The sequence below is a fragment of the Ursus americanus genome, chromosome 1 (genome assembly GCF_024610735.1).
Source record: "Ursus americanus isolate L20-20 chromosome 1, mUrsAme1.1.p, whole genome shotgun sequence".
Lineage (NCBI taxonomy): Eukaryota > Metazoa > Chordata > Mammalia > Carnivora > Ursidae > Ursus > Ursus americanus.
The window spans coordinates 11,571,476-11,643,564 of record NC_142127.1 but is presented as its reverse complement, the minus strand read 5'-3'; the positions used below and the strand labels follow the sequence as shown (position 1 = coordinate 11,643,564).

Here is a 72,089-nt window from a genome sequence, read left to right as displayed (position 1 = left end):
TGATGGCTGAGTAATATTCCATTGTATATATGGACCACATCTTCTTAATCCAGTCATCTGTTGAAGGGCATCTCGGCTCCTTCCACGATTTAGCTATTGTGGACAATGCTGCTATGAACATTGGGGTGCATATGGCCTTTCTCTTCACTATGTCTGCATCTTTGGGGTAAATACCCAGTAGTGCAATGGCTGGGTCATAGGGTAGCTCAATTTTTAACTTTTTAAGGGACCTCCACACTGTTTTCCAAAGTGGCTGAACCAACTTGCATTCCCACAGGGCAATTTTTAAAAGGTAATAGTTAGTGGTAAAATGTAACAGGCACAAGAAGGTTAATGTGAAGTTCCCCCTATGGAACCACTTGTCCATCATTTTTCTGTTTGAGTTTATGCCAGGGCCTGAATCTTCCCAAGTGATTTGCTCCTGGTCGAGGTGTCCTCTGCGTTCTGTGATCTCACTTCTCTTACATCAATCTTTAGGACTTCATTATTTAAAAATCAAGGGAATTTAGTGCTGGAAGAGATGCCAAGAGTTCCATTGTGAACTCCAGAGAGAGAAGGTATGAGTTGCCCAAGATGATACAGCTGGCCCAGCTAGAACTCGGGTCTCCTCGCTGCCATACTGGTCCTCTTTCCACTTGGCCACATGGGCCCCTGACTATTTTTGGCAACAGGAATAGGGATATAGGTTTTACAAAAATCTGCGGCTCTGTTCCAAGCACTGAGTATATGGCCCTGTGGAATACACATCCTCCCAGATACTTTTCTTGTCTTAATCAGGGTGGTAGGTATTTACCCAAAGGCATTATTCATCAGTCTGCATCTCCTGCATCAAAATGCCACTTTATTATCTTGCTGAGAACCAAACACAATATGCTGAGGGCCCCCTTTCTCCTACTGAGAAGTCAGGCTTCCCCCCAAACCGGAAGCAAGATTGTTCACACTCAAAATCCTGAGGGTTTGGTTAGATTTTAGAGCTGGCCATACACCCTCTTCCTGCCACTCACTATATTACATGTTCAGCTAGAGACTCTTGTTTTGAAAAAATGTCTTTATTTAAAACAAAAATTCAGAACCTGGTTAGACAAATGCATAAACAGGTATTCAATTGCAAGCAACTTCTTCGAAGAGGCAGCCTCTTGCCCGCTGTCAGTCGGTCCCTGCTGAGTTGTTTGATGCATTCACTGCATTTTATATTACTTAATGTGCCTTATGTATCTGCCAATAAATCTGAAATACAGGTCACAGAATATGCAGCTCAAGGAAATCCATAAAAGTAGTAGAGAGAGGCTTCACTAACTGCATCAGATTGCCAAAAGCTGAGGTCATTTCCTCTTGCTAAAAATGTAGAGCTTCATAAATTATTTTTATCACCTCCAGAGCCAAGCAAACAGTTTTGCACAGATGCCAAAGGGGTTTCATTGCTTTTTTTCCCTCTTTAAGCTGAAAACATTTTTCTCAAGTCTTCTACAAAATGATTGTTTTTTTTTTAAAAAAAAACCACATCCTGGCATATTGCATGTAGATCTAGGAACAAAAACACAATTGCATCTGGTCAGGGTCTTCAGTCAAAGTGACGCCAAGTACCTGAGCTCGGAAGAGGGTTCCGACTTCGGTTTAATTACTCCCCATGACTAGGGGTTGACATTGTTTCCTTTAATACATTTTTAAGGAGATGTTAGGTATGCAGAGACAGTAAAAATGAGCAGTGAACATTCAGTGAGGAACTTTATAGAAAACACTACTGAATTAACTTACAGTACATTTGTTAAACATGAGCACCTCTAATAATGACATTTCATTTAACAATGCCCTTTGTCTTTTCAGTTCATCAGTTACCTATTTCAGTAATGAACTGCAGTCATACCATTCTGATTTTCTCCTAATGTAAAGGCTCAGCTCACTTCACTGCCAGTGAAGCATGATGCTATTATTCAGTTCCTGGCTTAGGAAAAAAGCTATAGAATATATCACAATTCTAATTGGCTAACAAATATTAAACCCTACGATTGTTAAGGGCACCCAGTGATTCTGTTTAGCTTTTGATGGGGATAAGTAAAATAAAAAAAGGGAAATGGTTTGAAGGAAAAAAAAAAAACGTGGTTAGTGTGTATACTTTACGAGCAGTAACCCAAGTATCCATTGAAAAAATATGAGCACACATTATATTTAATAGCTCAAATGTTATCTTAATTCTTTATCAACAATTCATGCAGATAGCTTAATACCAAATATTTTAGTTAGGATTAACAATCTGTGAAACAGAAGGTTTAGCAAATGAGAGATGGAATTTGTTCTACCTGCAGCCGCAAGCAGAGGCAAATGTAAGCCCCTGGAAAGCTGGGTCGTGCTGGAGACATTCTTTTTCTGCCAAGTAAATGCAGGCAGATTCGGAAAATATTATGTCTCTTGCAGCCCTGATTTATCCCTCTTGTGGAAGGTAATGAAGCCTGTGTCCAAACTTCTTTTTGTCCCTTTTGCAAAGCTTTGCTGAGAATGAAAGATAGGTGCCTCCCTTGTTTGCCTTTTTCCACGTGGCAGAATCCCCTAAAGCATCTGCCCCCCTCTCTCTTTTGAACTCACCAAAACATCTCATTAGTAAAGGCAAGATTCAGCTCACCATCATCTTTCCCCAGCTGAGGCAAAGCTGTACAATTTACAATAGATCTTTGGAAAACTGCTTTTTACCGAGTGCTGCTGCATCTATAGCTCTCTCAATTACCCACAGTAAATTTAGGCATTGTACAAGAGCAAATTTTACAGTCCATGAAGAGATGAAGTGAAATCTAGATGAAATTCATTGTGACAGATTCCCAGTTAGTGCTCTGATGTGTCTGTATTACAGAAGATAGACATTCTATTAGCATGGAAGCCCCCATAATGGACTGTGAATCATCTCAGGTAATAGAGATGCCAAGCAGAATGACTGAAAAGCACTATTGAATTCCATTAGAGCTCTTTGTTTTTAAATCAGTCATTTCTTGTGAATAACCAACTATACACTTCTTGACCCTATCTCCATGTGATAATTGTGGACTAATATTACAATACATTAATCTGAGTTACTGTGCGATTAGCATTTCAGTTGCAGGCTGATTCAGGGTTTCCTAAAATGCACGGGCCCTTTCCTTTGGACATTAGAACTTAGATCACAAATCTGCAGTTTTGCAAACGGCCTCTTCCATGATCCCTGGTTTCATTCTGTTTTGACATCGCTGGGATTGTTCCTCCATCAGAGTGTGTGCAAAGATGATGGACTTCGACTCTGCAACTTCTTGCCCCTTTTCATTTAAAGATTTCCCCTGCACCAGGTCAGCCAACCCTGGGCAAAACAATTAGCACCTCTGTGCTAAGCCTATAGAGAAACCATTTTAAATAATCCAGGTTAGCGAGTTTTGTTTTTTTTTTTAAATCGTAAGTGGGTAGCCAACCATTAGGAAAATAAAGAACATCACATTCTGCTGCATAAACAGCCCCACCTCATCGATCAATCAAATATGATTGATCAGACTTAGTAATTACTTGGATAATTAGGACCGGGGTTAGGTTTGTACAGTACTCTGAAGCCTTCGGGATGCCTGCATAATTACCAGTTGTACAGTAGACTGAGTTATGTGATTTATCCTGTTCAATTACAACATAAACACGAAGCACTTAGAAGAGACAGCCCGAACACCACACATTTCTTAATTCACTGCATTTGATACAAACCCAAGAGGTTGTCATGAAGCAAAGCTCTCCCTGACCACAAGCTCTGAAGTTCACATCTATACATGAAAAACAAAAACACATCTCTTCTCGTGTCTTGTGTCTTGCACCTGATTTACAAGGCAGGGGAGAGGTAATTTTGAAAGGGGACCGTGGTATCCAAAGTGTGGCAATGCCAGTTGAGTTGCTTCGATATGCTCTCATAAATCCCCCAGGACATCTTTAAAGAGAGTCGACTTTACATCTTCTGTCTACGATCATCTATTTTCACATCAGCATGAACAACATTATCCTCATCGCGGGAGGACCCGAGACCAGCGCCTCAACACGAGGCTCTCTCCTTAACGTTGTAATGACAGGTGTAAGATTAACTTTGTTAGGTGTCTAGCCACTCATGCAAACTAAATTAAATTAATGGAACAAATTTCTCTCATAATTAAGATAAAAATTCATGTCAGCTGTAACCTTGCTGTACACTAATTATATACAAATGATTTATCATCTGCTTCGCCCAGAATATTAATCCTTACCTCATTGATAACTGCAGCCAGTGTTAAGAGATGAGAGTTGATTAACTATGACAGATTGGGCAACCACAGCCCTCGGAGCCGGCACAACCAGTGAAACCAATAACACTCAAGTAGCTCTCCGGGTTGAAAATGCATTCCCATGGAAACAGATGCATGCTTAATGAAGGATACTGAGATTATTTTCAATAATGACTGATATTGGAACAGTGGGCAGAGCTGATCAATAACAATTAACCACTTAGTCTGCTAAAGACATGGTTAGAGAAAGCAGGTTATTTACACATTAGTAGAACCTTATTCGAAGACGCGTACTCCATAATGTCTCTATGCTGCACCGTTTCCCTTTTTTCCTGCCTGGGAGGGGTTCCATGGTGGAGAAATGGTAATGTGCCAAGCGCCCTCCTGTCGCCTCTTAGCGCCTGCTTATGAAATGAGTGATTGATGTTGCCAGCGGTTCTTTGGATGCTCTCAAGATAGCTGCCAAATGTATCAAGGAAGGTCCAAAAGCAACTGTGACCATGAAACTCATATTGCTTTGTAGGGATTTGGTTTGGTGGAGAACTTTACTGCCAAGGCGTAACTCAATTGTACAGAAAATTCTTTTGATCTCTCATTGTATGCTCTTTTATTTAATTTTAAAGAGTCCAAGACGCCTTGTGCAGATATTTAAGGAAACCTTCCGCTTTGGACTCCTCAGTCACACTAGCTGGAAAGAGCTTTAATAACAGAAATTTAATAATAGATAAGGCTTTCAAAGCTATTTGGAAATTTGCACTTTTATTTTGTATTAATTTGAATCACCCCAGGAGTCGAGATCTTGTAATGCTAATTACTAATATAGACTCCCAGAATCCCTGCCCTGACAGTCAGCTTGGAGAAATCCCAACTCCCTGGGCCAAAAAGTGTTAATAAAAAGTGATTAGCTACTTAGGCCAAGTCCTATTATAATAATGCATTATATTTCCCTTGAATGGGTTACGTGCATTCTCATCTCTCTGAATGAAGAAAATGGTTGAGGGAGATGAAAATCAGGCATTTTAGCTGGCATTGTGACTAAAAGAATCCAGCTTTAAAACAAAATAGGAGAAAATGCTTCTTTCTCCACACTTCTTAAATTTTGACTCTAGATCTGTAAATGCGAATGAACAGAAAATATACTCGGCATATGTGCCAGTCCAGCTCATCTATTTGTTCAGTTATGCGGACCTAGATTTGAACTAACGCTAGCAGCTACGCCAGCTCCAACGTGGTAACATATGTGTTAGAAGTTTTACCTTTAGGTAAAGAAAAGAGCGTAGCAACGTTGCCCTTTAGCCCTGTGGGACAGACATTCCCTGCTCACATCTTCAGCCACAGGGTAGCTGTGGCTGGGACTCCACTTGGATGCTAATGAATTTGGAACAACATTTATGTGGCTGAACAAAAATGAATCCTAAACACCCCAAGTCAAGCGCAGCAGACAAGAAATAGGCTGACACATTTCTATCAGGAAGGCAACCAGAATGTCAAACTCTTGAATGATATTGGGCCATCTCAGCTCTGTTTTATCATCTCAGTAAATAAATCTGGTGATGCTTAACAACCATAAATACCTGTAAAGAATGCCCCATAAAAATCAAATCTTAAATGTACACCCCCCCATCTCCCTCCCATACCATTGCCCCCTCTCCCAATGAACCTTTTGCTAAATCTCCAGATGGAGACAGAACTACCTTTAACAAAAAGGTGGTGAGAGTAATAGTGTATTTCCTGCCTACAGGAACTAGAGTATTGGAAGGGGGGAAAAAAAACAACAAAAAACAAAACAACCCAGCATTCTTAGGGTACAGGCTCATTATTTTATTTGCTGTCTTGATTGGACTATCTGTTTACTGTCTTTCCAAAAACACCGCGATCTTTCCCCCGTGCTGAGGACTTCAGTTTTTACTAAAACTGAAAACAGTTACACCCCTATACCCTGGCTGGCAATGCAGTAGACGCAATCACCCTATCCCTATCGTCTGAACAACACAATTATTGGGAAGATAATAAGATTATCCAGGCTTTTGCTTCTTAAAATTATACTGAGGAACACCGGCTGAATACTGTTTCTTATGCATTCATCTTTAAAACAAATAAGGGAAGTAAAAATGTGCCGCTAAGCTAATGAGGACCGTGACACGGAGCCATAGATACATTTTCTCACTTGCCTAATGAGCAAAGTGACAGACAGTGAAACAGTTCACACTTGAGTAATTCCCTAGTCATCAGCAACTGCGGAGGGGCCTCTCCTGCCAGAGCTTTGGAGGGAGGTGGTCGGGAGATGTAATAAATAGACCCAGGCTCTGCCAGGGAGAATAAGTTATCACAAAGAGAGAGGTCTTGGGGTACACTCCCTGAGGAAATTTAACCAGAAAAAAAAAAAAAGAGTCCATTTAAGGCCTCTCCAGCCATACATTCAATTAGAATTAAATTAAAACAATGGAAAAAAGAATCACCTTCTCCTCACCCAGCCAGCTGCCCGAAGGCGGTTGGAAGGCAGTGACCCCTCCCCACCAAGGTCTGAACACTGCTTTTAAATGGTCTTAAGCAGGCTTCATTTCTGGGGAGAGTGGGCAAGGCGGGAGAGGGTAGGTACAGTCTAGGGGTGGTAGGGTGTGTGTGTGTGTGTGTGTGTGTGTGTGTGTGTGTGTGAGATAGTTAAAAATAATCTTTTGACTGACTAGTTCAGGGGCCTCTGCGAAGTCCATGGGGGGGAAGGGTTGAAAATCCACCAGTTTTCCTGTTCCCTTGTTGGAAGGAAAGGAACTAAAACTTGGTCTATACCAACTCTGCGTCAGGCCCTCCTAATCCTTATTTTATCCTCATGCTGACTCTGGGACTGGGCCCTGTGCTGTTTCAGCCAAGGGAACACACCAAGGCCTCCAGACCACCACAAAGCCATTTGGTGAAGCTCACGTGGCCAGTAATGGAAGCCTTGAGATTCAAATTTTGGTCTACCGGCTCCACAGCCCACACTCTATCCACTCAGAAGAATCTCATGGGTCCCCTCACGAGAAGGCTGATAGAGGAGAAAGAGTTGAGAGAGAAGCCAACCAGAGAAATGTGGGGAGCACATGGTCCTTTTAAGCCATGAAAACTTTGTGTCTAGAAAAATAGTTCTTTGACCTGTGGATTGAGTCTTAGAATTCTTTCATTTAAATAATTGTATTTACTTCATGAAGGCAGTCCCCATGCTATGGAGAGTGAAACAGGTCCAGATAATCTGGAAACCAGCCACAGGTCACACAGCTAGGGGGTGATGAAGCCGGGACCAGGCCAAGTTCCCTAGGTCATATGACACCACACTCACTGGCCTCTCTGCCCATAGAACACGAAGGTCTGTAGACATGCTAGGACTGCCTAAAGCTGCTGCAGTGTGACGGGAACAAATGATGTCCTGCAAACTGTGCAAAAAACTTTCTGATGCTTACATATTCTTTTAAAAATCTTATTTATTTATTTGAGAAAGAGAGAGCACACAAGCAGGGGGAGCAGCAGAGGCAGAGGGAGAAGCAGGCTCCCCACTGAGCAGGGAGCCCGATGCGGGACTCAATCCTGGAACCCTGGCATCATGACCTGAGCTGAAGGCAGACGCTTAACCAGCTGAGCCACCCAGGCACTCTGTTGCTTATATTTTTATTTGTTGAAAATTATTGGTAAGGAAGCGTTACTTGGAACTCTTCCAATTGGGTTAGTGTTAGGGGAAAACCATATATGTAAGGAGTTCCACCTTGTTTGCATGAGATTAGCTGCCATAAATTTAAGAGTCTGGATTCTTTAAAAAGAAGAAGACAGGAGGGGCACCTGGGTGGCTCAGTCAGTGAAGCATCCCACTCTTGATTTCCACTCAGGTCATGATCTCAGGGTCGCAGGTTCGAGCCTCGTGTCTGGCTCTGCGCAGCGCGTGGAGTCTGCTTGGCTCTCTCCCTGTACTCCTCCCCCAGTTCTCTCTCTCTCAAATAAATAAATAAATAAATATTTTAAAAAAGGAGGAAGACAAGAAAAGCCAGCCTAAAGTGTTTGACTCAGTCAACAAAGGAGGCTTGGTATTGATATCGTAACAACATTAGTTGTGTCCACTATTGGCTAAAGTGAAACGCGTACGTTATCTCTCATCATCATGACACCACCAAGGTGCAGGAGGCACTACTATTATTTTCGTCTTACAAATGAGACCCTTGACCCTCGTCATGGCCACTTTGTCCCTAGGCCCTGGCGTGTTGGTGTGACTCTGGGGCCAAAGGTGGCTCCCAGGATACCAAATATCCAGTATGTTCAGTCTTCAGACATTTGTTCTGACGTCATTTATATCACACGTACATATGGATTAAAACCTATTTAAAATATCTGGCACATTCTGTATCTTTTCATCTTAGTGCTTTAATTACCACAGTATCCTCCACATCAGAGTGGGCCCGTTTACTATGTGCCGGCGCGCCATCTTTTAGAGAGTTCTTTACTTTATTCAAATTACTAATCATTTAGAGTATCACTAAAAGCCTTTCTCCCTCGCTCCCCATGCATGCTTAACCTAATTAACTATAAATGAGGAAAATGCTCTCCACATTAAAAGAAAATGTTAACGTATAAATTATCCCAGTCTTTCTGGTGAGGCTAAGGACTCCTGTAGACAGCTCAACTGTGGGGGCAGACACTCTGTTTCGGTGTTCTCAGTGCCCTCCTTCCATAGAACGGGCCAGAGAATTTTCAGTTCATGGTGGGTCCCTTCCTTGGTATTGATTATGATGCTATATATAATCTCTCAAATTGTCCCTCCTTGTGTTTGCTTAAGTACTCTCAGGAAACTAGAAGGATAAAGTGGAAAGCATCTCAAATTGCTTTCAGGAGAGCCCCCTAGGGTAGGAAAATAGCAAGTGACATCCTAGACTTGTCCCTCAGTACAGGAAATCCTGATCGTCACCTGCCTCTGTAGACAGAGCATCTCAAGGAAGCCAGAAGTGTCCTGCAAGCCTCAGTGCACAGATCCCCAAAATATCCTCCCTCTGGCTGACACCACCCAACCACTCACTCCCGATGCTGCCTTCCTTGGGGGCCATTAGATGGTCGACACAAATGGGCAAAGGTCTTCTGAAAACTCTTATTAGAAAGAGTGCCCATTAACACATTAATCTGAAAGCCCAGATTAATTTATCAAATTGTCCTAGCTTTAACCTTTGAGAGCTGAGGGCAGGCCTCTTGCAGAACAGAATGTGGAGAAGGAAATTGGCTACCAGGCAGGAGGAGAGGCCGGGACTTTAGATCATCCCCAGGGGAGACTTTTGGGGAAAGTCCCTGAGCAGCTAATGGACACCAGTGGAGGCCAAGTGTCAGGGACAAAGCAGTGAGGACAATGGGTGGCAGTGCCCAAAGCAGGATTCCACACACTTCAGCTTTGCTCGTATTTGTCCCTGCTTTGAATACATGTGATGGATTAGGATAGGCTAGTCTGAGATTGTAGCAACTAGGACAGTGCAACTGGTATAGACAGTTCCTGATTTCCTCTTCTATGACGCCTTTACTTCTCTCACCCTGTGCTCTGCTTGTCAAGTGCATGATAAAGCCCACTTCATTCCTATAGCTCTGGGGGGGAACTCTAATCTTCGGGGGCATTAGTCGAAGGTTCCTGCCCCCCAGCTTTGTTGTGCATTTACACCTCCTGCCCTGGGCTCTGTGTGGTGGGGAGTAGTGGAGGCTGTGATCAGGCCACTGGGGGATGCCCGAGTCCAAGCAGGCTTAACATCCACATATGCAGTCAATTCTTGATTATCCACACCAATGGTCTGTGACCCAGGCCCTGGTAATCCCAAATAATTGACAATCCAAAAGGAATTTCTCTTTGGTTTTGGAATATGCTCTGATTTTTCCAGCCGAAGCTCTCCTTCTCCCACTTATGCTTTCCTTGGTAGGATATTAAGAATCATTTATGTTCCTTTTGCTGGGCATGTGGTCTGAGCAATGGCTTGAAGTCAGCCTCAGATTGAAAATTTGCCTACTCCATAGACAAATGATTCCCTTGCAGGCAGTTGAATTTGACAGTATCATATATTGCATAAAGAATAGTCTGTCCGGGCTAGTGTTGTTCATTCATTCATTCATTCACCCGTTTGACACACATGCATTGAGCTTCTACTGTGTTCTAGGCACTGTACTATGAATTAGGGATATAGAGATGAAAGATTGAGCCCCAGCTCTTGAGGGATATACCGTCTAGTGGGACTTAATGGAATAGAATTTCCTTTTGACCTGCATATGCCCACTGCATATTCATCTATCACTCCCATTTTCAGCTTAACATCTATCTAGCTCCCTTCATTTGAGAAGTTTCCATATTTGGGGGGAAGAGCTGTAGGTGATCATTGGGTTGGTTGGGGGCTCCCACGGATGGAAAGAACCAGACCACTCCATTTTTGACCATCAGATATACCAAAAATGAAGAGATGGCTAAGTGGGGTGTACATATGCAGTAGATTTTGAATGTTTGCATTTAAAAAATTAATGTTTTAACACTCCAAAAAGTATAGTGTTCATATAAATTTGTGTGGAGAAAATGTCAAAAGTCTAAATTTCAGGCCTTTTATGAATGTGAGATCTGACTGCTCCTCCTTCTGTTCCTCACTCACATGCAAACCTTGCACCAGGTAGAGCCCTGGCTGGAGGGAGGGAGGTCTAGATGGGGCTGAATGGAGTCGGTGTAATGCTCAGAAGGACCTCTGCAAATATGAAGTAGTTGGTCCATGGCTCTCTGCCCTGCGGTCAAAAGGAATAGTTCTCAGCAAGACAGACACATCTTAAGTACTTTGACTCAAAAGGCATCAGATCAATTTGTTTCTACAAAGTCGGCCTGTTCCCACTGGAAGAATCTGATGGAGTACATAGCAAGGGACTACCACCAGTCTGTTAAGTCCATAGATTCCTAGTATGATCCCTTCTCCCACCACTCCCATCACACAGTAATGTCAATCCTCAGTCCTCTTCTTGAAAAGCCCATGGAAGATAAGGAAATTCTGACAATGTGAAAATTGGGGTTAAAGGTCAGAGGTTGTCATTTACCTTCTGTTTTTGTGTCTGGGAAGGTAAAGAGCACACTAAATAAATTTCTGGCGACAATTCACCCATTTAAATTCGTTATGATGGATGCTGTATAATTGATGTTGTCTTAACCCCCATTGCTTATTAGCGACTTTGCAGGAGTTCCCTCCTGGAGAAGATCAATGAAATGTTTATAAATTGGTTTTTCAGATAATATGCATGCTACGAGGCATTTTCTCTCTGTGTCTTGTCCTCTACTTAATGTTATGACTCAGAATCATTAACTCTCACCTCCGAGATCCTGGGTCCCTTGTGCGTTGAGAAATGCAGAGTAGTTTGGGTGGCCAAGATGGAAAAAGCCCTGGGCTATCTTCTTGGCTAATTTGGTATACTTGCAACATCTGCCCAGTAGCCAGGATTGTAGCCTCAGCTCTGCCCTTGGCCCTGTTCATACACAGCTCAGGCCTCCTGGCAGAAGTAAGTATTTTCTCCCTTTTTTCAATTTCTTTCAGAGTTCCCAATGCCTCATTACAAAAATCTCTATTCCTCCAGTGACTTCTACTTTATTCTTTCTTTTATATCCCCAACACCTAGTTAGTTCTCTCTTTTTTTTTTTTTTTTAGTTATTTCCAACAGGAGTGATTCACATGTCACACAAATTGGCACTGGAATTTTTGTGGTTGCTAAAAAGACATTCAGAAGTCAATCCTTTAATATTTAACATTTCCCACAGGAGAACTTGTGGTTTAGAGGCATTTTCTTGGTGTGTGTGTGTGTGTGTGTGTGTGTGTGTGTGTGCGGGGGTTTGTAGGTCAAACAGTGAGAACTGGAAGTTGGAAGCCATAAGAAGGCCAATAGGATCAGACTTGGTTGTGGTTGTGGTTATTAAGAAGCATAAGGTATGGGCAGAAGGTCCCATTAGTTCTGCTAGTTGAGAAGGATGAAGTTAGTGAAAACTTTTATGAAGTTCAAATCAGGGTCATTTTATAAAGCATGTGATGATTTGCTATCCTTTGATGGAAAAATCCATTACTTAAGTAGGAGCTAATATTTAGCAAGCATTTATTGTGTCAGGCACTGTGTAAGTGCTTTGTAGAAATGCAACTCACTCAAGCTTGATGCTTCTATGAATATGACCTTCAATAACCCCTATTTTGCAAAGCTAGGAAGTAGAGAAGCTAAGAATTAAACTTGGGTCTGTATGACTCTAGAGTCTGAGTGTTTGACCATCACCTGCTAATAGCACAAAACTCATGCTTAGCAGTTACTCTGAGAGCAGTGGGGACAAGATGGCATTCAGTCTAACATCCTTCTTCCTTAACTCTCATGGATGGGAGAGGCAGCTGGGATGAGCACTGCAGCGTGGTCCAGGTACCTACTGCTGGGTAAAAAAAAAAACATCCCCGGGGTGCCTGGGTGGCACAGAGGTTAAGCGCCTGCCTTCGGCTCAGGGCGTGATCCCGGCGTTATGGGATCGAGCCCCACATCAGGCTCCTCTGCTGGGAACCTGCTCTCCCTCTCCCACTCCCCTTGCTTGTGTTCCCTCTCTCGCTGGCTGTCTCTATCTCTGTCAAATAAATAAATAAAATCTTTAAAAAAAAATCCCCAAACTTCCTATTTTATAGTATCTCATGATTTTGTGGCTCAGGCATTTAGTCAGGGCTCACTCTGCTGGGCAATCCTGCCCCAAGTAGCTTTGATTTAGGTCACCTAGATTCAGCTGATGGGTGGGTTGGTCTAGAGGCTTCAAAATGACTTCATTTGCATGTCTGCCACTTGACAGGGAAGGTGGAAGGTGGGGTTCAGTTGAGACTGTGATCATAGCATGGTGGCCTTGGGGTGCTGGGACTTCTTATAGGGCTGCTTGGGGCTCCCAGAGAGTATTCCAAGATATAGAAAGTAGATGTTTCTGGGCTCTTAAGCCCTGGGCTCAGCGTTTGCACATCATTTCTACAGTGTTCTTAAGCTCATTGAAAGGAGAGTGCATTCTCACTCCATCCCATGTATTCCACTTATTGCCCTCCTCTAGGCTCCAGCCTCCTCCTCCCGTAGTCCTCTGAAACTCACCTTTGCGCACTCACCAAGAAACCTCCTCATCACCAAATTAAAAGACTTGGGTTTTTTTTCTTTTTTTAATGTCTATATCTTATGTAACTTCTCTGGGACGGCTGACTTTCCCAATTATTTCTTTCTTGAAAGTCTCCTCTGTTGATCATTCACACTAGTTTCTCTTCCTCGGCCTTCCGTTTAAATGCTGGTTGACCTCAGAGTTCAGTCTTTTGGCCTCTTGCCTTTACTCTCTACCAGTGGTTCTCTACCAGGGACAGTTGTGCTCCCCAGGGACATCTGGCAATGTCCAGAGACAGCTTTGTCACCACAACTGGAGCGCTACTGGAATCGAGTAGGTAGAGGCCAGGAATGCTGCTAAGCATCCTGCAGCACACAGGACGGCCCCACAACAAAGAATTATCCTTCCTCAATGTCAATGGTGACCCAGAAACCTTCTTACGGCCTTGAAAGGGGGCACTGGAGAGAGAGGGCGAATCTTGGTAGCTTCCCCTCCTTGGGGCGCTATCTCTGAAAAGGGGCACCTTCTTGGCACATAGCATGATGTAACGGAAAGGCAAAGGCTTTGTGGTCAATGGATTTAGGTTCAAATTCCAACTCTCCCATAGCAGAGATCATAATTTCTATTTTGCGAAGTTGTCTAGATGACCAAATCAGATAATGCATGTAAAATACCAAAAACACAGTAAGTTCATAAATGCTAACCTTTCCCTTTAAATCACATAGCAGATGTCCCCCTCAAGACTGGGCTTGGTTTACCATGTAATACCTGCAAGGTACCTGCTGCACCATAACAATTGAATAAATATTTGCAGGAAGAATATGAATAAAGCCACTTCAACCTCTTTAAGAGGTTGCTTGCCCTGAGAGCTCTCTGTCTAGAGGTGTTTTTTTTCTTCGGCCCTTGTTGGACCTTGTTTAGAGGTGAGTTTCGTAACTCTAATTGCATTATATAGCCCAGTCCCATCAGCATAATAACCAGTGAGGTTTTATGAGTCCAGGTCATTGGCTTGGCTTGTAACCCTCCAATTAGAGAGCAGGTGACTGCCCATAATATAGGGTAGTAAACACGGACAGCCTTGTTCTCTTGCAGTTATAGCAAAAGTAGCAGAGGAGGATTTCAGAGGCCTATGTGGTACCTCTTGATCCTTAGTATTGATACTAACTGTAAAAGGAAAGGTTTACATGTTTGGGGGTCTCTCTTCCTCTACCTTTTTGTGCCTAATAAGAAGGTTGACCAACCTAACCTAATTTTTCTGAGATTCAGAGAAAGAATCACAATGGAGACTACTTCTTTGGGATTTGGTACAATGTAAATCAGTAACATTTAACATGTATGCCTCTGTCTCCTTCAGACCTACTCTCCACATGGTCATCAAGGTAAGCTTTTGGAAACCCAAAGCTCATAATGCCCTTATCCTCTACTTCCTATTATGTTAGGATAAATCCAAAATTTTATAACATGGCATTATAAATCCCCATGTAGTTAGGCTTCTTTATTCTCTGCTCGTCCTCCTTCAGACTTTGATTCACTTGCCTGACTATGGCAAAGCCCACTCACAGAGTTGTGTATCTCTCTGTCTTGGTCCTTGGCCAACTGATACAATTGTTCCTTTTTTAGTGTCCTTCTTTGATTGACATCAATCTCTCTCTCATAAACTCTTCACTCTATTACAGCAGGGACTGTGTGTCTTCTACCCTTCTATCATATCCCCAGAGCCTGACACATAATAGCTGCTCAGTAAATACTTCTTAAATGATAAATACTTAAGCAGAATAGATGATATCATTAGTAGTTATCATTTCTCAACTTCAGTCTTGGACCTAACCAAAGCCCACTTTTGTTAAAATAGGTAACTACCACTTCTAAACCAAAGGAGATATGAGCTAGAAACAGAACGACTTCATTGATGATGATGGTGATGGATAATATATAGATAATATTAATATATAATTAAATTAATTGAACAATTTTACCTAACACTTCAACCTTAGTATTTATTGAGTGCTCACTCACTGTGTGCCAGGTAGTATGCTAGGTAATGGAGATAAAATATGGAGCAGACACTGTGACTCTCAGATATTATCTCATTCAATAGGTCTATTAACTAGGTACTATTATTTTCCCACTTTATGGACAAGAAATTGTGGAAGGTTAAGTAAAGTCATGTTCATACAGCCAATAAGTTGCTGATAGAGCAGGTATTTGAACCCAGGGGTGACTCCAAAGTTGTTAGCCATTAAATCGTATAATTTTTAAAGAAAAGAGATTAGGGGAGGGCTAGTGCATCAATCTAAGGAGGTAATAGCTCTTGGCAAACACTGCAGCTACTAACAGATCCACCAGCATCCAGAATGAACTGGGCATCATTGCATTCCAGATACTGTTTTGGGTGCCATGTATAATTTTCTCTAATCTCCAAAGGATTCTACTGGTAGGAATTAGTCTCCACACCTTACAAGGCTAAGGTGGGAGGAAGGGGCAGGAAGGAGAGCAAAGGCAGGTGGGACGCTTGAAAACTTCCAACTTCAAAAGTCTTTTCAATATAACTTTCAAATTGTATTTTAAAGGCAGGAAAACCTTTGAATTCAGACTCAATAAACCTAGAATTTATAATATTGAGACACTGAATCATAGACTTTTACAACTGAAAAAAGACCTGAGAGATCATCTAGTCTAAGCCCTTCATGGGGCCTCTGATTGAGTATAAAATTAGATAAATCTTAGGTAGCTCAAAACTTTTATTTTATTCATATAATGTCATGATTTATAGGCCAATCCCAACTTGCCATTTTAAAAGACCTACTCAGTTTAAATGAATTAGTAACCACTTCAATCAATTTATAACTACGGTTGTGTGTAAGAAAAGTGTATTTCTTTATAAATATTTTACATTTGTAATAGTTACTAATTCAGATAGGAGGTCACCAACAAGGTTCCTCTCAGTGGAGGAATGAGAAATGAATGAGATTTTATTATTCAAAAAAGTCTCAAGATCTGAGGCACACATATATTATAGAGTAGAGAAGCACATTCCCAAAGTGAGATGAAAGTTTTCCTTCCCTGATCCTTTCCTCCTTCCCTCCCTCCTTCTTTCTTTCTTTTAACCCCATGCTACTGCTGTATTCTATTGTCTTGGACAAGCGAGGATAGCTCATATCTTAAAGCTTTAAAGTCATCTGTAGGATCTAGAATGCTTCTGGCTCCCCAGGCCATTCAAAAAGAATAACTTTGAGTAGAAAAGATGACACTGTTGGTGAAATTGAAGGCTCACCTGAGTTTACTTTAATGGGGGACCCCAACTCCCCAGGGGGAAATGTCGGCAAAGATATCACTGGGAGCTCAGAGGAAAATATTATGTTCTAACCTTTTAAAAATTAATCCAACTATTAGCAGGGATCCCAACTGTATTTCATTCCAGCCATAATCCGAAAGGTACGATGATTAAACCAAGACAAATGTAGTGTCATAAGCAAATGTCATGCCATAGATTTACCTACCAACAAGACGTTGGCATGGTTCAGGTCAGAGGTTAATTAAAGACATCGAAAGGTCATTCTGTGATTAGGTGAAAGCAGAGTTTTAATAGGGCATCAGTCCGACCCACACTGACAGAAGATTTATGCCAGCCGCGATGACACCGCCACGAATCCTGCTGATAACAAGAGCCTCAATATTGGACTGAACAGAATGATGAATGGAGCACATATCTCTTCACACTTCTCATTACAAGCTCTTTCATTCCTGGTGGCACTTAGCAGCATTTATTTACTGGGGTTTAAAGGTGTGGGACAGCAGGACAGTATATCTAATACTTTTAAATGTAGACTTGTGATATAAAAATGAAACAAGAGATAAGATTAGGTCTTTGAATAATTGCACAGCTTTTCTTCCAAGATTATATTCACTAGGACTAACATTATTTTTCCCCCCTAATGTTCTTCTGGTGTGTGAGCAGTTCAAGAAAATTAATTGTCTGAGGCAGAAGGTCAGGGGGAAAAATTACTGATAAGCATTAAACATGCTATAAAATAGCACCTCGCCACATTCTGCCTTCCATGGCCCTCAGGATGGGAACAAAAGATAATATAAAGAAAAGGATATACACATTTCCCCCTATGCCATATTTAGTGTTGTTTCAGTGCTGTTCTTATTTGGGTTCAATTAGGTATAGGATCTAGAAAGAAAACCAAATAAAGGAAAAACAAATACAAATCACACAACTTATAATATTGCTCAGCTGAAAGCAAAATGTAAGAGAAAGCAAAGCCCTGATGAATAACGTTTACTTTTTCACGAAACTCCTTTTCAACATGTTATATATTTATCAAACCACTAGAGTGTAAATTCTATGAATAAGTCCTATCATCTCTCCACCAGTAGACACCATGAAAATTATAACTACAGAAAATTGTTAGTATTATAAAAGGGCTACTTTCTGCAGATTCGAACATATCAGCTGCTGCAATTTCACAATGGAAAGCTCGGACTCTTACTGCTTGGGCCACCAGCCCCAGGCCGGACCTGGGGAAGATCACAGCACACCTAACCCCAAGTCGATTCTCACATTTATTCAGAAACCAAGATGAGCCGGCCTGAATGGAAGTCTTGGAGCTGGAGGCTTGCTGCAGGAGAGCTCTGAGAACGTTGTCTTCCTTTTCTTCCCCCAGCCAATTGTATTCACGGGTAGGGAACAAATTGCAGGTGGATTTACACGAAGTCATAATTCAGCCCAGCCCACACAACCACCTGGAGCCATAAGAATGCAGATGTGTGCGTGTCAAGCAGGCATACAACTTTAGGACCCACTTCTTGGCACCAAACAAACTAAATAAGCACTTTGAGTGGCTGATTGAACCCCATCTGAGAGTGTACAAGCTGCTAATCATGAGGAGGATTTCCTTGTTGGCTTTTATGACTTTTAACTTAGGATTTTCATTTGCCCTGTCGAATGCCAGCTGGAGAAGTTTTCAGAATAGACCATATGGCTGCGCAAAAGAGCTTCTTGTCTCCTCCAGTCGGATCTTCTGAGGCTCATTTATGTAGGCAACCTGCAGTATTCAAATGAGAGGCCATTCATTGCAAACCAGTCCTTGCTGGGAACCCAGGTCTCAGCCAGGCCACTTATTTCACCAAGTGGCCATTAGCAAGATCAGCATGGCGGCCATCACGGAAGTATATTGATCAATTTCTGCCAGTCCACCTTCTGTCTGCTAGTGCTCACAGAGCCTTCAGTAGTGTGTGTGTGTGTGTGTGTGTGTGTGTGTGTGTGTGTGTGTGTGTGTGTGTTGTAGCTGTTGGAGGTAGCTGGAATCAGTATATAGTAGAATGGGGGAAAGTAGTGAAGTTCTGCAATTTGTGTATAGAGAGTATAATATTTTCCAGACTACTAGGAAGAAATGCCCCCCTGAGGTTTTATTTTACTTTCAGAGAAAACTTGAAGTGAACCAGTGTAAACAGCCTGTGCCCACTTCCCACTGCAAACCAGGAGACTAAAATGGTATGAAAATAATACGATATTATTTCTTCTTTCCTTTTCAGTACCAGGAACATCTTATGGGAGAATTTGGGAAAATTCTACTCATTCAGAAAAAATCCATAAAAAATCCAGCGATGAACTAATGTTTATTGATAACCTATTCTGAGATAAGTGTTACAAAGGACCTAAAAAAAGACCCTGCCCTTCATGGGCTTAAGACTCACTGAGAAGACACACAGAAACATCAAAAGTATGAGTCCCAACACAAAGCGAGGCTGCATCTGATAAATACTAAAGAAACAGTATAGAGTTTGGCAAATTTTTCTGTAAAGGACAGATAGTAATTACACTAGGCTTGCATGTTACATGGTTTCTGGCTCAACAACTCAGTTCTGCCCTTGTAGAGAGAAAGCAGCTATAGACAATACTTAGATGAACGGTGTGGCTGTGTCCCAATGAAATTGTTATTTACAAAAATGGATGGCAGGCTGCATTTGCATGGAGGACCAGGCTTTGCTCACTTCTGGCAGAGCCATTAAGTTGTATGGGTATTTAGAGAAAGGAGGGAGGAGTGTTAACGTGGGTTGAAAGGAAAGTCTTCATGTAGTAGCAGGGGATGGACGACTCTGTAGGAATTAGGCAGAGAGGTGATATTCTTGGTGGGAACACTGTACACAAAGGCTATGCATAGTAGGAAGGCTCTGTGTTGGGGTGGGTGGGAGTAAAAATAGAAAAAAATGGGCTTCTCCATGATAGCAGCAGAGGGAAGGGCATTTCCTCTTCTAACAAGCAATTGCTGAGAGATTAAATGCACAAATAGGTCCTGAGATGCTTATCCCTAAGACCACAGTGTCCCGTTTAGGTCCTTTGGCTCTTTGACCAGGCTATGTTTCTAGCCCATCTCTTTTCGCAGGATTGGCATTTCAGGCTCCAGGGTACAGAGGTGTCAGCCCACAGAAGAATGAAATTCATTGTATGACTATCCGGGAAAGTTCTTTTGCAATGTCTTCTCTCTGTTGTCAAGAGCTGCACACCAGTCCAAATGACCGAGGTCGTTCTAAATGTCTGTGTCTCTGATGACAAGAGCTCCCAGTTCAAGCTAAACGCTAAACCAAAAGGGTGACATTTCTTTTTTTAATTTTTTTATTTAAATTCAATGTATTATTAGTTTCAGAGTAGATTTCAGTGAGTCATCAGTTGCATACAACACCCAGTGCTCATTACTTCAAGTGCCCTCTTTAATGCTCATCACCCAGTTACCCCTCCCCCCGCCCTCCTCCTCTCCAGCAACCCTCAGTTTATTCTCTATAGTTAAGAGTCTCTTATGGTTTGCCTCCCTCTCTGTTTTTGTCTTATTTTTCCTTCCCTTCCCCTATGTTCATCTGTTTTCTGTTTCTTAAATTCCACCTGAGTGAAATCATATGGTATTTGTCTTTCTCTGACTAACTTATTTCGCTTAGCATAATACCTTCTAGTTCTATCCATGTCGTTACAAATGGCAAGATTTTGTTCTTTCTGGTGGCTGAATCATATCCCATTGTGTGTGTGTGTGTGTGTGTGTGTGTGTGTGTGTATATATATACATATGTATATATATATATATATGTATATATATATATATATACATATATATATATATATACATATGTATATATATATATATATACCACATCTTCTTTATCCATTCATCTGTCGATGGACATTGGGCTCTGCCCATAGTTTGGCTATTGTGGACATTGCTGCTATAAACATTGGGGTGCAGGTGCCCCTTCGGACCACTGTTTGAATCTTTTGGGTAAATACCTAGTAGTGCAGTTCCTGGGTTGTACAGTAGCTCTATTTTTAACTTTTTGAGGAAGCTCCATACTGTTTTCCAGAGTGGCTGCCCCAGTTTGCATTCCCACCAACAGGGTAAGAGGATTCCCGAAAGAGTGACATTTCTAAAAGTACATTAATCAGAACACTAGTTTGGTCAGATGATTCCAGAAAAAGAGGGTTCTATGGTGTGAACTATGCTTCCTCCTAGAGATTGACCAGGTAAGTCAGAAAATTAAAGGACATGAGGCCTGTTGCAAAGAGATCTGTTAGCTTGCATAACCATGAATTTCCCAAATGTTTCACCACAGAATCTTTTTCCATGAGGCATCTATGAACATTTCATGGAACCCATTTTGGGAAACAATGCTTTAAAGAAACAGACATAGGAATAAATACTGTGAACAGTTTCTAGTCATGGCTTCAAGTTCACATGAAAGACTAAGGGGGGGTTAGTGAGAGAGAGAGATTTAAAAACTCAAATGACTCTTGAGGGGTATAAGTGTGGGGTGGAATGGAGGCTTCTTATTTCTTGTAGCTATTTAAAGTCTACTGGTCCCAACGTACCCAGAATGTTCCAATTTCATGTGAACAGGAATACTAAAATGCCAAGATGCGATAGCAAAATATGGGAGCAGGATATTTAAACTTATTTTCTTCTTCTTTTTCCTTATTGTTGTTGATGTTCAACTTCTGGCTTTGTTCCTTTCTTCCATGTCCTTCTGGAGCCTTTGTTTGACTGAAAGCATGAAAATGATTGTCATCCTGAGCTATTCTTGGCAGGCAGAACTGAGCTTGGAGGGAAAACAAACGTATGATTAGCAAGTACATAAACATCCCCGTCCAGGCCTAACTCCCCTCCTCTGTGTTGCAGAGGAGGGCTGTGCAGAGGAGCGAAGCAACCAAGAATTCCATTGCAGTATCTGGAGAATTCACTGGGAAATTCTGTGAAATTTGCTGCTAACAAAGTCAGACATTACAATCTAATTAAACATGCTCCTATGTCGAAGAGGCTGTACTTAGCGTTTCATAGCATTTTCTTTTTTTCCTTCTATGTGTTTCCAAGATGTACTAATTTTTATGCACCGTATAGCTATTTAGTTTTGTTAGCTCATTCATTTAGTAAGTATTTATTCAGGTCGTACTTATATCAAATACTTGCAAATCAATGAAGAATATGACAGGATCCCTGCCTTTGAGAAGCAGATGGTCACGATGGGGAGAGAGACACAGAAGCTAATAAATGTAATCAGGCGTTCTAGATGCGTGCTAGATCTCTGTATAGGCAGGGGGCAATCCAAGGAAGCAGTTATCAGTTCTACCTGGTAGTGCCAGAAATCTCATGCAGGGGCTGGGTTTAGAACCAAATCTTGAAAAATGAGCAACGGGGCATGTATCAGACAGATAGGTAGTCACACGATCCAGAAACGCTTTGCTGGTTAGTTCCATGTGCATTTAGTGATCCGCAAATCCTTGCACCCATTCCATCTCTATACCATCTTGTAGCTGAGAATATTTTATCATCAGGAACCTTTACATTGAAATGCATGAACCCAAGGTGGTGGGTGTTCAAGATGATCTACTGGAGTGTGGAAAGAAAATGCCAGAACTTTAAAAATTTCATCTTGCGCCTTTGAAATTTCTAGTTTTGAGTTTTACAATGTGCATATGAAAACCATCATACATGCTTATAATTTATAATTAAATATCCATATGTTGGTGGCAAATGGTGCGAATTCTTTTTCACTGATGGGACACATGGTCCAAAAGCTTTGTAGACCACCGTTATTCATGATTGATCTGTGAAGTGATTGCAAGTATCTTAGATTTGTCTTCTTTATTCAATAGACTATTCCTCGGCATTTTCTTAGACATTAATTTATTTTTAGTGATAGTAATATACTATCCTGCCTCTATTATGTTCCAGGTTTTGTACTAGGCACTTTGCATAAAGTACCTCACTTTACTTTTCTAATAGTCCTAATGAGATTGAAATAACTATCCCAGTACGTGATCAAAAAATTTAGGAGCATAGAAGTTTAGTAATGTCCTCCAGATTAAAAGGTGGCAGAACCAGGGCTGAAACTAGACGTAGTTTGATTTAAGTGACAATGTGTTGAACAATTAACAATTGCCTTTTCAAAGTCAATGGCAATAAATTCCTAATGTGCTTTCTTTTGTCGAAGGTGTTAGAAATTAAGTATTCATAGCCTTTCTGCTCTAATTTTTCTATGAATGTGTGTATGCCTGTGAATAAAAGTGAACTCTGGATCCTATTAGATTTCTTACTGAGCCTTCTATGATTGCCATTTGATTTTTGAAAATGTATTTCTTCTTTGATCTAGAAGGAATTATCCATCTCCGAGAATATAAATAGGAAACATGTCTTTAGTACTTACTATATGTTAGACATTGTAAAACAAAAAATCTTTCCATATAACAGCACATCTCCAGCTAAATTACTACCCAGGTAATAGCTAGTAAGTAACGGAGCCCAAATTCTAATTCAGGCAGTGTGATTCTGGCTTTGGGACCCACGCTATGCTGCTAAGCATCAGGCTATATTCTCGCCCCATAAAGGGGCACAGAGTTGCCTTAACAAAAATGTTCATTGTGGCTTTGTTTGCAATAGTGAAAAATTGGAAGCAACCTAAATGCCCATCAACGACATCCATCACTATATGACGTTCCCTGTGGTACCTCCACGTGGAATGGAATACGATAAATGCTATGCAGCCAAGAAAAATGCTAATGGTATGGGTTTCCTAGGACAGCCATAAGGAGTTTCCACAAACTGGGTGGCTTAAGACCACAGGAATTTCTTCTCTCACTGTTCTGGAAGCCAGAGGTCCCAAATCAAGGTATCAGCAGGGCCACACTGCCCCTGAAGGCTCTGGCAGTGTGGAGGTTTGGGGAGGGGGGAAATTTTTGCCTCGTCCAACTTCTGGCATCTTCAGCTGTTCCTTGGCTTGTGGCAGCATCCTCCAAGCTCTGTCTTGTCTTCACATGGCCCTCTCCATGTCCAAATCCCCCTCTTTTCCCTTATAAGGACACCAGTCATTGGATTTAGGGACCCTATGTACAGAATGATTTCATCTCAAGATCCTTAAATAATTAAAATTTCAAAGACACTATTTCCCAATTAGGTCACATTCTCAGGTTCTGGATGGACATGAAATTTGGGGGAACATAACTCACTATACTCACTTAAACCTATACCTATTAAGATGCAAAATGAAATATTATTAAGTAAAAAAATCCACTAAAAAGCAATATGCCTAGTATGATTTCATTTTTGTAAAAAAGTATATGTTCACATGCGTGTGCACATGCATAGAAAAATGTTCAGAAGAGTACACACCAGAATACTAATATTGATGATCTCGCTGCAACAGTATTATGGGTAATTTTTGCTTTTCTCTTTATTGTTTCCCATACAGTCTTTTTGCTCTGAAAAGAAATAATCAGAGAAACAATTTCTGGTTTGTTTGTTTTTTTAAATCTACATTTGACTCGAAATTTCCCAAACACTTTAATGACAAGAGTACAAAATCCTATTGGTCTTAGACTTTTGATGCTTACAGAAAATCACTTCAGGAAACTGTTAGAAAGGATTTGGCTTTTTGTTTGCACAGAAAAACACTTTATCAGCTCTTCCCAGGTTCCAAACCCCAAGTCCTTTGTCAGTGCCCACCTCGCCTCCCCCCCTATTAACTACAAAAACTCTCTAAACTCAATTTTTTACCTCTTGGTTATGGTCATACATCTTTTTTTCGCCACAGAATCTTCAGATATTAGACAAAAGGTTTTAAAAATATTTTACAGTGTGAATCGATATTGCTTTAATTTTTCCATGTGCAAAAACTCACCTTCCCACCAACATTGTGACTCAAGGTAAAGATTGTGTCCCACTTCTTTGTCTTCTCTTATGGTGATAACCTATCTCTGAATGCGGAGAAAACGTGCTTATCTGAGAGACTGATTTTTCTGCGCAAAGATACCTTTTTAACGTAAGTGCTGAGTTCCTATAATGGCCTGATGTTTTATGCGAAGTTGAAAGGCTTTTCCAGGTTCTGATGCCTTTTCTTTGAGGCAAATCTGCTGTTCCTCTCGGTGTGCTCACTGTTGATCTCTTACCGTCAGTTCTTTGGGTGGGATTGTTTCCGTACTTGCTGTCTCCGCAGTCCGAGTTCCAGTCCCTTGGGATGTTCACACTAATTTTGTCATCACATTTGCAATTTATTTTCATGAAAAACACATTTGGGCTTCTAAACATGGAAAATAATGTTGAGAACATTAACAGATCCATATGGTCAAATTTACTATGATGTTCCTGCCAGGCGGAGAACTCTCTGGGGACGCAAACTGGGCTTTCTCCCTTCTGTACCCCCATGTCTACTACCCTATCTGGCCTATAGCACTCACTAAATGGGCTTGCTTATATGGCTTTCAAGACACTAGGCCTCCCATCAGCTTATTTGGCTGAAACGCAGACTATTATTTTCCCATCACAGATGGGCAGTGACAGTGCCTGGCAGCCCGAGGAGAAAGAGGGCCAGCAGATTCTTCTACCTTGCTTCTCAGTGTACAAACTTGTCTCTAGGATACAAGGCACGTGAGTGTCTTGGTCTTCAGCTCTGGGCACACTTGTTTCTAAGCTGTCATTTAGGGATGCAAGCCAAGGATCAACGCGAGGAGGAGTTCCTTCAGTGACCATTTCTTAATGAAAAGGATTAAGGATCGAGGATATGTTGTCAGCTCCCCCATGTATTCTACTGCAGTTCTCAGCCAGGCAAGATATTTGGAACAGCCTCTCTGCTTCCATGTCCCCAACCCGTGCCATGCACTTTCTCTCCATGAACGCTCCGTGTAGTGCCTGGGACCAGCAAACCCACCACAGACAATGTCCATGAACACCCCCCCCCACACACACACACAACTTCTGGGAGGAGTGTTGATACTGATTGTATTTACATATATTTTGGTGAGTGTGTGATGACAGAGGAGGCTGGAGATAGCCAGGGCCACATGGACTCGGGGGTTTGGAAAAGCAGGAACAAACCCTGGATGGCACATTTTCCAGCAGAGACAGTGAAGAGCCCAGAGGAGCTTCGGATTACACTGTGGGGGCAGGTGCCGCCTCCACGAGAGAGGTAATTCCCGCAGCATCGGTAGTAAGGCAGAATCGTCTAAGTGCGGAGGAAAGGCTCACTCCCTTTCCCTGACCACGTAAAAGACGGAGAGTGCCAGAGCTAGCTGAATGTTCCTTTTGTGATTACTGGCATCACTGAACTTGGCACTGTTTTAGCAATTGTCTCTCCGAGAAAGGAGGTGACATTGGTGAAAAGAGAGTACAGATCATTGGGGTGGCTTCATCCAGGACAGTCTTCAGGATAGTATCAGGAGTAGAACACGCCTTCTTGCTAGAAGAATAAAACAGGAAAGGAGGCAGCTGAGTCAGTTGGGAGGCTGAATAACTGAACAACATTCTGCATAATTACTGGAGCAGGGAAGAAATGCCTGTGTTGTTTGCATCATTTCTTGCTTCAAAAAAGAGAAGTTAAAAACCCTGATAAAGACAGATGTAAATTTTCTGTTTCAGGACTCCCAGTTGACATGGATAGATCCCTGCTTTAAAAAAAAAAAAAAGATGTTTTCCAAAAAGTAAAATAAAAATCTCATTGCAAAAATAGCAAAATTGCAAAGGAGGAGAGAAAAGTAGCCTCAGATTTGCGAGAAATATCAATCTTCAAAGTCCATTATCCAAAGACCTTGCACATCAATACTTGATTTGAATTATGGAGCTGGGTTGTACCTTCATTTACATGGTATTTCCCCAAGTAGCCAGATAATATCAATATCTTGCATTTATATGACGATCATCTTCCCAGATGGCTTCATTAAATTGTATGTTTTATGAGACCCACTTTCTGAAATGTGGTCATCTCTGAATGAGAATGATGCTCCTGGGTAACTCGGGGCAAGGGAAAAATCGTGTTTTGCATTTATGCTGTCTTTCTATCAGTGATCATAAAAATCTTCAGTTAGCAAGCATTTCCTGAGCATCTGCGTGGGCAGAGCCCGAGACGAGGCTCTATACGGTAACATACGGAAGATTACAAAGGTGTGGTCCCAACCCTCCAATACCTCAGTCTTAGTTAAGAACAATCTTTCTGTTTCACAAAAGTGAAAACTTGTAGCCAAAGAAGTTTAGAGAATTGGCACAGGTCCTGTGCTATATTTGTTCCAGAAATGGGGAGTCCTTGTTTCTGGGTTTGGGTATGAGTGATTGATTTTGATACCAACATCTTAAAATGTTTCAAATATTTCAAAGTCATATTTAAGTGGAAAGCATAAGGCTTTGCTTTTAGTTAAGGAAGAAAAGATCGGACCCTAAAGAAGGAAAATGAACAAGGGTCCTTTATGTTGTCAATATAGATTTATACAGATTGCTCAAATATCTAGGACTGTGGTAATTGTGATGAGGGCACCAAAGAAGAGTGTGGCTGACTTTGAAAGTAAACTGTTGTCTACACGTGGTGGTTTCAAGGAAAGAGAAAATTGCACTTACCTCTTGAATAAAGATTTAATTTAGTGGCTTATCTCTCTACCTTGTAAAATTGTAAGGACCCCTGGTAGAAGGAACACATTTAGTGATGCCCAACGTGATGTTTGGGCATATGGACCTTCAGTCCATAAGGATTATGAGGACATTACATTGGCTGGATAAATTCATCGGAGCCTTTCTTGAGAACTTAGGTTTTAAGGAGTTTGGACAGGGAGTAGGGTGGAGAGGGGAGAGGGTAGGAGTAGTGGACGAAAGGAGGGAAGAAGAAATAATCCAGGGTAAAAAGAAAGCAAAAAGGCGAGCCTACGGGGCTGGGAAAAACTTGTCTCCTTAAGCCCTGTAGGGACTGCACTGATGTGTAGAACCCTATATACCTGGAGATACGGGGATATAAGACATTATATTTAAAATACCTGCAAGATCATATATCATGGTAGGAATCCCAATGCTAATACTGACCTCTTGGGATTTGGGGTGAGTCACTTCACTTACCTGGGCCTTAGATATGCCATCTGTTGAACAACAGGGCGGACTAGATGATCTCTAAGCCAATTTTTCTATTATGCAGAAGTCTGTTATTCTATTTAAATGGGAATATGGGCCATTTGGAACAAGTAGGGCAGTGATCGTCCTGATGCTTACTTGGCTTGTAAAGAGAAGGGACAGTATTAAGATCTAAGGTCTTGTAATTCTTTCTTGATGTGCTACCAGAGCGTTTCCAACACAACAGCCCACTGACCAAACTGTATTGAATTCTATACTTTCTTTTTTTTTTTTTAAGATTTTATTTATTTATTTGACAGAGAGAGACACAGCCAGCGAGAGAGGGAACACAAGCAGGGGGAGTGGGAGAGGAAGAAGCAGGCTCCTAGCGGAGGAGCCTGATGTGGGGCTCGATCCCAGGACCCTGGGATCACGCCCTGAGCCGAAGGCAGACGCTTAACGACTGAGCCACCCAGGCGCCCCTGAATTCTATACTTTCAACCTTAAAAGACCTCAGCCAACTCAAATGCATTTTGAATAATGGACGTTTCATCTCCATAGTAGATTTCTCTGTATTTTTTTTCTTTCCTAAGCTGGGCTCTTGTTCAGAGATGTCTAACTTGTGGTTCTTTTGGTAGTAAGAAAACTTATAAAGTCTTTCATTAAAAATGGAACTGTTATCTACAAAATATTCTAAATTTCAAAACCTTTTCCCACAAAACAAGAGTGCCAGATTATCAGGTGCCTGGGTGGCTCAGTTGGTTAAGCGTCTGCCTTTGACTCAGGTCATGATCCCTGGACACCGGGATGAGTCCCAACATGGGGCTTTCTGTGTAGCAGGGAGTCTGCTTCTCCCTCTGCCCCTCACCTTGCTCATGTGCCCGAGCATGTGCTCTCTCTCTCTCTCTCTCAAATAAATAAAATCTTTTTAAAAAAGAGTGCTAGATTATATGTTAAAATTCTAAGTGCTGTAAGAATTCAGGGACTAGAAAGATCATAAATGGTCATAGGTACTCAGGAAAAGCTTCATAGTAGAAATGGGGCTTAAAGTTCAGCCTTGAGGAAAGGAGAGACTGGAATTGTTGGAGAAAGAGGCTTTTGAGTTCTCAGAGTATCTTCACAAAGAGGAGGACTTCCCAAATGCCGGTTTAAGAATCATCCTGGCCCAGAATGAAGTTTTCGCTGGTCCATGACTGCTCAGTAAAGAGCAATGTAGTCAAATGTGTCCGAAAACTGAACAGAAGCAATTTAAAGGACCATCCTTTACTTCAGACAGTGCCCTTCCTTTGCTTTAGTGTTAAAACCTCCTTTTATGAAACGATAGGTCGTTGTGGATAGTTGATGTTTTTACTTGGGGAAATAATGGTTTCAGACTTGGCCTCTATATGATGGTCTCTCTCTTTTCTTTTGAAATTTTGCTGGCCACCGAAATCCAAAGATCTTAAAGATTAACCACCAAGTTAATTGAGTATTCCTGATACATGGCCTTCACTGCAGCCCTCACTCATGGAGGCCAAGAGGCCGAGTACAGCTTTCTAGCAAGGAAAAGGACCAGTGTGTGTTAGGATTTTATTTACCTGTTCCTGTGATATGTCGTGGCTGTAGATACGGATCAGGCTTAGCCGTGATGTTGCCAGAGTTAGGCTTAATATGCTGGATGTAGGACGTGTCCCAGGTCTTTCAACTGTATAGCACCCTGGAAATCACCATCTGCTTCGTAGCCTTTAATTTATTTTAGAACTTTATGCCATGTTGGCAGCAGGAGATCTGCCAACCTGCTTACCAAAGTCCCTGCTTTGTATTGATTAAACAAAGGAACTGGTTCCCAATCCTTCCTTATTCCGTGGCTGTGGATTGCTAGATGGTTGGGTTTTTACTTGAGTCCAGGCATGCTGAGTTCCTCTTGCAGAAGCCAACCTGGGGTATTTAAAGTGCTCCTTCACTCTTGCATTCAGGGTGGGACCTTCCCTCTAGGCCACATGTAAACAACTCATTTCCATCTGGAGGAAACAAGTGTGGGGACACAGTGTTTTATTACAACACTTCATAGTTTCTGTTTCCAAAGTTGTCCCTCTTCCCCCACCCCCCCCCCAATCTCCTGGCCTCATAATAAGGAGTATACTAAGGAGTAGAAGGACATGTTAATGGTGGTGCTAGGGCTGGTGCTGTGAAAAAAGGAGCTTTCTGTATTTCCATAAGCAAATTTTATACATGCTTTTATTAGCTCACTATGATTTTTGAGCTGATAAGGGGGAAAAAAAAAACCACTTTAGAAACCCAAACTCTGATTTCATCTTTTTCAACTCAGAGGTAAAGGAAACAGAGGCCCCGTTAGATAGTGAGTAGCTCAAGGTCACCCGGCTAGTTAGCCTAGATGCAAGGACTCGAAGTTGATCTAGTGGTGTCTCTCCTACCTCCCTCCAATACCCCACCGGAATTGAAATCATTACAATAGCCACTACCAAGTACTTAACAATGGATATTTGATGGTGGTCCTTTCAGTCTGTGCTGGGGTGCTTTTCACTTTTTCCCTTCATCAGCACAGGAAGGCAAGGACATTGCACTGCCTCTAATATTTCATGCTTAGCTCTGGATTCCCTTGGTTTTATATTTCTGACTCTTCCCTCAGTTTCTTGTAGGGCTTTATGATTTAATTTAATTTCAGCTTATGGCTGGCTTTGGTACCCAGAAGAGTGGTAATTTGTCCTTTAAATTATTCACCCAAGGGAGTCGGTGTTCTTAGAAAGTGAGGGAGGAGAACCTACGGGCTTCATCCCCTCAGAGGGATACGTGACACACACTGATGCCTCGCTCACTGGTTCTCTCCCCACAGTACCTTATCTCCTGTGTTCAGGCCTGGGTCCTGTAACTCCTTGTATTTCTGCAGGGCTTTTCACATTAACAAATACAGCAATTTCCAGAGTATTTACATGCTGACTCATGACTAATTATACACCCACAGGTATGCACTCTGGACAAGCAGCGTTCCCCTACATTACGTTCTCTGTAGGAAGGTGTCCTACAGTTATTTGCAGAGAGAAACCTGGGGCAACAGTCTTGGCTCTGACATTCAGTTGTTCAACGTAGGATCAGCTTATGTGATCTGGGATGCGCTTCTGGTATTCATAGCTCAGGCCTGAGGTTGGTGCTGCAAGGGTTACAAAAGAAGGGAAGGAATGGGTCACCATGACCCTAGCAGATCTCGCTGAAGTTCCTGACAAAACCAGGCAAAACATACGCAACTACTCGTGAACACAGGGTGTTATAAAGTCCCCTTCCAGGGTGTTTGGTACAGATAGACAGCTGCTGTTTTATGCATATCCAGAGTCCAGAATGGAGAGATTGTTGCCATTTTCAGTTAAAAGATAATAAGGGTAAGAGATAGGGGCGCCTGGGTGGCTCAGTCACCTCAGCTTCTGTCTTTGGCTCAGGTCATGATCTCGGGGTCCTAGGATCGAGCCCCAGGTCAGGGTCCATGCTCACTGGGGAGTCCACATCTCCCTCTCCCTTTGCATCTCCCTTTGCTCATGCTCTCCTTCTCAAATAAATAAATAAAATCTTAGAAAAAAATAAGGGTAAGAGATGAATAAGATGAACAGTTACTATTTAGTGAGTGCCAGCTAGTGTGTTAAATCCTCTCTCTATATTCTTTCATTTAATCCCACTGTCAGTTAGGGGCGCCTGGGTGGCTCAGTCAGTTAAGCGTCTGACTTGGGCTCAGGTCATGATCTCGGGGTCCTAGGATCAAGCCCAGCATCAGGCTCCTCGCTCAGCGGGGAGTCTGCTTGTGCCTCTCCCTCTGCCCCTCCCACTGCTGTGCTCTCTCTCTCTCAAATAAATAAAAAATCTTAAAAAATTAATCCTACTGTCAGTTAATCCTACTGTCATCCCCATTATCACAAAAAATTTACTCTCTTAAAGAAGTAAAATCCCCAGATCACCCAGCTAGCTAGTGAGGAGAGCAGGAATGAACTCTCAGGTCTGTCTGACTCTTCACCACATGGTTATACCTACCGCACCCTAAGAAGGGGATGAGAAGAATTAAGAAGAGGCCGGTATCTATCGTGTTAATGTTAAGCAGAGTTATGCAGAGGAAGGGGATTTCTAACATTCCATTTATAGGGACTCTACGAAAAGGGATGGGGGCGCCTGGGTGGCGCAGTCGTTAAGGGTCTGCCTTCGGCTCAGGGCGTGATCCTGGCGTTATAGGATCGAGCCCCACATCGGCTCCTCCGCTGGGAGCCTGCTTCTTCCTCTCCCACTCCCCCTGCTTGTGTTCCCTCTCTCGCTGGCTGTTTCTCTCTCTGTCAAATAAATAAATGAAATCTTAAAAAAAAAAAAAGATTCTCTCTCTCCTTTCCTTCTAAAAAAAAAAAGATAAGGGATGAAATATTTTCAAAGCCTAATTTTTGGCATTACAGTAGAATGGAAGCAATGGAAAAGCCCCTAATAAATTGATACAACTCCATAGACAAGCAATCGTGTTCAAAGGTAAGACAGCAATGTAAGCCTGGAAGAATATTAGACCCTAATGGCCAGGATGGAGGGAGGTGTATGAAACATGCTAAGCATTTGAGGACTTGTGCGCTTATGTAGAGAGAAAGAAGAACTAGTAACTGATGGCTTTGCTGCCTCGTGCCAGGGCTCTCTTTGCTGGGCTCTGCTAACCTGGTGGCATTTTAAATACCTGTGTGCAAATTTTCCGACACTCTTCTCATTGAGAGCTGGAGTCTGTGTCTCCTGTCTCTGAATCTGGACCACCCTTAGTGATCGGTTGACCAACAGATGATAGCAGAAGTGATGCCGTGTGATTTACAGGCGATGAAGCTGCTCCCTGGTTTGGTACACAGGAGTGGATGGCTGGAGCACCTGGTGGGAACGTCAGACCCACGGAGATCAGCCAACGGCAAGAACCCATTTACGGAGGAAGGGCATTTACCCGTGGGGGACCAAACAGGGGCCAGAGAGCTAAGAGCAAAAAGAAAATCGGAGTATGGGGAAGTATTAGGTCTCAGGAGAGAAGGAGAAGTGAAAGATAAAAATAAGTCCTAGGGTCAGACTGGAAACAGGTTAGACTGTGGTGTGCCAGCATTTAGGACTGGAGTTGTGAACAATCTAAATGTAAGTGGTTCAGGCCGGAGGTGATGAGTCACGCAAGGCACATTTTCGTAGATGGAACAGACGTGCGCTCAAAGTTTAAGGAGCCTTCTACTCGCAGTGTTAAGAGAGAAGAGGAGGAGGGTAGAACCACTTCACTGCTTTAATTCCTATATTTTCTCCAGCTGAAAGATTGCCAGAGAAGGAAAAGCAGCTCTACTGCTAGTTTTTTTTTTTTTTTTGAAGATTTTATTTATTTATTTGACAGAGAGAGACAGCCAGCAAGAGAGGGAACACAAGCAGGGGGAGTGGGAGAGGAAGAAGCAGGCTCACAGCAGAGGAGCCCGATGTGGGGCTCGATCCCAGATCGCCAGGATCATGCCCTGAGCCAAAGGCAGACGCCCAACGACTGAGCCACCCAAGCGCCCCTCTACTGTTAGTTTTTAAAAGGAAGGTAGGGGAGAAACCCGTAAGAAAGCACTGGCCGTTCAAATGCATATAAGTCTCATGGCTTGGATGAAGCACATTTCCTAGAGACTACAAGAATCTTGGGATAAAACCGAGAGACTCCTGTCAATAATTTCTGAAGAACCTTAAGAATTAGGGAAAACTGATAATGGACAAATGTCTTATTCTCAAAGCAGAGGTGAATCCTGTGAATTCTGGAAGATGGGCCTGACATCTGGGGAATTTTCTAGAACAAAGCATTAAAGAGCTGATTTGCAAGCTCTCAGCAAAAGAATCAGCATCAGTTAGTGAAGATGAAATGGTTCGCCTGACTTTCTAAATGCCTTTACCAGTCTGTAATGACGCCACTCTGAACGTAAGCTGGGCCTATAGTAAACAGAATTCTTTTTTGATGAATGGATTAATGTCAAACCAAATGGCAGGACTCTCTCCAAAGCTCACCACAGGCCTCTGCACTTGGTACTGTACTATCCAAAGTGTTGATTAAGGACTTGGGATAAGATTCTGATGGCAAGCTGATGTAGTTTGCAGGTGACACAAGGCTTAAGGGGGCTCATCATTATGTTGAACATTGGAATTTGTATGGGAAAGACACTGTTTAGGAAGAAATTCAACAGAAATATCATAATCCCTTTTGTTTAGACATTCACCCATCACCCTCAATGGAAAACACGGAAAAATCTAACCCCCCCCCCAATTCTACCCACAACTATACAGGAATAGGATAGAGAAAATGTGGTTTGTGCACATGGAAAGGATTTAAGAGCTGTTTAAATTTAACAACTCAATACAACTTAATAGTAGGATATGACTGCCAAAAATGCTACTGTAATGGGGCGTTGTGTTCAAGGAAGTATCTAAAATGAAGGACTTTGTGTGTTTGTTCTGGAAGTAAGCCTATGGAGGGGATGTTGATAGTCTGAAGCATGTCCAAAAGAAAGCAACAATTACGGTAAGGGGATGGAGAACGTGTCATATGGAAAATGGCTAAGCAAATGGTGTATTTAATGAGGACAAGAGTCTGTGGGGAGTGCAGAGCAGGAGGAGAATTTCACAATCTAGAGGTTGTCACATGAAGTGGTGTCAGTGGGTGGGAAGCCATCAAGAAGCTGGATATAGTTGAACTCCGGGAAGAACTTTCTTGCACCTAGAACTCTGCAGAGATGAAACAAGTTTCCTTAAGAGGTGAGGAATTTTTAATCCTGGAGGTGTTCGACAGAAAGAGGAACATCATTTGTCAAGGAGAACATCAAAGTGATTAATACCCACAAAACTCTGATGTTTTATGACTACTTTATTACATGTATTCCTTATGACAAGAAGTACTTCAATGATGAGGAAATGGAGGATCAGAGAAGGCAAGTCACTTGCCCAAGAATAACCAGCTGGTAATAGAGAGCAGAGCCTGGAACGCAGATATGCCTCCTTCTATGTAGTGTGCATGCTTTTCCTTTACCCCAGGCTCCCTGAAATAAAACTGAGCTGGGCACCCCAGCAATTTTTAAAAGAACAGAAGAGCAATGGGACCTACTGGCGCTCGGATGTCTAATAAAGCCTCTGAAAATAGTGAGCATCACCAGGACTCGCCAGGCCATTATTGAGCTACACATATTATTTTCCAGCTTGGAATGTCTTTTCAACTAATGGTTTTATCATACTTCAATACTAACATTAATTTTATGAATCTAAGATCTGCTTCTGAAAAGTCTAAGTCCTAGGGGCGCTTGGGTGGCTCAGTCCTTAAGCATCTGCTTTGGCTCAGGGCGTGATCCCAGGGTCCTGGGATCGAGCCCCACATCGAGCCCCACATGGGGCTCCCTGCTCCGCTGGGAGCCTGCTTCTTCCTCTCCCACTCCCCCTGCTTGTGTTCCCTCTTGCGCTGGCTGTCTCTCTCTGTCAAATAAATAAATAAAATCTTTAAAAAAAAAAGTCTAAGTCCTTTTAATTCTCTCTAATCACTATTAAAGCATTGATTCCTTGTCTTTTAAAAAAGCAATGCTTCTCAAATTCCAAAGGAAATAAATTTAAAATCATTTCAAGCAATATCTTTATTTTCATGGAAAATTCTTTTGGAAGTTTCTGTTTTTGGCAAATCTGTGTCCCAGAAGAAATCTAAATCCAAGCCATTGAGTTTCTGTAAGTGTGTTTTATGTCTGTTACATCACCTAGCCTTATATATATTTCTTTTGGGAAATTTTCAACTATTTGATTGTGTCTTCCATCTGTTGTCAGATGAAATCCTCTGCTTTTGTGAATCAACGTGTATCCATATACATATGTAATCGGCAAACCAGAGGAGTTTCTCTACTACTTTTTTCAGTCTCTTATAAAAACAATATATGCTCTTAGACAATTATGAGTCTAGCTTAAGCTCAGTCAGAGATTGGAATACACATTTCACCTTTGGGAGAGACTGAATACCATCTAAGCCCCCAGTGTGTGAATTTGATTCGAATGCAAGAGTGTCACACGACAGAAACAACAGCGTGGTGAATTAGCAAGACAGAAATCTCTTAGAGAACACCTTGTTATGTTTTCTGACCTCAAATTGCATGGGCCCTTGTAATAATTACTAGCTAGTGTCGCCTCTCTGCTCCTGGTCTCTATCATTGCCTCTCTGACAAATAGTTTATGGTCTATAGTCTTTCCAGTTGTCTTCTCACCCTGATGTTTTATACCTCAGTGATTTTGTCTCAGAGTTGTGTTCTGCTTTTGCTTGCTCATCCGTGGTGACCTTGTTCGGGCTTTGTTTAGTTTATTTGTTGCCTGATGATACATACCAAGCCTTACAGGGACCATTTGACTTTATATACGTTCAATTTATTAACTTTAGTCACCACTCTTCCTAACAGACCCCAAAAGCACCCTGACAGCGTTACACCAAGGTCACTACTAAAAGGTGACTGCCCTTCCTACTGACCTCTTCCTTCAGAGCTTTGGGGGTTCACCCTGCCCCTGTTCTCTGTCCTCCTCCCCTTTTTGGACATGTGCTGTTCTTTTTTTTCCTCTAGAGCCAGCATTGATCTTACTAATAATCACAGATCGAAGCAGTGCCACCATGAGAATTCAGGTTAGTTTGCCTGCTTATGACTAGAGTGATTTATAAGCACCTCTGTCACTTCCTCTTCCACGCCCACCCCCCAATTTGTTTGAATGTACTATAGAGTTTGCCACCAAAACAAAAATTTATAAAATCAAGCTAAGGTCAGGCATCGCAGAAAACATTTAATGAGTTTATATCCAAGAAGATATCCCTATTACGAAATCACCTCACATTTGTAACTACAACTGAATAGTTGGTAACTTCAGTATATTTTCAGTCTAGAGTTATGAAAAGATAGATTGAATGTTCTGGGCATATTATCAAGGAAATGTACAAAAACTTTATCTACAAATATACCAAGAATTATCTATTATCATCTCAGAGTCTGTTAAGCTAAAACAGCAGAACAAATTTCTTTTTACGTGATCTAAAAGATTTCAAGCCTAATTCTTAGATCAGGATGAATTCTATTTAAAAAAAAAAAAAGCACTGAATTAGGAATCAGCAGATCTGATTTCTAATCTGACCCAACTGCTAGTAAACCCTGGATGAGAACTTCCTCTCTGTGAGCCTCCCCTGTCGACCTCACAGCACTAAGAAAGGATATAAGAAGATCCTACACTTAAAGGCGAGTCTCCTTTCCCTGGTAACATGCTCCATTCCTGGGGCTAGTTACCCCTGCACTTCCAGCGCCAGCTATTAGGTTATATGGCCATTAAGAGTCCATTGTGATTGTTGCCAATTATGTTATTGTGATTGCATCATGTAATTCAAAGTTTGGAAATTGATGGGGGCACTTGGGTGGCTCAGTCAGTTGAGCACACCACTCTTGGTTTCGGCTCAGGTCATGACCTCATGGGTCATGGGATCGAGCCCAGCATGGGGCTCACCAGTTAGCGTGGAGTCTGCTGAAGATTTGTCTCCCTCTGCCCCTCATCCTACTCAGGTGCTCTCTCTCTCTTTCTCAAATAAATAATCTTTTTAAAAAATTTGTATATTGAAGACCTAAAAATATTGAAAGGGCAGGTTTTGTTTCTAGGACAAGTAAGTTAAAAGCTACGGGTACTTGGTTAAGCTGAGTGTTACTAAAAAATCTGCAGATGTATTAGATGTGGGCTAGACATTTGTAAAACACTGGAAAGACATTTGGAAGAAGCATTCAATTCAAAGGTATTTTGGATTCCATCAGTGTAAAAACACTTTAACAAAATTGAAGACATGAAGTTTTTGAATTTACTGAGATGGAGTGAATTTGGAATGCAAATTTGCCTGAGGGTCAGCTTGTGCCTACATTTCCACAGGTACTTATTTGTTATGTTTTTGTTTCCTTCTGCTCTGCTCATTTCCTTGTGTGGGTGGGGAGTGGCCTTACTTCCCATTACCTTTATGCCAAAGCTGTTGTCCTTGGCTGTCCCACCTTTTAAACTTGAGGACTCTGAGTCCCCAAATTACCAGGCCCCAAGATTTTACCTTTGTCCTCTTGTCTGAAAAGTCTGTCAAAACAGAATTTCAATTTTTTTCCAACCAGGAAAACATTTCAGGGGAAGTTGCTTTCTTGCTCTGCTTACTTCTCTAGGGTCCTACTTTCCCTTAGATCTTGGCCTGGTAATCCTTCTTCATCTTCTTAGCTGTTTTTTTTTTTTTTTTAAGATTTTATTTATTTATTTGATAGTGAGAGAGAGAAGGAGAAAGAGGGGCACAAGTAGGGGGAGCAGGCAGAGGGAGAAACAGGCTCCCTGCTGAGAAGGGAGCTTGATGCAGGGCCCGATGCAGGGCTCAATGCGGGGCTCGATCCCAGGATCGCAGGATCATGACCCGAGCTGAAGGCAGATGCTTAATGACTGAGCCACCCAGGTGCCCCTATCTTCTCAGCTCTTTGATGACACTTAAAATATATTCCAACAGGGGCGCCTGGGTGGCACAGCGGCTAAGCGTCTAACTTCGGCTCAGGGCGTGATCCCGGCATTATGGGATCGAGCCCCACATCAGGCTCCTCCGCTAGGAGTCTGCTTCTTCCTCTCCCACTCCCCCTGCTTGTGTTCCCTCTCTCGCTGGCTGTCTCTATCTCTGTCGAATAAATAAATAAAATCTTTAAAAAATATATATATATATTCCAACAAACACTTTTGTTTTCAGTGGGAGGGCTTTTCTTTACCATCTGATCTACATTACATGGTATAGACTTTCTACTGGCCACCTGCTCATGACTCTTTTGAGAAAGCAAACTGTCTTGGAATTGGTGTATCCCTCTGGAAGAGGTTGGTGCCAGGTCTGAAAGTGGGGAATGCCATAACTTAAACTTTTTCCTGAAGTAAAACTAGAACCACTGGGTCACTTTGCATTATACAATTCTGTCTCCAATGTGCTAAAAGAGGTTATAAATTTTAGGTGGACAAATTGCTGGTGGGAAAAATTTAATTTCACCTCTATTTCTTGACTTTTTCCCTACCTTGTTAATATTTTGAGGAAACTAAGTTTATGTAAATCATCTAAAATGGTGCTTTCCAGTAAAATTTCATGTAATGATAGAAATGTTCTACAATCTGCCCTGTTTACATGGGGCTATTGCACACTTGATATGTGTGACTGCAGAACTGAATTTTTAATTTATTTCATTTTAATTAATTTAGGGTGCCTGGGTGGCTCAGTGGGTTAAGTGTCTGACTTTTGGTTTTGGCTCAGGTCATGACCTCAGGGGGATGAGACTGACCTGCATTGGGCTCCATGCTCAGCACGGAGTCTGCTTGAGATTCTCTCTCTCCCTTTCCTTTTGGCCCTCCCCTGCTCACACTAACACACACACACACACACACACACACACACACACACTCTCTCTCTCTCCTCTAAAATAAATGAATAAATAAAATCTTAATTTAATTTGAATAGCTACACATGGCTAATGCCTGCCATACTGGACAGTGTAGATTCTAAGACAAATTTCCTTACGATACTTCAGGATGAATATTGGTTATATGACAGGGCTTCAGAAAAACACTTTTGTGACCATGGTCTTCTCCCCAGAAGATATGTAGCTCATTAAATCAAAATAACAGCAATTGCTATTGACATAAAACAGATAACAAATATAACAAAATACTAATTAACCCCCCAAATATTTATTGAGCTTGTATTATGAAATAGACACCATGCTAGGCATTGAAAAGTGTGCCATATGCCTGATGATGCTTCTGCCTTCTATATAGAGGTCATTGATTGACAGATGACAGAGGATTTTATAAACATTCTTCAATGCAAAATACAGCTTCATTCCTTCAGATTTCCTTAAGTATATTAGACCAAAATGTTTGACAATATATAAACACAGTCAAATACTAGCACTGTGAGATGCCCTGAAGGAGGGAAAGAATCTCATGTTCCATGGGACAAGTGTGTCCGGCATGTTAAAGGATCTCAGAATTCCGATATTGAAAATGTATTTCATTTTTTTCTAATCCAGTGCTTACCAAACATAAACGTAGAACCCCATTTCCTCCACACACACACACACACACGCACACACACACACACACACTCGCCACAAACTACCTGCTTATATTGATTCTATGGAATACATTTTGGGAATTGGAGATTTATGCTAAGGAATTTTACAAAGCATAAATAATCAAAAACACTGGATAATCTAGGATAGGTTGTTTTGTTTTTCAAAGTAGCATTTGCAGATCTTTAGGGGCCATGAATATATTCTCAGTATTCCATAGTTCCTCTGAAGAATTTTGAAATGATGTGATTTTACTTACATGGTAACCTTCAACTATTAATACAAGCCTGTTCTGGATTATGTTGATGAACACATTCTAACAGGGTATTGTTACATGATTTCTCTTAAGATTGGCCTGTAATTGTTTGCAAAAAGAATACAGATGAATTTAAATGACCATTTGCCCCAAATAAAGGCCAAGTAATGGTAGGGTTCATTATAAAAATAACAGTTTAATAAAGAGAAGTGGTGAAGAATTGAGCCATCACAAGACATACAGTATTAAAAGCATGTTTTATCTTAAAATAATCCATTCTGGAGCAATGATTTAATATTTACTGAAATTCTTCAAATTCAAGAAAACACCTTTCACATTACAATTTGAAGCTACTTATTTTATGTTTTTGCTCCTATTTATTTTGCAAGTGTTTTGGTTTACAGAGGCATATGGGCTTAAGCCTAAGAATTTTCTGTCTAGATTTATGTTTAGAATACTGTAATTTTTGTAGGTTTAAGTAATATTAGGATAAAATAATTGAAGTCAAAACTAGGGATGCATAAAAGTTATTTATGTGTGGAAACACTGCTCTAGGATATTTCTATTACATTTCTGAATGCATCATATTGTGTTCTTAAATATTTAGCCAATATTTAAAATTGGTTTGCATTCCATGGCCATGCATCATCTGTTAAATTTGCTGTGAGGCTAGGGAAAGTCTGGAAAGTATTAAAAACTCATCACGGATGATCATGAGTTGACTGTATTTAATATCACTGCAGATAAAAATAGCTTTATTGAACTATTCAAATATGGCAATGTCAAATTTGGTGGGTTTTTTTCCTTCCTGATCTTTGCTGTCTTCAAAAAAAAAAAAAATTCCATACATAACATACACATTATACAAAGCTTGGTTTCAGCTACCACTCATAAGTCAGTGACTCCAGATCTTTATTTCCAGACTATTTGCTCATTTGAATTCCAGATGCACACTTCCAGTGCTCTACTAAATATTTCTACCTGAATGTTCAACAAGTGTTTCAAGCGCATTCAACCCCATTCTTGTGTTCTTGTTCTAGATCAATGGTGTTACTTCCACAAAGTCAAAGCTCTGAAGTCATTTTCTACTTCTTTCTTTCCTTCACCCTCTCATCAATGGTCAGCAAGTCCTGCCAATTCACTTTGAACCCCCGCCATTGTCTTAGTTCAGCCTACAATTGCAATAGCCACCTACCTAGATTCCCCGCCACTGGTTACCTTCGATGCCAATCTAGCTCAAAATCGGAAGGAAATATCACAGAGTTTTCAGTTGACTTGTTTCTACCTTGTGTGAACTGGCCTAGTTTCATTTACTGAGACTTCTGCCTTACAAGGCTGTGAATTTATTGAAGGCAAAGGCTCTGTCTCATTCATCTTTGTGTCCCAGTGTTTAACAAAGTTCCGAGCATGCGAGTGGTGTGTGCTACGTGGGTGAATGTTGATGGTGCTGGTGAGCAGCTAAGAGCACAGGGTTTGGAATCAGATAGATCTAGATTAAATTTCTGCCTCCTCTGCCACTTACTTAGTTGCTAGGTGACCCCGGGGGCAAATTGACTCTAAGACAGTGATTCTCAGCTCTGGTTGCACATTGGGATTACACAAGGAATTATTAAAATGGTTCAGGTCCCCTCTTCAGCCCAATTAAGTCAGAATAAATGGAGGATGAAGCTCAGACACAAGAAATTTTAATAGATCCATGGGTGCTCCTAATATGCAGCCAGGATTGGGTATCACAGCTTTTGGTCTTAATTCCTCATCTACTACATAATATCTATTTTAAAGGGGTTTTTGAGCAGGTGAAATGAAATTAAATTTAGCACAGTGTCTGGCACCTAGATTGAGTATGTGCTCAATCATGATATTAATACACAACCTCAATTTGTAACCTCTTCCTTCTCAGTTGCTACCCCCCAGTGATTCTACCTTCTTTGCAATTCCCGGACTATACTAACATTTTCCAGCTTTAAATAAATATTGAAATTAAAATAAATGCCTCTAGGCTAAAATTTTCCATAAGGATTTTCTTGAAGGCAATTTCTAAGTGTTTGAAAAAGGTGGCTTGGGGAGACATGAGCCGAATGAATAGAACTCATACTGTTTTACAGAGAGTCTTAATGTCAGGACATTTTTGAGGTTGTTGTCTCTTTTGTAGGCGCTCTTCTCTTTTCCTTTTAAAATTCCTCATCCATCCATATAATCCGCCCAAATCTTATTTTACTGGTGGTATAAAAACCCATAGAAGCGAAATTTTTGGCAAATTTATGGCAAAATATTGCCTGGGTGGCTCAGTTGTTTAAGCGTCTTTGGCTCAGGTCATGATCCAAGGGTCCTGGTGATGAGGGAACGGAAGGCAAGCTGAAACAAAGCAGAAGCTGACACCCTGCAAACCCCACCCCCCATGGGGTGTATGTGACATTCCTCAGGCACTCCTGGCTGTTCTAAAGGACAAAGAAACAGACCTTACTACCTACAGCTCATTGACAAGTCCTTGAAACAGGCACGGTGACATTCCTCTAGGAACTTAGCTTCCTTGATGTTAATATTTTGCTAAGGGCAAAAGACAGTCCTAGCCTGACCCCCTCCCCTCCACCAAGATCCTGTAAGTCTATTTTAACGTATAAAAATTCCTTTGGAAACCTCCTTTATCTCTAACCCCCTCCCCCCCAAGACACGTGTTGGCAATCATCCCCCAAGCATATGGCCCACCGATATACATCTGAAGGATCTCATGACTAAGGTTTTATTAGACAGTAATAAATGACCTCTTCCCAACAACAGCTAGCCTCCTCAAGGTCCTGGAAACCTTGCTTCCAAAATTCCTTAGAGACTTACGCTATCCCTAACCCCCTCCCAACTTGAGGGTATATAATGGGCCATTCCTCACAACCTCGGGGCAGCAGCTCTTTCTGCCCACGGCTCCCGTCCCCGTGCTTTAATAAACCACCATTTTGCACCAAAGACACCTCAAGAATTCCTTCTTGGTCATCGGCTCTGGATTCCACCCCACTGAACCTCATGTATAGTCCCCAACCTCATCACCGGGACCCAGCCCTGTGTGGGGCTCCCCACTCAGTGGGGAGGCTGCTTCTCCCTCTCCCTCTGTCCCTTTCCCCTGCTTGTGCTCTCTCTCTTGCTCTCTCTCTCAAATAAATAAATAAAATCTTAAAAAAAGAGAAATTTATGAGCTATAGGTAACATTAGCGAAAACAAGAAAGATCATATCAATACTTGCCTAGATGCATTTTGTTGCAGATTTAATTTCGACTTTAATTTTGAGAAGTAAGTGTACCGATATAAAGGTTAGAAACATAAAAATCCATTTTATTGTTAACCATTTAAAGGAAGGGGGGGAAAAGGTATTTCACTGACACTTTTATGGAAAGCTCTGAAACAATTATGCTAGGCCCAAATTTCACCTAAAACTTTCCTCAAGACCACTGTAACATGATCACATCTATATTATAGCACACCTTCTGACAAGGAAGGGGTTATAAGATTCTGTACTTTCTCTACTTTGCTATTGACCTCTAAAGCTCTTCCTACGGAAACAGCTGTCCTCAAACTGCTACCTGGTCGAACTTGGGGAACGATTATCAATAAAAACCTTATGAAGTGCTGTGGAATGGAGATGAGAGAAGTATCAGTTATGCTTTTATGACTTAGTAGAGAAGGGGAAAAGGTAAAGAGTAAAAAAGCCAGGCAAAAGCACAGAGAGTCAGCATCCCTGGGGGGAGATCCCAGCGGCCTGCGCTCCAGACCCCTCAGTTCCCCTTGGAGCAGAGGGACATGCTGAGGGTCACGCCTCCCAGAGAGTGTGCGTGAGTCAGTGCGCGATTCTCTTACACCGCCCACAGGACCTGGATACTCACAACCCACGATTGCCTGGTCAGCAAACAACAGCAGACCAAGCCGCCTCCTACCGTCTAAACAGTCCACGCCTACAAGCGGCGGCTGATTTCGGGCAGACCGGAAGCCCTTTTGCCCCGTCTCGCGGGCCCAACAACAAGTGCGGGTACGAACCGGAAATTCGTCTGCCCCGATCGTCGGAGCACCGCCTCGTGGACTGCGCAGGCGGAGTGAGGCTCCGGAGGAGCAGTGGGAGGGGAGGAGGAAGAGGCGGAGGGGGGCGGGAGCCGGTCCCAGAAGATGGCGGAGGCGGGGGTGAGTTGGGGTCCCCCTGCGAAGCTCTGGAGCTACGGTGCTGAGGGAAGCGGCCTGAGGAGGGGGATGGCCTTCGGGAAGAGGCACTGCTTGTGTTTTTGCAGGCTGGGAACCCTGCTGGCAGGTGCGGGTAGCCAGGACCACAGATGGGGCCTGAAGGGCGAGGGGCCCCGCTTACCTGGTGAAGGGTCGGCGAGGTCCGGGAGGGGACAGCGGGGTCGGGCGGAGGTCATAGGAGAGGCTGAGGCTCCCCGGACAGTGGAAGAGTGTCCGAGCGGAGAGAAGACTGGAGGACGGCGGGAAGGGCGACCCTGGAGATCTGATGAAGCTGGAGGTCGCTGAGCTGTCAAGCATAGAGCTGTCAGGACTTGGGAGGCTAGTAGCCAGGGAGACTCAGGCTGGGGAGGAGGATGGATCCAAAAAGGCAGCTTTTGTAGTAAGTTTAGAATCCGCAAAAAGGTATGTTGATATTGGGTTGAGGAGTGGGACTTTGGCATTTTGGATTGGAATTGGACACCTTTGGAGCAGGTGTGTGGGTAAATCCAAAGAGAACACTTGCCAGGACCTAGAAGTCAGTTACTGGATTTTGGGGTTGCTCAGTGGGAATTGGCAATCTGGAAAAGGAAGGCGGTGTGGATGATAGGGGACGGGGAGAGGGGTGGGGGGAAGTGTGCTAAAACAAGTGATCATGACCCATGCCCTGGTAGTGTTGGAAAAAAAGTTATAAAAGTATGGTGTTAGCTCCATAGTCTAGAAAAATATACCACCACGAAGGCCTTCCTATTTTGTAGGATTGATGAGATGCTTTAAGAAGGAATGGGTAGGCTTGACCCCTGGGCCACTGAAACTGACCCAGATCAGTATTGCAATAGAGCGGAGGATTGCAGGGGAAGGGCATGCTCCAGTCCTAGGTACAGGGAGAAAGAAGGGAGCCAAACAGTGGCTAGATTGTGTTTTCCAGCTTTGGGGCTTGGCCCTGATTGCCACCCACGGAGTGAAAATGAATGAAGAGATGCCTAACTAATAGGGTCTCCAGGGAAAAAATATTAGCCAGGTACTCTTCCTGTGTTCCGCTTTCATTCTTTCTCTGCACATTATGTTGACTAGAGTGATTTGTTGTAGTCGTCAGTACTTATCTGATACAAAGTGACCAAGCAATGAATCATGTACATTTGGGAAAGAGGTCGATTCTTTTTAAACTGACAACTGTTGCTTTTATGAATGGTCTTTTGTAAAGGAAAGAAGAAGGTGCAGTTCAGTAATTTAGAGACACGTTGTTTTAGAGACACGTTGTTTTCATTGTTATCAGAAAATTATTCCCAAATGATAGAGTAACCTTTTTAGTGACTGAGATTTGACATTTAAAAGTAGTAATGGGATGTGAATGCTGCTTGTTTAATGGTTTCTGTGTTTGGGTTTTAATGTAGAAAGGAAAAATGAGTTGCATTGTCTTCAAGGCAAACATGATTGTCTTTCTCGAAGTTTTAGTGTGCATAGCCTATGATTCACATTTGTGTGCTTTTATTTAAGGAGAGTTAAATTTTTTTCATTGATGTGTGTTTTTCCTGATGCTTATGCTTATTCTGAGACTGCCATTATAATTAAGAGAGCATCTGATGAAAGATGTGAGGTAGTAATTTAATTTTATTATTTTGTAGTCTATCTGACCTAAACACCTGAAGAGATAAGGTAATATGAGGAAGGAAATACACTTCTGTGACTGTTAATCACTGGAAAATGAATGATCTTGTTTGCTGAGAAGGTGTTGAAATTGATCAAATACAACCGGTTCTTAAGGTTACTAGAAAATTTTGTATTTGTTTTCAAATGCCTATTGCCTGAAAGTTGTTTCAGTGATCTTTGATTTTCATTCACAAAGTCCTGAATCACTTATCAATTATTTTTTTTAAAGGAATAATATCACCCATTAACAGGTGGTCATATAGCTGGACTAACGTTTTTCCAGTTTTGATGATTTGTTATTGACCTGTTTAAACTTTTGAACTATTTTTCGTTTTGTTCAGTAATGTACTTTATAGAAATTGTTGGTCAGGGCTCAAGGAAGAATAAGAATTTCTTATATACCGTGGGAGATTTTTCTTTGTCAATTTTTGAAAAAAAAACCACATTATTTTTGTATTAACAATAGTTGATCAGTATGACTTTAAAAGCTCCCACTTGTGTGGCGCGTGAATTGTTTTTGTATGGTGTTTGTAGTTAGGGCAGTGTGGTGAAATGGGAAAGAACTCTAGAAGGAGCCAGAGTGTTGGGGATGTGGGGGAGGACACCAGTCCTGGTGCTACCTGGTAACAGTGTTATCATCTCAGGAAGTTACTTAATTTATTTTGTTTTGTAAAATGGGGGTTAAAGACACTTGCCTCATTGTACCGGGATTATCATGGAGGATCTGTTGGGGTATTGTTCTCTCTAAATAATATCTTTATACCAAAGACTTCTTCCCTAATCAGCAAGTTATTTCTTGAGTAATCTTAAAATTTTCAAATATAGATTTTTTTTTAAATTTTGGAGAAGAATCAAATTTATCATTGATGTAAGAGTAGTATTTAAAGGTATAGGTACATTTTGCTTTAATAAAAAAAAATACCAATACCTAATCAGAAAACCCAACTTTACAGTAAACAGATTAAGGGAATACTTAATCCCAAAAGCTTTCATTTAAATAACTCACTTCCCTGTTTTGTGACTGATACTATAAGTAGCATGCTTTTTTAGGAACTGAACTGTTGGATAGTAGGGAATGAGTGGTCTTGTGGAATTTCTTACTCCTTTGGTGAGTCTGTTCATTTCCGGGAGTTCACTTTACACGCTTGTGGTAGCAAGATCCAGTAGTACACAGCCTTGATCTTGTCACCTCACTTGACCACTTTGGGTTTCATTTGGAATGCCGGTAAAATGAGAGAACTGTTAGATCACTGGTTCTTAACTTCTTTTGGATCATGGACTTTTTAAGTACTTGGTATAAACTGTGGAACTCTCCAGAAAAATGCATATGTACACAACTTTTTTGTTTTGTTTTGCATCAGGCTCACGGACCCCCTGGAATAGATAATCTCTTAGTTCCTTTCTATTTCTTAAATTTTAGGGTACTGTGATTCTAAAGCATTCTTTTATTTTTGTCTCCAGTAATTATATACTATTGTATTATTATGTTGTCATAAAAATCAGCTTTTTGGATTTTTAAAATATTATCTTTAAAAAGATAACTCATTCAAATAAACAATTACCAAATAAATATTGTGTTACTTTTAAAGAAAACTTTTGGGGTGAAGTAGGAAACTATAAACAAGCCCTGCCAGGAAAGGTTGAATAAACAGCTGTGGTAGAATAATATAAATAAACAACTTAGAAAGTCTCTAGCTTGAGGAGATAGTCAGTGGCTATCAGCGGCCCTTAGTGGGAGGGCATTGGTCTCTGGGGGTATTTGGAAATATTGTAGGAACATTTTTGTTTGTCTCAAATGGGCGAGGGGTATGCACTGGCATTTAGTGGGCACGAGCCAGGGACATTAAGTGTTTTGCAATGCCTAGGACAGTTGCACACAACAAGGAATTGTCCTGCCCAAAATGCCAGTGCCCTCTGACCAACACTGGTGATTGTGAGCTGGCACTACTGAAAAACGCTTTTTAAGCTGAAGTTGTTCTGCTCTTTTAGAAACATAATTCAACACAAAATATCCTTTGCCATAAATTCCCGCCTAGAAAAATCACAGACATAAAACAAGGATTTACTAGAGGAATTGGGGCTGCTTAAAATGGATATATACTCTTTGTCCTGAGTAGCCATTTTAACAGCTGAAGTTGGGACGCGTTGCTGTGTGTACTGGAAGTCTGGGAAGTGAAGGGTCTTAACGCAGTATGGTGGTATACAGTATGTAAGCTGGCCATGTGATTTTTTTTTTCTTTAAAACATCTTTTTATACTTCGATCTAGTAATTTTGAAGAAAATTTCAAGGCATTTGTGCATTTACTCTGATGGTCTCTGTGGTATTATATGGTTGCCTACTTATATTGAGAATATATTACAGTTGAGTTAGTTTTTCCATGTCACCATCTTTTCAGTAACCAAATCCCCTTCCATAAATCCAAGTGCCAAAAAAGAAGTCTGGGGAGTTGGGCTGGAATGGGACTCAGGCTTAGAGGGAAGAGGATGGGTTTTGGAATCAGACCTAAGGTAACGTTCCAGTTCTTATACTGTGTGTCGTGTGATGATAAGCAAGGTGCTAAATCTCTTTGATTTTGCATTTCATTTGTAAAATGAGGATGATAATCCGTATCTTTGGATGATTTTGCAGATTAGGGCTGACTCTAGGTCTGGCATGGAGTAGGCCCTCCATAGATGGGTGCTATATCAGGAGTCACGATTATGGTGATGGTGAAGAATCCTGCAGCAGCTGAACACCTGGGTGCTGGTCTGCTGGCTAGCACAGCGAGGAAGAGTCTGCAAGACCAGATCAGGACCAGATGGGTTCTAGGGATTTTCAGTTGGTGTGCAGAATGTTTTTGTCCATGAATCAGCTGTAAGACATACAGTTTTCTGTAGTCCTCTAAGCTACAGCGCTCAGTGAAGCTATGCACTAAGTCTGGTTTGCGAGGACTAGCTTGAGGACAGACGTCCCCCTATGTGTGTTGGGCTCAGAGCTTTGGATGTGACAGAGGTTCAGTGTAAAAAAAAAAAAGCAGTCTGTTGTCTGTGTTTATCACACGGAACTGATTGGCTATGAGAGTTACTAGTACTCGCTTTTTCATACTGATTATTTCTAAAGTCAGCACCCCTCTCCCCAACCACCAGTTTACACATGGGTTTTGTGTTCACAGAAAGTGTCCAGTGTTCTTTGCCTTAACCGGATGCACACAAGAGAAAGACCACTTTCCGTGGCTTTCAGGAGCCACTGGCTCAAACTCCTTACAGTCTAGCTGTGAGGTTACTCTTCATTTTCTTAGCTTCCTTTCTTCGGCTTCCTATTGCAGCTCTGTCACAGTAGCTCTGTGGTTGCAACAGAGGGCTGACTGGGTCCCGGCAGGGGTGGGACACAGCTGTGGCCCTGCCAAGAGTAGGTCAGGTCTGCTTTCTGTGCTTGGTGTGTATGTAGGAAGTGGGTGGCAGTCTGTGTTTTGTAAGATGCTGTGGTGCAAAAATTCAAATATGTAACCATTAAACATGAAAACATTTTGTTCCCCTGTGGAGGTCATCCTCATGAGCAAGTCACATTTTATTGTGAGCAGTACAGAATTTTCAGTTAGAATTTGTTGATTTTCTGTATAAATTCATTTATTTTTTTATAAAGTATACAGATTTTTACCTAAATCTCCAAGTCCATGTGTTCTAACTGATGGGCTTGGCGATTTATGTAGAAAAACCAGAAACCAGGATTTTAAGCTTCCAGATTGTGGTAGAACTATCTCAGGTAACCTGCTCTGCTTTTCTTTGAAGCGGAGCAAGCTGTTGTTATTATTATTCTAACCTTTGAGCCTCGAAGGTCACTTACTCTGTCCTGGTAAATATAAGTGTAACACTTTTTTATTATATCATGCATATAAGAATGTTTTTAAACCACTTCTTATTCAGTAAATAACTAATTTAAATAAATAGATAAGCTTGTCATTTCATTATTTGTACTTTGAAATTAATTAGTATTAAAATCAGAAAAATTGTATGATCATTTATTAGACAAACATTGATTTCTTTTTTCTTATCTCTTGCAGGATTTCTGGTATGTCCTCTTCCAGGATAAGATGCTGTAACTGTCCAAACTCCAGTCTGCGTTGATTCACAGACAGTTGTCTTTTCAGCTGGGAAGACTTTTTTTTTTCCCCCTTGCTGGTTTACTGAACGTATGAAACCATGGCAGAAGGAGAGACAGAGTCACCTGGGCCCAAAAAGCGCGGCCCCTACATTTCATCTGTCACTAGCAGGAGTGTGAACTTGATGATTCGTGGAGTGGTACTATTTTTTATTGGAGTATTTCTTGCATTAGTGTTAAATTTACTTCAGATTCAGAGAAATGTGACGCTCTTTCCACCTGACGTGATCGCAAGCATCTTCTCTTCAGCATGGTGGGTACCGCCGTGCTGTGGCACAGCCTCAGGTATGTGTAGGTGGCTTCTGTAATGCTTAGAGAGGAAGGAGGGCACATGAGTGTGGCTGTTGTCTGAGCAGTACTTGTTTTTCAGCTTTAATTTAAACACGGGACAGTGGACCTGTTTGAAATGAACGGTTCTATGGGTTGAGGCAAATGCGCACCGTCTCATAACCCATCACCACCGTCCGGCCGTAGAACATTTCCATGACCCACAGACTCTCTTGTGCTCTCTTGCAGTCTGTTCCCCACCCCTGGCCTCAGGCTTCCACTGATCTTTCTGTCCCCAGATTATTTTTGCCCGTTCCACCATGTAATATAAATGGAATCACAGGGTAGGTACTCTTGTGTCTGATTTCTGTCTGACTTATGAACTTTATAATTTTAAGCTGTTATCTAGTGGTTCTCTCTCTCCCCTAATGGGTGCAAGGTACCCCAACCACACATTGCACCACTTCTCCAAGATACAATCCTAGGAAGCTCATTGTCTTCATTTGAATTAACGTTTCGCTGTGGGACTACCTGGGCAGAAGCAGGATCGTTGCATGACTTCAGAAAGTTCTTAGTGCCGCAGCTCCCTGGTGCAAGACACCCGACACTGATCTCACATCTAAAAAGGAAAGAGGCCTTTGGTTGTGTGAGGCAGTGTTACTACACTCCACCTTCACACATTCCCCAGCCTGCCCTAGTCCATTTCCATCTCTGATTGGCTTTCAACCGCCGGGATCCAAAGAGAAGCCAAGATTCTGCCTGCGTCTGATGATGTGAGAAGAATTTAACTTTCCTTGCCCAAAGTTCTACCCTGCCTATTCCACCCCAGTCAAACATCCTCCACCATGCCAGTGCTTCGAACCAAAGCATGAGGACATGTGCCAGCAGGATAGCCAGCAGAAATACTGTCTCTAGAGCCAGGCAGATGAGCCCAGAAGAATAGTCCCAGAGAAACCGGACTGGCCCTGATAGATATCAGGCAGCCATCCCAATAAACTTTGACATGTCCTTGGCACTGAGAGCCTGGGTAGGAGATGCTGGGGTAGCTGTGCCTACTGTTCTCCCCATCCACCCCCCAAAGATCTTCCTGCCCAGAGAGCTGGGAGCCCTGGGTACTACTGAGTATGTTACTGGTTTGTTGGTATGAAATACAAGCTAGGGGCCAACAGGCAAAGAAGCCTGTCTACATGGCAGGCAGGTGGCTTTGTGTCTAGAAAGCTTTGCCTAGCCAGTCCAGCTGTGGCCAGAGGCTGTTTTTGAATTTGAACTCCATGAGCCCATCTACAACTCTGCCTCTGTTCTCTTTCATTCTGTTTGGTTTCCCTTTAGTTTCCTAGTAAATGTTCCTTTTGAAAAATTAAAAAAAAGAAAAAAAATTTAATCTTAAAAGAATCTTGCTTCCCTTTGGGTTGAAGCTTTTCACTTCTTGATTTTGTCTTTTCTTCAACCCACCTCATGTTAGGTCTTACTCTGAATTATTTTGATGGTCATCGTCACTGTGGTCTTAAGGGTTAGATCTGTGTGTATTATGGCCTTGTTTTTGAAGTAGATGAAAACTATTGAGTAGTGTTACTCAAGTTTAAAGCTTCATGTTATTATTTTTTAGATATTTGTACATGCTTTTTTTTTGGTATCTTTTTTTTAGATGTAGTTCAAGGATAAAGAATAGTTAAAGAGATTAATAAGTAGATTCTCTTTGCTTAACGTTATCCTATTTCAGTAGTTATTTTAGATCTTTTTTGGTGGACAAGATGTAATGGATAAAGTGGAGCATTTCAGAAAGCCTTTTAATGCGGAGCTTCCATAATGGATACTTTTTAGCTTTTTCTAATGACTGAGACCAATAGATTAATAACATTTTATAAAAGAAAGTAATAGAAGGAAGCCATCATTGTGTGGTAGAAGAAAAGTCTGATCAAGGGAGAAAATTGCTTTTTGGAATGTCCATTTGGTGTTTCATACTTAAAATACACCAATACCTTGCAATATAATAATAAATAATAAATAATAAATCCTTCTTGACTTCCATCCTTGAGCTAGAGGTCGAAGGGGGAGGAGTTAGGTGTGAGATGTTTTAGAATGACCTCGTGGAACCTACTGGACAGTTGCGTGGATGGAGAGGCATGTTGTGGTAAGGTTTCAGTGTAGTTTATGTGTCGATGTCTCTATTACAATATTCACATTAAAAGTTTATAAAGGCAGTGATTCATCGTTTCCCCAGGGTTATTGACATTTTCTGAGAGACTAGGCAAACTCATCCAAATAGAGGAGAAAGCATAAATGATATTTTATCATTCTCTGTTGTGTCTGCTAGTCCTCATGTATTTTCTTTTCTTTCATCTAAACTCAAAAGAGAAAAATTAAGTTTTCCCATCATCTTTTTCTAGTTCGTTTATTTTCTTATATGATATAGCTGCTATCTGGCTACCAGGTGAAGCTTTTTGGGATTTAGAAGAACATATCTTTTCAGAATAGACAAAAGGAAGGTCAGGGGAGAGAAACTATTACTTATTGACTGCCTCCCAATGTTCTAGGCACATCCCTTAACCCCAGGGATCTGTAGGGCAACTTTGGGAGTGAGATTTTGGCACTGTGCCTGCTTTGGGGGAATGAGGAACCTGAGATGAGGTGAGGATGTCATTGAGCCCAGAGTCTTAGAGCCGGTGAATGGTGCAGCTGGGTCTGGCATCACAGGCTGGAGAAGGGGAAAGAGGAAGCTGCTCACACTTCCTCTCGACTCAGGGCGCCTCTCTTGAAGCTTGCAGATGAAGTGCCAGGCGTGGATGGGACATGCTGCTGTGTGTTGGACATTTGTGGCTGGGGCAGGAGAACTTGACTGAGGTTTCATTGTACCTCCACTAAGGAGAGGAGTAGTGGCTGCGTCTGTCCCTGTGGCTTGGCCACTTTCGCCACAAACTCATATTTAGGAAGGAAAATTCCAAATGTTAATGCCACATTTCAGTTACTTTGTCCCTGCTTTCCTTCCTTTTCCCAGCCACTAGGTTTGGCACACTTACAAACCTAACTTCATACTTCTCCATTTGGGGGATTTACGTTTGCATTTCTTGCTTAAGTGTTTCTCCTGAAAGCAGTACGTTCCACGGGGTATCTGGGCAAACAGAAGTAGAGAGGCATTTGGAAATCTATATTCCAGTTAACTCTGCTACTGATTTTGTTGGGGTGAGTCGTGGCATTTAGTAGATGAGAGTGAAGATACCAGATTTGTGGAAGTTGTCAAAGGTGGAAGATGGATTCTTGCACCTCCTGCCCCCAATTTTAGGGACAATATCAAGGAGATAAGAAGTTAATGATATAAGAAACATAGTGTATACAAGTTTACGTGTGTTAGAAGTATGTATATGTTTTTGTGTGTATGCACTTGTATGCATTTTCAAAACTCTCTAGGTTTTTACCATCTTAAGTCAGAAAAACTGATAATTGTCCTTTGCTTTTCCTATCCAACCAATATTCATAGACAGAGCAGCTACCTTCTGGAGATTCTCCAGAATCACCACTTTCTACATGCAAACAGAAGGGTCCCTGGCTATTTGCTGTCTTCCCCTGTAGCACCTAGTGCTGGAACATTTGGTAGCAGTGCTTCTAGAGGGACGCCCAGTAGAGAACTCTGGTACAGTTCCTTTGATCTCATTTTCCTTTTCTTAGTTCTCTATTTTTAATTTAATAATGGCTGGTGTTTCAAGTTGATTAACTTCTCAATGTGTGCAGTACATTAGAATCAGAGTTAGAAACCTCTTGAACGTTACAGAGGGTTGCAGAGGAATCTTTCTGAGGAATGAATAGAGGAAAAAGATAGTCATCATCATGTGGGTAAAATAACTAGGGAAATTGACTTGAAAATCGCAAGTAACCAAATTATATTCATACCTATGAAACTAATACTTAACATAAAAAGAAAAAACCAAATCTTTCCAGGTTAGCCAGGCAGTCATTTACCCAGTTCCTGGAGAGCCCTGCAAGACTCCTCCTGCTCTCACCTCCCAAGTTTCCATGTTTCCTCTGTCTCTTGCTTCAGGCCCTCTACCACTCTGTTGGAAATTTTCAGTTGTCTCTTTTTCTGCTTCTAATTTTGTACTCTGACCACACGCCACTCCCCTCTCCCCATCATATGTTGTTGCACACTCAGCACTGTAAGAGTGAGCGCCTCTCTATCTGCTACAAATGCAATGGCATTATTTCCTGATTCCCCAGTGTCTGCAGGGTAATCTCTATAATATGACCCTTGCCAACTTTTGTCTTCTTCAGAGTCTTTCTGAAGCTCCTGTTTTGCCTAAAGTTTACAATTTCCCGGTGATAGTGGGTATTTTGCATTGTTCATGCTTTCCCCCCAATTTTTCCCTTAGATTAGAAAGCCCTTTCCACACCACTGACCTGCTGAATTTGGCTCCTGCCTCAGGGGCCACCTTTTCTGTGATGCTTTCCCGACACTCTAGCACCCTTCCTTCCCTCAGCACATGCCAGGAGAAGACGGGGGCCCCCCACTAGGCCCTGTCAGTGCCACTCCTACCATGTTACTGTATTGAATTGTTTCTGTGCTCACTTCGGGGGTGGGATTCCCCGCAAATAATCAAGAACCAGATATATTATGGGAGCTTAAGGATTTATTGAATGAAACATTGCCTATCCTGTAGTATTTTTCCATGAAAGTCCATCTCATTCAATGGCTGTGTTTTTTTCAGCCCCTTCTCCTTGCAAAACATTTAATTTAACTGTTCCTCTTAGTGCATCACTGAATTAAACACACTACCCTGAAAGAGTGATGACTTAATATTGATGTTTTACAAACTTCTTCTGGTTTTGGCTTGGTATGCTGTAACTGGTCACTGGGAAGTGACTTAAATCTATCCCAAGAAATGTTATTTTGCATCAGAGAGCCCTCCGATTAAGCAGGGTGATGTTTGCATATAATGTTACGCAGGCATGATTTTAACCATCTCTTGTTAAAATGAAGAAGTCGGGAGAGAGAGAGAAAAGAAGCCCAGACATACTTCTGCGGAGCTCTCAAACGGTGGAGCCTCACTGTGCTGAAGATATTGCTATCAGACTCTGCCATGCCTTTATTTAAAGGGAAGGAAGAAGACATTTAATGGGAAGTGACAAGCTTCCTCGAATTCTCCTTCTCAGTGAGCAGCCGAGAACCATGCATACTCAATGGATTTGATTTTTATTGGCAAATCCCAAGGTTGGCAGCGTGGCAGTTTAAATTCCTTTTTGTGTTTTTGCTTTCTCTCCTCAGTTGTCTCTCACTTGTGAGTCTGACATCACATGCATACAAATCTAGTCAATTTTACTTATTTATATCTTTGCACACACGTCAGTATTCTCTATGTGATAATTCTTTACCTATGGCATCAGCTGCTGAGGAAAATTGACTTGGAATGCCTGATCTTAGTTGATTTTTCTCAGCAACAGGCAAAGGGAGGAAAGAGAGGGAGAGCGAGAGTGAGGAATGACATGAGCTGTTAGTTTCATGACCCCTTGAGAAAAAAAAAAAAAGAGGTAATATTCATTTAGATGTATTTCAACTGTTAGGCATGCTTGTTGCCATTTTAATTTTGCAGGAATTTGGAAATGCTGTCAGTTAATCTCCCAGGATTTTAGAGCCAAGCCTTTTAAATAGGAATATGATGTGAAAGTTTTGAATTTACTAATAGTTGTTGGAGGTCTGCATTGCTGAAATTTGTTGTTAATCTCTTGATGATCTGTGAACCATCTATACTCAGCAGAAGCCTAACTCAGAAGAGCACTTTCAGATTTGTGGATTAGAGCACGCATACATCCTTGCAGCCACTCACCCCCAGGTGGAGGCGTGGCTGTGAGGCCTCTTTTTAATACTACTCCATTGGTATGTTAGCCTGTGATTTTTGGTATTAATTGATTTCTCTTTTTCCTTCAAGATTGAGTGCATCATTTGTGAGATATAGCTAGCCAGCACCAGGCGGGGGTCCTGTTCCTCGGGCGCTCAGATGTTGGTACAATAATTTCAAGAGATATCATAGGTGGCACTGGACATTTTAAACATTGCTTTTCAACTGGTGTGACAATTGTGTCTTTATTACTTAATGGCAACATAACCGTCCTGTTTTTTAGTAAGATTAGCAGGTCAAAGCTGCCTAGCTATTTCCTGTTAAATTTAATCTGTAGAAGTTTATTTTCCTTATAACTTGCTGAAGAATGTTTTGGTTCATTGTCTTTTTTGGTGACTAACTTAGCATTTAAAATCTTCTCCCATTAAATGAATAAAATGTTGAAGTTTGACAAGTATTTTAATTAAAAATTGGGTGTGAGTATTTGGAGTCTCAATCATAGACATTTTGCCTACAGTTATTCATAATTATATGGTTAACAGTCAAGATGTTCTTTCCAAAACTAAGAAATGTACTAAAATGACTTCTCGTTTTTAAGAGTGAATTTAAATTTTAACCGAAAATGTATAGTTCTTAAAGATTATGTTTCCTAAGTGTTTCTTTGTGTGGAGTGAGGCTTTCATGTAGATTTCTATTGCAAGTTTCCCTGTTTCGATATGACCTAGAGACTCATTAGAAGGCCAAGGGGGGTGGGGAACGTTAGGGCACAGCACTGGGCACAGGAGACAAGCTGGAGGCCCTAGAATAATCTGTAGAACAGAACGGCCGTAGCCATCCGAACAAACACTGTGTGTGGAATGACCCTATTGTACTCATTTATGCTTCCGGCTTCTCTTTAGACAGTCTGTGGCATTTTATAGCATGCTTCATGGTTATGCAGTTCAGAGAGAACATTGCTTAACTGCCAGCTGGTTTGATGTTTTCAAATCTCAGAGATAGTAGTAAGTAGAGAAGTAGCAGGAACCATCCAGTCCAAACTGCTAAATTGTGAATCATACACTGAAGTAGTGCTCTGCCAATTATAATTTGGAATACTATTGTAATCATTTGCAGTGCTTTCTGCAGGGGTGCTGTCTTTTTTTTTTTTCCTCCTCTCTTTTGGGAGGTGAGTTTAAAAATACCAGTGATTGATGTTAAGTAACTTGGGAGAGCTTTTTGAAACAATCTTTCAAATGCTTGTGGGGGGTGGTAGCGACTCTTTAGCTTAAGTTTTGCTACTATAGCATTGGAGATGACTTAATTTTTTTCTCCTTTTCTCCACAGCTGTGATTGGGTTATTATACCCCTGCATTGACAGGCATCTTGGCGAACCACATAAATTTAAAAGAGAGTGGTCCAGTGTGATGCGGTGCGTAGCCGTCTTTGTTGGTATAAATCATGCCAGCGCTGTATCCTTTCCGCTGTAACGAAACGCATAATCACAAAGCCGCTCCGACAGTCCAAAGGTTAAACAGTCCCTTGCAACCTCACTGTTGTCAAATTGTGATATGTCCCCTTAGCGTAAAAAGAACGTGGGCTGTATTGTTGAAACACCACAATAGCAGCCCTGTGGTTACTGGGTGGGGGATAGCCTCCCATTTAAATCCCGGTGTTTCAGGACCACTGAGAAACTTTGCACGTTTAAACGTTTTGCGTGTTTTTCTTAAACTAGCTACATCCTTCTGTATAGTTTCGGTAACTCTAAGATTGAAACAGATAATTGTTCAAAGGATTTCTTTTGTCTCTCTTTTCATTTAAGACTTCCCAGTGAGGACTTGTGGTTTCAGGTGCTGGCTGTTTTTTGGTTTATTTTTAATTTAAGGAACCTATAATTTTTTTCCAAAAACACATCTATTGGTTTTAATCGACGCCAGCAAACCACGTAAATGTTCTTAAAGGTGGCATAAGTGGAAATGTTCAGCTTAGACATTGGCCAAAAAGAACATTTGTTCCTAAGGTACATATTTTTAAAGTTTGATCACTTATGGATTCTGGCATTTTATTTTGTGGTTAATGAGTATTTTTAGAGTATCCCAGCTGGAATAGAGGTAAAGTACCTCTATTTCCCTTCTCCTATCTATCTTCTCCCCGATACAACAGAAAAAAATACCCACCCCAGAACAAAGGTTTTTGCCCTCATAAGATTTTCATCCTGTCCTCCTCCCTGCTGCTTCTCTTCTTCTCCCCCACCCCTGACTTTGCTTTGTAGAAAAGTCTGTGACTGACTAGTTCAGTCATCCCTTTCCTAGAAGATGTGGCTTAGAGAGTGGAGGGGGCAGGAGCTTTGGTGCTGGGAAGAGCATGCAGTGCAAGTCGGGCTGCCCAGGGTTCCTCTTGTGGCTCTGCACCGGGCTCACGGCTGGTGGTTAGCTGGAGAGAGGGTGGGTCATGTGGCCGGTGGATTCTTGTGTCTTTTATAGGAAGTACTGAGCTGTTTTGGAGAAGTTTGAGAGAGGAATAAAGGCAAGTGGCAAGGTCCTCCATTCTGCAGACACATTTGCCTTTCTGTTCCCAGTTGTCCTAGCGCGTGGGGATCTGTGAATCTGGAGGCCCCTCAGTGGCGGTTGCTAGTTTGGTTTTCCATTTCCTTTTGTATTAAAGAATTTCCCAACATGTTTATCTTTGTGAAATCTTTGAGATTTAGGATTTTATAACAAACAAATCTGGTGGTTGGGAGGGTTTAAAAAGATAGACTCATAGAATATTGTATCTAGAGGAAAACATAGAAATCACCCAGTTTCACATTTTCTTTATAAAGATAATAAGACAAATGAAAGCTAGAGGGGTTAGGTACTTTGCCAAGGCACTCGTACTGCGAGGCTGGGACAGAGTTGAGACTAGACCCCAGAGATCCTGGCTTGAGTCTAGGAAGGGCTCCTTCCCCCATTCAGAGGCCCCCTAAGCATGTAAATTCCCCTCCCAACTGATGGATTAGACCATTCTATTCCAGATGTTTCAGGTGTTTTTAAAAAGAGAAATTTAGATAGCCTTTTCTGGAATTTAAAAACCTTTATATATCTAATTTAAATTGTTTGCCTCGGTCATTCTTTTCTTTCTCTGTCAATGAGATACTTGAGTATAGTGATTTTTAACTGTTCTGTCCGCCCTTGAAGCAAAATCCAAAATGTCTGCAAAATTTATAACATAGACTTAATAATATTAGGTTCCCCATGGTACTATTTTTCAGTTAGATGTATTTTACCTGTTTACCCTAGAAACCTTAGTTTCCTTTGACCCTTAATAAAGTTAATTTAGTTATCAAAGATAGAACTCAGTAAATATTAAATTCTACTCTTTTTAAGAATGTTTATTACACAGAAAAATCAGAGCATTATAACCTTTTCTTTGGAGTGTTAGGTATAATGCCTGCTAAAGAATAAGAAAAGCTTTTGCAGAAAGCATACCATATATAGTGGGTTTCTTTCTTCTTTCTTTCTTTCTTTCTTTCTTTCTTTCTTTCTTTCTTTCTTTCTTTCTTTTTTTCTCTCTTTCTCTCTTTCTCTCTTTCTCTCTTTCAACAAATCAAGCCTAATCAAGAAATGACCTTGAGGGAATGGCCAACAACAGCCCTCGGATGCTGAGAAGTAAGCGAAGTGGATGTTGGAGATACCAGCTGGTGTGGTGGGGCGGGGTGGGTGATAAACGACGGGATGTTAAAGGAAGTGGGAAATAGTTTCATATGCAGTTTTTGAACTTCTCCTCTCTTCTCTGTAGTTGCAGCATGGCCAGTTAGTTTGGCAAGCTATCTAGTCTCCCCTGGGGAGCTGGATATAGAGCCAAGATGTGGCCTTTGGGACATAGATAATGCCCTTTTAATGATACTTGAAATTAATTCCTTTAGTGTAATCCTCTAGCAAAGAAATGAGAAAATTGAATTTGTGAAGCTTCGTTTTGCCCAGAGATTTTGGAGTAGGAAAGGGCCGCACATTTGTGAATAGATGCTTAAGTAAGTGACGGAAATAAAATATCATTTGAGCAAACTGTCCTATACCAGAAAGTCTCAGGCACCAAAATAGCTTGGCAGGTTGCGAGATAATGTTCACTTCAAGGCTTTATCCTCAACAAATTAAAACTAGAACAGTTGACATAATAGAAAGGGATACTGTGTCCTTGGTCCTCTTGTTTCTGAACTGCATTTTTATAAAATGTGTCTGTCAGTAAATCATATAGAGAATGTGGTACCCTGTTAAATAGCTGTCAGCTCTTCTATTTTCAAGTTCTTGTATGATTCGCAAGTAATTCTGAACCTGTTTGAGAAGTAATATTGGTTTCTTTTTTAGCAAAAGTGTGTTCCTTTAGCAATAGTGTGTCTCAAGACTTCCAGTTACAGTTTTAGTAAAGAAAGCATATCTCAAATAATGGGTCTGATCTTATAACTGTGAGTGTAGACAGAGGGCTTTTTTGGGGGGTAGGGGGAACTACAAGTAGGTGGGATCTATTAATGAAATATCATGCCCTCTGTGTATCTTTAGTAAATATCAGAGACAGTTTTAATCTCACCCAGTGTCCTGCATTGTATGAAAAGACCGAACTCACTCTAGAAAAAGCAATCAATTCCTGTCTCAACGGTAATATCTCTTATTTTAGGAAAATGAACAGGTGGTATTATTTGGTTACAAGTTTTAAAATGACTCTTTAACACTGATCTCAGAAAGTGGATTTTGATAACAACATACAGTTGTCTCTCACACTGGCTGCACTCTCCATTGGACTATGGTGGACCTTTGATAGGTCTAGAAGTGGTTTTGGCCTTGGAGTAGGAATTGCTTTCTTGGCAACCGTGGTCACTCAACTGCTAGTCTATAATGGTGTTTATCAGTAAGTATTCTTTTTGGTGTTTGTTTGCTAAAAGAAATAAATGACAACTGATTTAAGAATTGAGATTTTAAAATTGGGTTAGCCACTTTAATGTACAGAATAACCATTTCCATTGTAATTTTCTTAATAAATATCATTGTACTTCCTTGGCGGGTTGTTAAAAACATTTCTGTTATTCTAGATATACATCTCCAGATTTTCTCTATGTTCGTTCTTGGTTACCGTGTATATTTTTTGCTGGAGGCATAACAATGGGAAACATTGGCCGACAACTGGCAATGGTAAGCTGATGCTTATTTCATCTGTTATTAAGATGTAAGTCAAGTTTTCTCCAAGCCAAGCATACTAAAAGTGGAAGGAACCACTGGATAGAAAAGCTAAAATGTGTTCTGGGTAAGGTGATAGGACTTACCCTCCATTTTTTTTTAACTAATCTGTAGGTTTCTACTCTATCAAAGAGAGACCATTTTAAAAGTGAAAAAAGCAGCATTACTAATAACTATGTTGCTTCAATAGATAGAAATTAAGACTATCTCTGGCAAATCAAGATGTTTGAACATTTTAGTTAAGAAGAAGAAGGACACCGTTGGTCACCCCGGTCATGGATGGCAAGGGTCAGGGAGCAGCATTCAAAGGCCACAGCAGTTTCATAAATAAGTGCTGTCACTTGTGTCATTGTAGTCAGCTAGGAGAACTGAGTGGCTTAGGTGGGTGTCTTTTTTTTTTTAATGATATGTTAGTCACCATACAGTACATCATTAGTTTTTGATGTAGGTTCCATGATTCATTGTTTGCATATAACACCCAGTGCTCCATACAATACATGCCCTCCTTAATACCCATCACCGGGCTAGCCCAATCCCCCACCCCCCTCCCCTCTGAAGCCCTCAGTTTGTTTGCCAGAGTCCACAGTGTCTCGTGGTTCATGTCTTTTTGATAATCTGGCCACCCAATTATCTTAAGCCTGTTTGTTTCCTTTATCTTGAATTGTGGGTGCACATCTGTAGCTGTACTTCTAAAATACTGTTTTGACCAGAAGGTTTTGCTAATATAATAGATTTTTTTCCCCTTGAAATTGTAAAGTGATTTGAGAAAATATTACCTGAATTCACCGTATCAGTTCTGTCCTTAAGTTCATGACCTTTCCGTTTCTGGTTCACCTTACCAAGCACTCAGAGAAACCTATTTTGCTTCCCTTCATGTTGTAGGATTGATCTGAATCATACTGTTATTATTTGCTTGTAATGCAGAAACCTTGTCTTTTGCCTGCGTTTGCTATGTCTCTTTCACTTCTCGACTGCGAACTTTCTTTTTCCCTGTCACATTTGTCATTTGCTTCTAATCCTTGCATAGCTCTCAGATTCTTTGACAAATAAAGTGGGCATACGTGAATAAAGTATTAATTTCTAGTCTGTATGGAAATTGCTGTTCAAAATAAACCTTAATCTGTTAACCTTTTAACCTTTTAATTTTTACAGTATGAATGTAAAGTTATCGCAGAAAAATCTCATCAGGAATGAAGAACGCAAAAATATATCTTTTGTACAGAAAAACAAGATGCAAAGGGCACGTAAATGATAGCTATATCAACAAAGCTTCGGACTGTAAAATTGCCAGGATGCAGTTTTTCCCTTGATTGGTGTATATATATGTGTGTGTGTGTGTGTATGTGTGTGTATACATACACACACACACACACTTACATGCATATACATGCACATACGCATATATTACTGCAATCTGTGATTGCTTCATCTGTAAATCAGTTACAAACCTTGATGTATTTGACTTAAATAACTATAAAATATATATGCACTACATTAAACAGCGTGTTCATTAATAGATGAAATTTTTAAATTAATTTTTTTAAACATACCATATATTGTATCACAATGTTGATGTGCCAAAATATTCTGTTATTGTCATGCAGAGTATAAGAATGCTTGAACAGTTTATACACTTAGTGAAATAAAATAAGAGGAAGCCAGAAAAGAGAAAGACAAAGAAAAATGGAAAGCTGGTATATTCTCTTTTGCTTACTGTTGTGCCTTTTCCTTTTTCTAATCACAGCAGTATGAGTTATGGGTGTCCTGACATGTGGTTAGTTTCTATTTTAATGCTGTCTCAGAGAGCTTGGGGTGTTTTAATTGATAATGAAAATGAACTTCCATAGCACATTTTCAAACCTGCATTACTGGAGAGCGTCCAAAAAAGAATTCTGCTGGAGGTAAAAGTGATGAGCAAGAGAGGGTTATCAGCATTAAATTGTTTTAAGTCGAAGTCTGCAAGACTATATGTAATTAAAAGAAGGCACCATAGGGAAATTTGGCTGGAATAAATACATTCTAGAAATACCAAAATGACCTTTTTCAGTGCCACAAAGTGCTCAATGATATTGTCATTTGCGGTACAGTATCCCATTGCTTTTGCACATGGAACCCCAAGAAACCCCAAACAGATCGAAATGCAGTTTCTAATTCTCTTGGGTTCTATAATCTGTTGGGTTCCGTGAAGCAAACCACATTAGCCGGGCAGGGTCAGTCACTGACTGTTAGTGAAAGGCCATCTGGGGAATGGATGAGCACATCACTTTCTACGTGTTCATATGTCCATTAGTGAACAGTTCGAGCTTGTTCCAGAATGGCCTGAGGTGGCTTACACTGTGCATGTTAAAGATCTCGACAGCAGTTTCGTGCCTATCTTTCCAACAACGGGAACCATTTAAGTGTGGTTTAAACATATTTTTGGTTAACTTTTTTCCCAATTTTTGTTTTTGAAATTGATGATAATTGTCTGATACACAAGGGTGGAACTTACTGCTTACTTTGGGTTTGTGTGTGTGTGTGTGTGTGTGCGCGCGCGTGTGTGTTGGATTCAGTGAGAGAGAGGATGTACATGTAGAAATGTATGTGCATGTGCCCATGCTCTTGGAATATGTCAGCTAGATATTTTTTAATTTTTGGTTTTAAAAACCATTGCTGTCAGACTGAGATCTTGTAGGCCAAACTTTAATCTGCTTTTACATTTTAAGGCTGAAAGTGTGAAGATCCTAAAAGGATTTCATATTGAATATATGTACAGAATCTTAACGATAGTGGTGGTAAACATACTACTATAATTTATTATTCTATCTTCCAGATAATGTTATTCATTTAGAACAAATAAGGTATATTTTTAGAATCAACTTTGTAAGGACTATAAATCTTTAATAAGTTATAAGGTCTATGATGTGTTTACTTTGAATATTGCTGTTAAAAGCAAGATGTATTAAATATATAATTATCATCTTGGTTAAGAGTCCTTTTTTCTTCTTCATGCTAAATCTTAGAATCTAATACTGAGAATTAATTTAATAAAATTAACATGTATGGTTGAATTTGCTAAGAAATAATGTAAGGAAACCAAGTCTAATGTTACAAGGATTGAATGATTATCACTTGGGAATTCTCAAATTATTTTCGGATCATCTACACTGGCAGCACTTCCTTTTATTAAAGTTCTGGAAAGCGAACACTTGAAAACTGGAACTAAATTCTACAAAAGCACAGGAGAACAATTAAAATTAACTAGCCAGAATACTTTTGTTATAAAATTTATTTGTTTGCAGTGAGCTATTTTACTGCAATCAAGGGGACTGGAACCTCTTCGTGGTGCATACATTCACACGTCTGGTATTTTCTAGGTGGGATCCAGACTTGGTCGTTATTAAATAGCTCTCTAATCTTTTTGGCTTACTTGCCTACACAATGAAGTACAGCTGACCTTTGAACAATGTGGGAGTAGGGGCGCTGACCCCTGCACAGTCCAAACTCTGCGTCTAACTTTTGACTCCCCCGAAACTTAACTACTTGTGGCCTTCCGATAACATAAATAGTCGATTGACACATATTTTGTGTATGTATTATATATTGTATTCTTTTAATCAAGATGGAGGAAAGAAAATGTTCTTAAGAAAATCGTAAGGAAGAGAAAATACATTTACAGTACTGTACCACATTCATCGAAAAAAATCCACATATGAGGGAATCTGTGTGGTTCAAACCCATGCTGTTCAAAGGTCAACTGTGTAATCTTTGTAAGGGAATTCTTCCAGTGATGGTCTGTGTGTAGTAGAGTCCTAGCTTTGCGCGTCTGGAAGAATCTGCTTCATTCTTCCAGAACAGTTTAGCAGGCCATAGAATTCTAGGTTCATAGCTTCCCCCCTGCTTCCATTATGTTGACTCATTGTTTATGCCATCAAATATTGCAGACAGGAAATCTGCTATTGGTGTGATTTTCTTTCCTTGGTAAGTAATCTTGTCTTTTCTCTCCAGGAGCTTTTACGCAATATTTTCTTTCTCTTCAAGGTTACTCAGTTTCACTTTGACTTGTTTAGTTTTAGATTTGTTTTTACTTTTCTAGCTTGGTATTCAGTGTGCACTTTCATTCTGCGTGCTCACGTCTTCAATTCTGGGAAAATTTTCAAGCTGGCTGCATATTGGAATCATATGGGAACTTGTAAAAGTATGCCGATGCCTGGTTGCACCCCCAGAGACTCTAAAATAATTGGCCTGGGGTGTGCCCTAAACACGAGGATTTTCATAAATTCCCCAGGCAGTGTTAATGTGCAGCCCACATTGCCATTCACTGGTGTAGAGGAGTGTGAGATGAAGGGAATGTTTGAGGTGAGAGAGAGATCATAACTTTGGGGACGAAGAGTGAGGGACACATTGAGATACATTTTGGACTAAGTCATCTGAACTTGATGACTTGAGTGTGAAGTGTAAGGAAGAAAAGTGTGACTTAACATATCTTTCTCGGAAAACGAGGTGGATGGTAGTCCCATAAACCAAAGAGAATGCAGAGAAGCAGGTGAGTGGGTAAAGTTAGTGAGTTTGATAAGCTGAGGTGGAGCTATGTCCAGGACATCTGATGAAGATGCATCATAAGCGGTTGAACATTTGAGTCTGGGCTGGTGGATGTAAATGAGGGAGCTTGTTGTTGTTGTGTGGCCATGATCTTTGAAGCTGTGGAGGGGGATGAGATCCCCAAGGATCATGTTACAGCAAATGGAGACAAGATCTGAGTCCTACTGGCATGCTGGCAGAAGAGCTGGTGAAGAGGTGGAGGGGGTGTAGTCAGAAGTGGGAGGAGAAATACAAGAGTGATGTGCTTGAAACCAGAGTGAAGGCAATTTCTGGCAGAGGGGAGCTTGTAGTATGGAGTGCAGTTGGAAGGAATTACTAACCTTAGAGATAAAGGAGATGTATCTGATTGTTTTATGTTGAAAAATGCTTTTCCTAACCTATTTTATCTTAACATTTAACGTATTTCGTTGTATACCAATAACTTACAAAATATATTTGGGACAAGTCTGATCATATACTAAGTCGTATGTTAACAAGTGAAGGGAGCTGGGGTTAGCTAGAGAACTTTGAGGGAATGGTGGAGATTTGGACTGCCTCTATGAAGAATGGACACAGGGACAGACGAGAGATAAAGAATTTCTAGATCATTTTGAGGCCGTCAAGGACTCAGGTGAGGCTCGAGATGAGATTCTTGCAGTGGAACCAATCCACATGGTTGTGCCATGTCTGGGAGGGCTCAGGAGCCCAGGAGTTTAGGGCAACTGTGATGGGATAGATTGATTCTCATTGGGAATTTATTTGAAGACATGGCACAAAGGCTATGTGAAAAACGAATGGAGGCGCCTAATGAAAGATCAAGGGATCTTTTATCATGGGATCCAGGCAGATTGGGGAAGGAAGTTCAATCAGCAGGGCTCACCTAACAGTGTGAAAGAATGAGGTAAGCTAAAAGGACTTCCTGCCCTGAGGTAAAAAAACCTTTTTCACAAAAAGGGTCCTAGGCTTGGGGGTTTGTAGTCAGGAATTTCTTGGAACATTTCTAGAGCCGGAGGTCCAAGGTGTGACGTAAACAACTTTGTTTACATAGTTCACCAAAGTGGGTGGAGATGTGAGGCAGTGGAGTGGAGACCCAAAGCCCGGGCGACCAGCTGTTACAGCAGTGTTGGTGTTGCCTGGAATGATCTCAGAGGTCAGGTGGAAAGGACGGTCTTATCTGTAGTCCTCCCAACCATTTGAATGAAATACTTATCCAGATGCCCTGATTGTATTGGGATTATAATTAGAATCCCTTTTCCCTTCTTTTACTTATTTATTTTTAGTTTTTTCTTTTTTTTCATCGTCCTACATATTCTGAAATTTCCCCACAGGTTGTGTAGGAGTAGTTCTTTTTCTACTAATCCTGTTCATCAGAGATATTTCCTCTTTACTTCAGGGCTTTTTTTTTTTTTTTGTCTTTGTTTTTATTATTTCTTTGTTCTCTTTTTTTCTTCTCTTCTTTCCTTCTCAAATCCTCTATTCAAAAGATCTTTGACCTTTTGTTTCTGTTTCCTGTATATCCCTTAGCTTTTCCCCGTTGTGCTACACTCTAGAAGAATTACTTAACTGGATCTTTCAGCTCATTGAGCTGCTCCTCAGCTGTATCCACTCAGCATTCAGCCATCACTGGGTGTTTAATTTCAGTGATCACACTTTGAATTTCCAAGATCTTTATTTTATTTTATTTTTTGTGGAAGTGTGTGGTCATTCTTGTATTTTCTGGGGGTATTACTTATTCTACCTTTAAAGTTCTGAACTTTTCTCCAGAGCCATTGCAGGGAAGGGCAGGAGGAGCCATTACCAGCCTGTCTGTGGCTGTGAGTGCTCCCCTGTTGGCCTCGCGTGCACTGCCGTGCCTCACTGAACTTCGTCCTCACTCTTACCACTTTCATCCGGGGCACCTACTGTGTTGTCTCTGCCTGCTCCAAGATGGGGGAGCGGAAGTGTAGAGTGGGCCAGAGGGCTGCTTCCACAAGGGCCTGCTTGAACCCATCAGGTCAGTTGGGTATTTTCATCTCTGAGCTGTCAGCCACCTCTAAGCTTAGATTGTCTGAGGTTTCATTTTTAGCAAGTTCCTTTCGGTAGGGTTTTTGGGCTGTGGTTTCTCCCCATCTATCTGCTCTTGGTTGTTTTCTTGCTTTCAGGAGTTCCTTGTAGTGTCCGGTCCAGGGAGGATACGTCTTATTTGGCAGTCTAGTTGTGGACTCCTTTCCTTGTTAATTTTTTGTTCTTGTTTCTCCGGATCTAGGGTAGGAGAGAAAAGCTAGAGCTGAAGTAGTCTGTTTCCCTGGTTCAACTTTCTCCACTATTTTTTTTTTATACCATGAAATCATGCCATCTGCCTGTTCATTTGTCTTTATGTTTCAAAAAACTCAATTTAGTTAGGAGCTGAGCTAAATAGGTGATGTCAGTGGCTTCTTGTTTGGCCTCAAAAAAATTGAGGTATGGAGATTATTTTTTCCTCTTGAAGTACGTTTAGTTCATTGAATTCATTGTGCCGGAGGGTTAAGTACACTAGTATCTGTCCCTTTATGCCTCCCTTCTTTTTACCACTGATGAAATCCGTGAAACCTGTCATCTTTCTTTGTGATTTACAAGACAGACTTTTCCAGGGTACGTCAACTGTTCTGAAGACAATGTTGTTAAGTATCCGATTCGGCAGATCAGATAGATAATGATGTGCCTGGGAGAGAGTGGGCTATTGATGAGCCTCGTGTCACAACTGATTGCCATATATGGGCAATTTTTCCCTTTCACCGTGTCCGCGGCTGCGGTCTCTGTGAGGATTTCATGAACAAGGGGCAGTGTTGATTCCAAATTGAAACCAACTCTGGTGCAACCGCGTCCTTCTACTCTGCTTTTCGTGGCAGGATTTGCAACTGCTCACCTGCCCGTGGCCTCCCCAAAGGTGGGCTTTAAAAGTAATGAGCACTTAGGAAATATGCTGCCACTTAAAAATCATCCTTTTTTATGACGGCTCTGAAAACAATAAATTCCCACCACACTCCCGTGTTTGCATATGATTGTTGCGTTTGCAAGATTTGTCTCTTTCTCAGAAACAACTTTCTGAGGACACTCGTACAGAATGTGATCATGGACGGAGTCATTGGGATGAGCAAGTGAGGAGACAAAAGAAAGAAAGAACCCGAGTGCTGAATCTGTTTGTTTTAGAAGAAAAGTTTCTAAAATGCATTCCCTGGGAATTTCTGCCACTGAATGAAACTCATTTCTATTCCCTTTATAGTCATCACATGTCACTCCTAGATCTTCTGGGAATGTCTACCTGACCAAAGTATGACAGTGGCCGTTCTGCTTTGAAAAAATACTTTCTGCTTTTACAAAAGCCTGAGATTTTCCAGCAGGACATCACAGAAAGACAAAGTGCTACCCCATCATTTTAGGATCAGCTGAGTGCAGCTGCTGCACGGACTCTGCGTATTGGCTTGGGGAGCCCACAGACTGACAACTCGAAGGTGAAGCTTAAAGATGTTTGTAAGGACAAACCTTTGTGGAATTTCTTGTGCCTCACACCTAGCGTGTGTCAGTGTCACTCCTGTCTAAGAGAAAGCAGGTCAGTGTACGTTGAAGCACATCTTTCCAGAGTGTATGTAAAATTCATAATAAGGTTGAGTCAGGTTCAGCTTTGGTTTTTTTTTTTTTGTTTGTTTTTTGTTTGTTTGTTTGTTTTGCCAGAAAGAATAAATCTGTGATCCTTATGATGTTTGATAGCATTAGTTCTGGTTCTGGCTCCAACTAACTGTAAAGGGGCTGGGATGTGTAGTCCCTCCCCCGGAGGACAGAAGAACCACGTCCGGGTGATCGTCAGTAGTGTCCGCCACAGTTGGTGTAAAGCGTTTTGTGGCACTCTGCCCACTGGCATATTCCCCGTCTTAAGTGATTCATAGTGAACACAGCTAGGAGAAAATAAAATACTTTTTTTGGTGGTAAAATTAAAATTATAGTCTTTAAAATACATAACTTATAAACTTAGTATCCAAGTTCTAGAAGGTTGGGAAAGAAGGAAGGGGCTCACCTTTGCCTTTTCCTGTCATCTAAAAAAAGAAGTGACCAGGGCTGGAGGGTGGTAGTGCCTGGGTCCCTCAGTCGGTTCAGCGTCTGCCTTCAGCTGAGGTCATGATCCCGGGGTCCTGGGATCGAGCCGCACCACATCGGGCTCCCGGCTCCGTGGGGAGTCTGCTTCTCCCTCTCTCTCTTCCCCTCCCTCCGTGCTCGCTTGCTCTCTCTCAAATACATAAAATCTTAATAAAAGGAGAAGTGAGGGGAAGGAAATGAATCAGGTGTTCGCCCTGCGCCTCCCATGAACATCCCTACCACGCCCCTCCAGATACGGCCTGTTCCACAGCCGCCGGCGGCCAAGCGGGCTTTCAGCCTCTGGTCTGACCGCGCTCTAGCGACCCGGAGCCTCCCATCACCGCACGGCGCGGTCCCTGCCGGTCCCCGCGGGTGGTTTCCCGGAAGTATTTCCAGCAGACTTCTCCGGCCGTCCCTTAGGGTGAGTGACTGCAGGCATTTCTGACTCGGATGCAGCCTCCAGTCCACGGACGCGGCTTGTGTTTAATTCGCTCCTCCACTCCGGGACGGGCTGATTTGAGAAGCTAATACACGTATTCTTAGGCTAAGGGCGTCAGCGCTCCGTGAACGCTTGCACGGGGACCTCGAGCCTCTCTCCGCAGTACATGTTCTGCCACAGCCTCCACAGGCACAGTCCCATGTGAAAGTCTGACAGGATAGAAAGGTGATAACATTTTTTTTAACCGCTTTTGACTTCTGACCTTTTAAAAAGTTCAGTCTGGGAGCCGCCTGTGGGAATCAGCAGTGCTGGGTGGTACCGTATCTGATGTGCCCCATCGTACCCGAGTACGGGGCTGGGGGCATCTGCACAGATTGTGCACATGAGACATTCTGAAAGAGTAAGAACATGGAGCTAACCCGCTGGTCAGGAAAGGCCTCCGAAGGGTGGGGACAGAGGTCCTGCTGAGGTGTGAAGGAAGGCTCAAACTCGAGGAGGGGAGGGCATTTCTCGGTGGCGTGGGACGGACAGGAAAACAACATGGGCAGACAGGCGAATGTACGCTGGAGAACCCGAGTCCAGTCTGGAAGCAGCGAAGATGGGAGATAGAGGCAGCGGTGGGAGGTAGGACGTCAAGCATGGGGACTGACTTCTCTTTGAGGGTTTACATGACTCCATAAAGCCTGCAAGCAGGGCATGCTGCTTCTTGGAAGAGTCCACAGCTGCCTGTGGGGGTTATTCTAGAAGGCTTACAAGTTGAGACTGCCCCATCTGCCACAGTTCATAGAGTCCCCATTTAGCAATCATCATCGTTTTCAGACTTCCCTTGAAAAAAAAAATGTTCTGAGGCTGATCCAGGTGTGATCCCGAGGTTTGTCAGAGTGAATCAGGGAAAGAGCCAGCCTTGGGAATCCCACAATCCCAGACTTGAATGCCACACGGGTTCCTTATAGACTGGGACCCTGGGCGAGTCCCCCAAGCTTTCTATACCTCGGGACTCTCATCTATGAAGTGGGATATGCTGCCATCTTCTCTTAGAGCCTCTGAACGTCACATGCAATCATATGTAATATAAACAGGCATCCAGTTATGTATTTGTTCCTTGCCTTTTTGCATTTCCTTTGCATTAAGATACCCTCCTGATGTCTCTGTCAAAATGAAAGGACACGGAATGCACAAATCCCCACCGCCATCCACAGCTTCACTTGTCGGGTTACGTTCCAGAACCACGTTCCTAAGGAAGTAGGGTGATAAAGTGGCTCGTTGTGGTGATACTGAGTAATTGATTGTTGGGCTGGAGGTTTGACCAGGTTCGGCGGGGAGTGTCATCCACGGAGAGCTCAGAGGAGGTGTCACAGGACGGCGTGAGGGCACCAGAGGGAAGGAAGGATGTGGGAAACAGGAGATAGGTTTTGTCAGCAGCTTATTTTTGCCTAGGGATGATGGCTCTGTCCTCATACTTCACAGTGTCACCACTGTGAGACTGCGGTTTCCCCAAGAAGGAGTTACGTTTTAATTAGCCGTAGGTACCTGATTTCTGATATATCAGTCCTTTTCTCCGGGCCTCCTCGTTTCAGGTTCTTTTTTGCTCACGTCCGCCACTTGCTACTCCTTTTATGTGTATCAGAAGGAAACCACCAAGCAGCCTGGAAATCCTATTACCAGACCTCAGGATATTAATTG

The 72,089-nt window shown here is 41.6% G+C and overlaps 1 protein-coding gene across 2 annotated transcripts; it reads left to right on the top strand.

The window, feature by feature from the left end:
* The first annotated feature begins 44,161 nt into the window (after nucleotides 1-44,161).
* On the top strand, nucleotides 44,162-69,591 carry INSIG2 (insulin induced gene 2). 2 transcript variants are annotated; one of them, XM_045804077.2, is made up of 6 exons: nucleotides 44,162-44,222; nucleotides 49,946-50,328; nucleotides 57,459-57,583; nucleotides 60,826-60,992; nucleotides 61,174-61,273; nucleotides 69,120-69,591. In XM_045804077.2, exons 2-6 carry the CDS (start codon nucleotides 50,085-50,087, stop codon nucleotides 69,171-69,173), a joined length of 690 nt encoding a protein of 229 aa, XP_045660033.1. In that variant the 5' UTR covers nucleotides 44,162-44,222; nucleotides 49,946-50,084; the 3' UTR covers nucleotides 69,174-69,591. The 2 variants fall into 2 exon arrangements, with proteins under 2 accessions (XP_045660033.1, XP_087712591.1); XM_087856465.1 differs by lacking the exon at nucleotides 69,120-69,591 and adding an exon at nucleotides 62,471-64,277.
* The last annotated feature ends 2,498 nt before the right edge of the window (nucleotides 69,592-72,089 follow it).

Excerpts from the sequence above, each read along its gene's own strand:
- INSIG2 (XM_045804077.2), top strand. The coding sequence starts at position 50,085 with ATGGCAGAAGGAGAGACAGAGTCACCTGGGCCCAAAAAGCGCGGCCCC. Across the intron at positions 57,584-60,825 it reads GTATAAATCATGCCAGCGCT|AAAGTGGATTTTGATAACAA; the intron begins GTATCCTTTCCG and ends CACTGATCTCAG. Across the intron at positions 61,274-69,119 it reads TTGGCCGACAACTGGCAATG|TCATCACATGTCACTCCTAG; the intron begins GTAAGCTGATGC and ends TTCCCTTTATAG.